At 31.5% G+C, this 70,175-nt stretch overlaps 1 protein-coding gene across 2 annotated transcripts; it reads right to left on the reverse strand.

Moving 5' to 3' along the window:
• Positions 1-3,410: 3,410 nt before the first annotated feature.
• Positions 3,411-56,878, reverse strand: LOC129755943 (uncharacterized). 2 transcript variants are annotated; one of them, XM_055752657.1, is made up of 5 exons: positions 56,730-56,878; positions 47,206-47,770; positions 9,455-9,982; positions 4,062-4,430; positions 3,411-3,997 (listed from the first exon to the last, which is right to left on the reverse strand). In XM_055752657.1, the coding sequence occupies exons 2-5, from the start codon at positions 47,255-47,257 to the stop codon at positions 3,906-3,908; spliced, it is 1,041 nt and encodes a 346-aa protein (XP_055608632.1). In that variant the 5' UTR covers positions 47,258-47,770; positions 56,730-56,878; the 3' UTR covers positions 3,411-3,905. The 2 variants fall into 2 exon arrangements, with proteins under 2 accessions (XP_055608632.1, XP_055608634.1); XM_055752659.1 differs by having other exon boundaries at positions 56,593-56,878.
• Positions 56,879-70,175: the final 13,297 nt, after the last annotated feature.

Raw genomic sequence — 70,175 nt, forward strand, 5'->3', positions numbered from 1 at the left:
AAATAACTAGAGGATCTCCAACAAATAAAATGTGAAGGTATCAAGGGGCTGTTCAAATATTACGTAACGCAATTTTCTATCATTTTCGACTCCTTCCCCCCCAACCCCAAGTAACACATTCTTATCAGATTTTCTATTCAAAATCCACACAGCGTAACAAAGCCCTACACCCCCTGAACGCGTTACGTAATATTTAATTGGTCCCCAAACGGTTTGGGTTCCTTTTGAGCTTAATAACAACTGTGCTGTTTTTAAGGCTCTAGGATTTGAAATGGGCTGTAGCAATCAAATGTCGTATGGAAATTAGTATAGAATAAGTGAATTTCTTGTTCCAAAAATCCTACATCCTCCCTTTTGCAGTGAACTCAAATTCTTCAAACTGTATTTAATTGATTAAGATTCAGAGAACAACTCGGTACCAAATTTTAAATAGGGCGAATGCACCAAATGTAAGCAAACTGAGTTTTCAGCTGGGTGAAAAAGTATGTTCGAAGACATACATTTTGATTGTACAAAGTTATCTAAAGGTTATTTGGTTTTTGAGAAATAAAGAAAACAAAATAATATTTTTGCAGGGAGCTTATGGAGCTGTCAAACTTTGAATGCTTTTTTCTCGAAACAGCGATGTTTGCGCATTAGCCGTATTCAAAATTCAATACCGTACTAGTCTTCATCAAGAAGCTCAAGAAGTCTACATGGTCAATTTAGTGAGGTTGTAAAAACGGTTGTAATTTTATTGTCGAATTTTTATTAGGAACTTGAGATTGAAAGGGTTATTCTGAATTTTATTTTGATACTCGAGATTGAAAGAGTAGAAAATATTTTTTTTAATTATAAAATTCAAATGGTCGGGCTTCGACCAGACCGAACTGTGCGCCATGAGAAAATTTCAAAACAGCCGAAATGGAATCTCGTACAATCCCAATTCTTGATCGGAAAAGCGAATAATACGTTTGGCTGAAATGGATTTCTTACATCAAATCCTATCAATTTTGGTTCATAAACATAAAGAATATAGCCTTTTGATGAAAATATTTGCACATAAATTTCGAGTGTTTAAAAAGAAATGCTGATGGCGTTCAGTTCGGTCTGATAAATTTTAGGAAAGCTGCTGTTCTTTTTGTTTCTACTCCAATATTGCCAGATTTTTTTCAGCACATATCCGAGCCAGACAAATCCGGGCAATTTTCTATAAAATCCTGGCTAACTCCAATTATTTCATTTCCAAATTGACGACCATAAATCCAAGCATTTCCGGGAAAATTTTGTCAAAACTCAGAAATTACCCAAGTCTCTAAGCCAGAGGTCATGAGATCGAATCTCGGTCACGGCATACATAGTACTCTATCTGTGGGCTAGTGGTTTAAGCATTTGTAAGATGCTGGCATTCGTGTCCTTGAAAGATGAATTAAGAATAAAGAAAAATTAGGTCTCTTCAAAGTAACATGAAGTTTTACTAAGATCCTATTTATGTATGTGTGTTCGTTTTTTTAACCCATTCGAGACGGAGGCCTTTTCACGACATTCTCATACATAGTGCTTTCCTCTTAGATAACTTTTGTGTCGTTTGATTTTCATCAAAACCATTTCCTAATACATTTTGCCTAACATTTGCGGATTCCATTGGTATGAGAATATTATTTTTCCGAGCAATAGTAAACTCACAATGAAAGATTGTTCTGACAAAGGCACAAAAATTCCATTGCACACACGGTGTGCAATCGGTCTCGAACGAGTTAAATTAAAAAAAAAAATGAAAAAAAATGTTTTTTTTTAATCAAAATTCATCGACAGATTATTTTAATAAAACATTCTGAAAACATTTCGTTTTGGGGCATATAAAAAATAAATTAACATCGCATATTTTTTTTTGGTTTGATTTGACAAATTAAGTTATTAAATCCGGGAAAAATCCAGACATTGTTCAATGAAATCCGGCAACCGAGCCGGGCAGCACTGTTTCCAAATTTTGTTTTAAATATCCGGGTCATCCCGGATAAAACCGGGCAATCTGGCAGCCTTATTTTTAAAGATTTAATTTTACTTAAGCTTTCTCTAAACAAATTTAGCGTTTTCAATGATGTTGCCAGAATTTTTCCCGCACGTATCCGAGCCAAGAAAACCCTAGCTATTTTATATGAAATCCCGAGGGATTGCAGTGGAGAGAGAATTTTTTGTATTTGGAACGGAAATGATCAAAATTCCACAACTGCTTAACAAATCTAACAAATCGCAACAATTTGCAACAATTGGCACATTTAAACTTAAACCTTCCAATTCTCTCTAAAAAATTGCAACAAATTACCACAAATTCAATCATTGGCTGCAAAATTTGTTTGATCATTGACGATGATTCTCCGTTTATCTCAGTCCCCTGTGGAATCCTAGCGAAACTATGTGCTTTCAAAATTATCAACCCGAGCAATATCCTGGCTAATTTGTTTAAAACTCATTAATTGTTCAACACAAGTCAAGAGAATAATTGCAACATTATTGTTCCATCGAAACAAATCTGCAGATTTTTAATTATATGCTATGCTTCTGAAAAACCGTTCATGATCATTTCTATTAAAAAATTGTCAAAAAAATATTTATTTTACAACAAATGAAAAAATTGAGTTCATTTATCTGATTTTTTTGTTTTAACAAACATTGGATTTAATTGAAGTTTAGTTGAACTAGTTAAGAAAGATCTTTGTGGACATAAATTTTTTTTTTACTATACAAGCAACAGAGATATTAATTTCATCGAACTCTTCAGAAAGAAATATCGCTCAGTTTATTCCGCAATTGTGTCACCACACGGTTCTCAATCTGTTTTATAGATATCACTCAATTGTTGGCTGGCGATTCACCGATAAGGACCCGTTAAGCCTCCGGGAAAACCGACTGTCAGTTTTCCCCGCCCCGGTAAGAACAAAGCATTATCACTTCGATGCACGCCATTTTCTTTTTTGTTCCCAGTACGAACGAAGGCACAAAAATAACTTCCGGCCTTCAGCAGTACGGGGAAGCAAGGTAACAAATCTAAAAGGTCTCGATATCGAATGACCAGCACTTTCACGTCCTATAGATAGAACTGTAGCCGCCATCCAGGTCAGTTTCTTGTCTCCAGCCTCGTTTCCGTTTTTTTTCCTGAATGAGATTTAACTGATACTTACCATTAGTGGCTGTTTCAGGTTAGCGGAATCGTCGCTATTTGCTTTGTGGCTCATATGTGGATGCGGCATAAGAAAGAAAAAAAGTCGAATGAATGGAAGCCAGAGATAAATGGGTTCAACAGGCTAACTTTCTTATCAGCGCGAAAACATACATTCGGTATTCGATTTCCATTGAATTAAACGCCTTAAGTTATACTTAGCCTCAATTCGTAGAAGGGAGGTATTTCTCACTTGGACAAAAACACTCACTCATTTTATTAAAAAACTTTAATATAATTATTTCTTAAGATTTTTCTGTTGTGTTCTACTATTTACATATCTCTTTAAATTTCTAATTTATCTTACTTCTTAACATACTTTCTTTTTCAATGGGGGACAGGTTACTTTGAGTAATAATGACTCCCTACCTCAATAAGGAGAGTTTCGCATTTTTAGTTTTTCCTACTTTGTTTTTTTACAGTAAGCAACAATTTATTTGCGTTATTTTTTTCCACCCTATCTCTTTTCATTCATCAAAATGATTGTGTTTAAAACTAATTGATACTGTTTGCTTTGCTTTTGGATTGGGGGATATGCACGATTGCCTATATGTTTAGTATCACCGAAATGTTAAACCCAATTTAACATTGCACGCGTTTGTCATTCGCTTCGAAAACAATTGTCAAACTTAACGTCAGATTCATCAATCGGAGGCTTGTGATTTTACTTAGTTGCGGGAGGACTTGCCAAAGTATTGTTTCAGTTTCATAACAAAACTTGGATTAGAAACATTGTTAACGATCCCAGTTTCAGATATCGGTTAATCGAAATTTTCCAACTCTGAGCGCCACTTTTAACTGTAAACAAATTTGAGGTAATTAATTCAAAACAATTATTTGTCTTAAATTTCATAAAACTTACCCAACAGCATGGCCTCTCGATTGTCGAAAGTGGGTTGTTCCCACTGCAGGATGCTTTCCTTTCCCTCGCGCCAAAGAACCGGCGAAAGGCTGGCCACACACTTTATCCGCATGATGCCACGCTCGTAGTGATGAGGGCCGACGATCACATTTAGGCCAAGAAAACTGGTGATCAATCCGTGGGGATTCTGGAAGCGAGGATAGGGTATCAGGAGCTCCGAGTCCGTCACCGGTTCGTCGTTGATGAACCACTGCAGGGTTGAGGCTGGATAGGATCGACCGGAGGTGCAGTTTAGCTCTAGGGTTTCGCCCATGTGATAAGAGCGAGCATCTCGATCGCCACTGATGTGTGGACCATCCTTAGGGATGTCTGGGAAAAAAATTACAAGAGAAAAGAAGGGGTCTTAAATGGCTGCCACTAGGAACCATCAAAATTTATTACATTTTTGACAATTTTGACAAGCTTGAAAATTTGACAATTTTGACAATTTTGACAATTTTGACAATTTTGACAATTTTGACAATTTTGACAATTTTGACAATTTTGACAATTTTGACAATTTTGACAATTTTGACAATTTTGAAAATTTTGACAATTTTGACAATTTTGACAATTTTGACAATTTTGACAATTTTGACAATTTTGACAATTTTGACAATTTTGACAATTTTGACAATTTTGACAATTTTGACAATTTTGACAATTTTGACAATTTTGACAATTTTGACAATTTTGACAATTTTGACAATTTTGATAATTTTGATAATTTTTACAATTTTGACAATTTTGACAATTTTGACAATTTTGACAATTTTGACAATTTTGACAATTTTGACAATTTTGACAATTTGGACAATTTTGACAATTTTGACAATTTTGACAATTTTGACAATTTTGACAATTTTGACAATTTTGACAATTTTGACAATTTTGACAATTTTGACAATTTTGACAATTTTGACAATTTTGACAATTTTGACAATTTTGACAATTTTGACAATTTTGACAATTTTGACAATTTTGACAATTTTGACAATTTTGACAATTTTGACAATTTTGACAATTTTGACAATTTTGACAATTTTGACAATTTTGATAATTTTGACAATTTTGACAATTTTGACAATTTTGACAATTTTGACAATTTTGACAATTTTGACAATTTTGACAATTTTGACAATTTTGACAATTTTGACAATTTTGACAATTTTGACAATTTTGACAATTTTGACAATTTTGACAATTTTGACAATTTTGACAATTTTGACAATTTTGACAATTTTGACAATATTGACAATTTTGACAATTTTGACAATTTTGACAATTTTGACAATTTTGACAATTTTGACAATTTTGACAATTTTGACAATTTTGACAATTTTGACAATTTTGACAATTTTGACAATTTTGACAATTTTGACAATTTTGACAATTTTGACAACTTTGACAATTTTGACAATTTTGACAATTTTGACAATTTTGACAATTTTGACAATTTTGACAATTTTGACAATTGTGACAATTTTGACAATTTTGACAATTGTGACAATTTTGACAATTTTGACAATTTTGACAATTTTGACAATTTTGACAATTTTGACAATTTTGACAATTTTGACAATTTTGACAATTTTGACAATTTTGACAATTTTGACAATTTTGACAATTTTGACAATTTTGACAATTTTGACAATTTTGACAATTTTGACAATTTTGACAATTTTGACAATTTTGACAATTTTGACAATTTTGACAATTTTGACAATTTTGACAATTTTGACAATTTTGACAATTTTGACAATTTTGACAATTTTGACAATTTTGACAATTTTGACAATTTTGACAATTTTGACAATTTTGACAATTTTGACAATTTTGACAATTTTGACAATTTTGACAATTTTGACAATTTTGACAATTTTGACAATTTTGACAATTTTGACAATTTTGACAATTTTGACAATTTTGACAATTTTGACAATTTTGACAATTTTGACAATTTTGACAATTTTGACAATTTTGACAATTTTGACAATTTTGACAATTTTGACAATTTTGACAATTTTGACAATTTTGACAATTTTGACAATTTTACAATATTGAAAATTTTGACAATTTTGACAATTTTGACAATTTTGACAATTTTGACAATTTTGACAATTTTGACAATTTTGACAATTTTGACAATTTTGACAATTTTGACAGTTTTGACAATTTTGACAATTTTGACAATTTTGACAATTTTGACAATTTTGACAATTTTGACAATTTTGACAATTTTGACAATTTTGACAATTTTGACAATTTTGACAATTTTGACAATTTTGACAATTTTGACAATTTTGACAATTTTGACAATTTTGACAATTTTGACAATTTTGACAATTTTGACAATTTTGACAATTTTGACAATTTTGACAATTTTGACAATTTTGACAATTTTGACAATTTTGACAATTTTGACAATTTTGACAATTTTGACAATTTTGACAATTTTGACAATTTTGACAATGTTGACAATTTTGACAATTTTGACAATTTTGACCATTTTGACAATTTTGACAATTTTGACAATTTTGATAATTTTGATAATTTTTACAATTTTGACAATTTTGACAATTTTGACAATTTTGACAATTTTGACAATTTTGACAATTTTGACAATTTTGACAATTTTGACAATTTTGACAATTTTGACAATTTTGACAATTTTGACAATTTTGACAATTTTGACAATTTTGAAAATTTTGACAATTTTGACAATTTTGACAATTTTGACAATTTTGACAATTTTGACAATTTTGACAATTTTGACAATTTTGACAATTTTGACAATTTTGACAATTTTGACAATTTTGACAATTTTGACAATTTTGACAATTTTGACAATTTTGACAATTTTGACAATTTTGACAATTTTGACAATTTTGATAATTTTGACAATTTTGACAATTTTGGAAATTTTGACAATTTTGACAATTTTGACAATTTTGACAATTTTGACAATTTTGACAATTTTGACAATTTTGACAATTTTGACAATTTTGACAATTTTGACAATTTTGACAATTTTGACAATTTTGACAATTTTGACAATTTTGACAATTTTGACAATTTTGACAATTTTGACAATTTTGACAATTTTGACAATATTGACAATTTTGACAATTTTGACAATTTTGACAATTTTGACAATTTTGACAATTTTGACAATTTTGACAATTTTGACAATTTTGACAATTTTGACAATTTTGACAATTTTGACAATTTTGACAATTTTGACAATTTTGACAATTTTGACAATTTTGACAACTTTGACAATTTTGACAATTTTGACAATTTTGACAATTTTGACAATTTTGACAATTTTGACAATTTTGACAATTGTGACAATTTTGACAATTTTTACAATTGTGACAATTTTGACAATTTTGACAATTTTGACAATTTTGACAATTTTGACAATTTTGACAATTTTGACAATTTTGACAATTTTGACAATTTTGACAATTTTGACAATTTTGACAATTTTGACAATTTTGACAATTTTGACAATTTTGACAATTTTGACAATTTTGACAATTTTGACAATTTTGACAATTTTGACAATTTTGACAATTTTGACAATTTTGACAATTTTGACAATTTTGACAATTTTGACAATTTTGACAATTTTGACAATTTTGACAATTTTGACAATTTTGACAATTTTGACAATTTTGACAATTTTGACAATTTTGACAATTTTGACAATTTTGACAATTTTGACAATTTTGACAATTTTGACAATTTTGACAATTTTGACAATTTTGACAATTTTGACAATTTTGACAATTTTGACAATTTTGACAATTTTGACAATTTTGACAATTTTGACAATTTTGACAATTTTGACAATTTTGACAATTTTGACAATTTTGACAATTTTGACAATTTTGACAATTTTACAATATTGAAAATTTTGACAATTTTGACAATTTTGACAATTTTGACAATTTTGACAATTTTGACAATTTTGACAATTTTGACAATTTTGACAGTTTTGACAATTTTGACAATTTTGACAATTTTGACAATTTTGACAATTTTGACAATTTTGACAATTTTGACAATTTTGACAATTTTGACAATTTTGACAATTTTGACAATTTTGACAATTTTGACAATTTTGACAATTTTGACAATTTTGACAATTTTGACAATTTTGACAATTTTGACAATTTTGACAATTTTGACAATTTTGACAATTTTGACAATTTTGACAATTTTGACAATTTTGACAATTTTGACAATTTTGACAATTTTGACAATTTTGACAATTTTGACAATTTTGACAATTTTGACAATTTTGACAATTTTGACAATTTTGACAATGTTGACAATTTTGACAATTTTGACAATTTTGACCATTTTGACAATTTTGACAATTTTGCCAATTTTGCCAATTTTGACAATTTTGACAATTTTGACAATTTTGACAATTTTGACAATTTTGACAATTTTGACAATTTTGACAATTTTGACAATTTTGACAATTTTGACAATTTTGACAATTTTGACAATTTTGACAATTTTGACAATTTTGACAATGTTGACAATTTTGACAATTTTGACAATGTTGACAATTTTGACAATTTTGACAATTTTGACCATTTTGACAATTTTGACAATTTTGCCAATTTTGCCAATTTTGACAATTTTGACAATTTTGACAATTTTGACAATTTTGACAATTTTGACAATTTTGACAATTTTGACAATTTTGACAATTTTGACAATTTTGACAATTTTGACAATTTTGACAATTTTGACAATTTTGACAATTTTGACAATTTTGACAATTTTGACAATTTTGACAATTTTGACAATTTTGACAATTTTGAAAATTTTGACAATTTTGACAATTTTGACAATTTTGACAATTTTGACAATTTTGACAATTTTGACAATTTTGACAATTTTGACAATTTTGACAATTTTGACAATTTTGACAATTTTGACAATGTTGACAATTTTGACAATTTTGACAATTTTGACAATTTTGACAATTTTGACAATTTTGACAATTTTGACAATTTTGACAATTTTGACAATTTTGACAATTTTGACAATTTTGACAATTTTGACAATGTTGACAATTTTGACAATTTTGACAATTTTGACCATTTTGACAATTTTGACAATTTTGCCAATTTTGCCAATTTTGACAATTTTAACAATTTTGACAATTTTGACAATTTCGACAATTTTGGCAAATATAAACTGAAAGATTGGTCATATAAGGTTATTTCCCTATGATTAAAACCGATTATTATTCAAACATCATTCGAAATTTGAAAATAGTTTCAAGAAGGCGGAGTTAAAACTGATAATATAAAATTCATAATACTCACATATAACATCCAGCCGGCCTTCGCCCTGAACGGAGTCAAAGTTAGGCGCCTCGGCTGATATCTCACACCGATAAACGCCAGACGATTTGAGCGACAGCTGCCGGAGAAACACTTTGCTGTTGTCAGAATGATTCGGATCGACCCGGATGCCGTCTACCTTGAAGCTCCTGATGGCCGGATTGGCCGACGGAACATACCGGTAGAACTCCTCGTTGTCCTTGTACCACTTGACCGAGTACAGCTTCTCCGTTCGAGTGCTTCCAGTTGTTCCTCCAGGTCCAGCTCCACCGATGGCTCCTCCCCCTCCTGGACTGAACCCTCCCCCAGTTCCCAAGGGATCTCCATCATTGCCATCGCTGTAGTAATCGTCATCGTGGAAAATATCGAACCTGGGTCGAGGTCTGTGTTGTTGGGTGTGGCCGTTGTTGTTTCCGTTGGCCAGCTCGTACTGACACTCGAGAAGGGCGGATTCACCACGGAACTTGTAGGGGGGTATTCGAACATGTTGCAATTTTAGCGGGAAGACGTCTATTGGGAATGGAAAGAAGAGATGCAAAATTGAAGATCAGTTGGTGGATAATGCTTTTGCTATTCTAAGCTTTTCACAGAAACTGATAGACGAAGAATATTTTGAAAATGTAAAATTTAAAAAAAAATGCCATACACATTTGAGAGTTCTTCGAAATTCGATATTCTGTGAGAATAGCAGAAGTTTTTGTAATTTTTTTTATTTTTGTCATTTTTGCCATTTTTGTAATTTTTTTCATTTTTGTCATTTTTGTCATTTTTGTCATTTTTGTCATTTTTGTCATTTTTGTCATTTTTGTCATTTTTGTCATTTTTGTCATTTTTGTCATTTTTGTCATTTTTGTCATTTTTGTCATTTTTGTCATTTTTGTCATTTTTGTCATTTTTGTCATTTTTGTCATTTTTGTCATTTTTGTCATTTTTGTCATTTTTGTCATTTTTGTCATTTTTGTCATTTTTGTCATTTTTGTCATTTTTGTCATTTTTGTCATTTTTGTCATTTTTGTCATTTTTGTCATTTTTGTCATTTTTGTCATTTTTGTCATTTTTGTCATTTTTGTCATTTTTGTCATTTTTGTCATTTTTGTCATTTTTGTCATTTTTGTCATTTTTGTCATTTTTGTCATTTTTGTCATTTTTGTCATTTTTGTCATTTTTGTCATTTTTGTCATTTTTGTCATTTTTGTCATTTTTGTCATTTTTGTCATTTTTGTCATTTTTGTCATTTTTGTCATTTTTGTCATTTTTGTCATTTTTGTCATTTTTGTCATTTTTGTCATTTTTGTCATTTTTGTCATTTTTGTCATTTTTGTCATTTTTGTCATTTTTGTCATTTTTGTCATTTTTGTCATTTTTGTCATTTTTGTCATTTTTGTCATTTTTGTCATTTTTGTCATTTTTGTCATTTTTGTCATTTTTGTCATTTTTGTCATTTTTGTCATTTTTGTCATTTTTGTCATTTTTGTCATTTTTGTCATTTTTGTCATTTTTGTCATTTTTGTCATTTTTGTCATTTTTGTCATTTTTGTCATTTTGTTCAATGTATCATTTTTGCTTTTATTGTCCATAGAGTCTTTTTTTTTATTTAGAGTCTCTCTCATTTTCGACATTTTTGAAACTTGTGATTTTTTTATGCTACAAACAGAAATTTACAAAATAAGTGAAAATTTGGTTAAATCCTGAATCACAGTTCATAAATTCATTCACGCAAATTCGAACGCCAACTAACGAGGAAGAAATCCGACAACATGTTAGTGTTCTCACAACTTTTTTTAATTGCTTTTCACGAATTAAAATTTCTTCCAACTACATATGCTGCCAGATTGTAACCAAAGCGAGAACATCCACTGTCTGTATTTTTTTTTCTCTTTTAAGTTTCTTGAGGACACTTGAAAAGGGGGGTAGTGAGAAACAAAACCAGAAAAGATTTAAGTTTTCCGAACGAGTGATCATTTTAATTTGAGCTTTGCTTACATGTCGGTACTGGTGCTATCGTTCGCCTCAAGGACGATACCCAAGATACTCGTTCAGATTTGATCGATTTTTAAGCACGGTACCAGCGAGCGTTCTTTGGTACGCTACAATGAAGGCAAACGAAGCTTCACGGTAGATTTTTCCCTGCCAGCCGGGAGTAGATTATTTTATTACAAACCATCATACAAGGTGGAAAAATGTTTCCTCTGGAAATAGCTCCAAGCGGTAAAGCTCCATCCTTACCCGTAAGAGTTACTGGAGTTGGCTGGCTGGCTGGCGGGCGGGCGAAAACTTTCACGTTTCCGTGTGATTTTTCATGCGCTTCGAAATAGTTTTTCTTTTCCATCGAAGACGGAAAACGCGAGAGAGTTAGAGCGCACACGTGCAATTATTCTGGGCAATGTTTGCACCCAGAGTTTGTGTTCTCATGCTTATAGAGTGTCGTAACACGATTTCGATACAACCCTGCTAATTCTGGATGACGTTTAAACAACAGATTCCATGGTGTTTTGTTGTTTACAGTTCAACTTAAATATCTGTGTATCATGAGGTCAAGTTTTCATGATTTTCGTGAAAATGAAACGCATTTCCCCGGAAAAGCGCAACAATGTCGTTCATGAAACAGATCCCCGTTCCGACATTCCGCTGAGACAGTTGCCGAAAATGGATGAAAAAAGCATTGGAACAATCCCAAATGCAATTCGAAAGTATGGAGAGGAAAGCAACTTCGCGAACAAAAAAATCTGGGCGGAAACAGGGTCCGGTGGACAAAACTTTGGACCGGAAAGTCATGCGTGCTTACGTCAGTAGAAAAGTGCCTCAGTTCGGGATGTGGTAAAAGCAAGTGGGATCCTCTCTCAGAACTGCCTTTTCATGCCAAGGAAAGATTGGACATAAGGCTATGATCATTTAGTATCCGGGCACTTTATTTCGATGATATCTACGTTAAAAGAGCTCGAACATGCAAAACTTTAGTAGCATTGTGTTGGTTATAAAAAGGACTATCTTGCCTATTTTTGATAGATTTTTAAGTTAACGTGTGTTTGAGATATTTACGACGCAAAAAAACATAGTAAAAATAATTTAGCACAAACTTGCTCCTTTTATGCATTTTGCGCCTCAATAATTCTTCATTGTTGACTTGAAAGCTTATGAACTGTTTATTTTTTTTTTTTTTTTTTTTCGAAACAAATGATTAAGAAGTATAAGGAGCCACCCTAGGATGCTCATGAAGCTCAAACCAATCTTCGTAGTGGAACCCTTGATCTTAAATATGGTAAAAAGTCTATAGTTATTGGGGATAACTGAATGCAGACTCCTTAAGTAATGCAAAAAAATCATTTCCGGCAGGTAAAAAGTGTTACCTGACTAGTAGACACCAAGTAAATAACTAATAATGATCAGTTCCAAAGATTGCAATCTATGCATCCGGTTTTTTACGCAATATGTCAGATGTGTTCTGATGGACAAAAAAAAAATTATGTTAAAACCGGATCTAAGAGATCAAATTCTTCGAGATGCCTACTCATGAAAAGGTTCCAACCAGATTCCAATTGCTTTTTCCAGGTGAGTTTGTGTAAAATAGCATGATTTTGCAAAGGTTTTGCTTCTATGATAAAAAAAATGAATCAATACATGACTGCAAGTGTGCAAAGATAAAAAAGAGATTTTATGAAAAAGTTAGAGTATTTCTTGAAATCATTGATATTTTTTTTTTTATATTTTTACATTAAATGTCATAATAACACCTTCATTTCCTCCATAGAAAGTTTTTCGATCAAATGAATAGTTTCTAAAATACACACGTTTGTAACTGCCCGGATACTAAATGATCATAGCCTTATTTAAACATATAAAAAAACAGAGGTTGTGTAGAAATTCGGTGTGCGTTATCATCGACGATAAAACTTTTAGCAGGTTTGTTTACAAAATGCTTCCGGGAGACGGACGGAGTTGACGAGACGGAGACATAATTTTTTTCGAAAAAATCGGTAAAAGGAAATGATTTGGCATGCGCCATGTGGGTTTAGTATGCTTTTCGAGCCGTCCGCGACTTCTGACACAATGAATACAGTTGTTTACTTCGCCCGACTTTTGAAAAAGTTATGCGCTGCAGGCTGAATTGTGCCTAGGCTAGCCAAAGTCCATTGCCAAATTTGGGCCAGTTTGGATCACAAGAAGGGTCCGTCAACGAGCTTGAAGTTTGTATGGGATTTTGAGACATTTTGTTCGGGAGGAACTAGAAAAACCAGTTTTTCATGGATAACTTTGATCTCTTTCGGTCGATTTCTTTCAATACCTTTTTCTCAAATATTTTATCCGAAGACCGATAAGACCGACGACCGAAGAAATTCGATTTAAATATCATTTAAAAAAATATTAGGTTTCAAAAAAAGGCTGAAGTTTTAAGGGTGACATCCCCCACTGTTAATCAGGCGTCAACTTGTTCGGTCACCCCGATCGGAACACTCAATTTTAAATGCATGCCATTTCGTCAAATAAATCGGTCATTATTTGACAAAACGACATGCATTCTACCAATTTTGTTGCGTTATTAGAAAGCTTTGACTTGAGCCAAGTTTCCAATGACTACAAATGATTGTACAATAACTGAACAAGTACCGTGAAATGGGGTGAACCGGGACTGTCTTGAAAAATGGTGGTTCACAATATGTATTTTTTTAATACACTCTTTACTGTGGAAACCTTCTATACGTCTGTGAATCCATATTTAAGTATCCAAGGAAGGAATTGTGTTAGTTAGGGTATTTCAAAGATCAGGATCCATGTTGGTTTATGCTCCTAGATATTTCGTGAGGAAATTCCTTTCCTGTTTAAGAGTCATAAAAAAAAAAACTGAGCGAACATTATTTCAATATTTTTTATACTGCTTGCATTTAGCTCTTTCTGTTATCCCTGTCCATTTCCATAACTTATGGAATGGAAGCTCAGATTTATCTAAAATCGACAGTTATTCAAATATAAAAAAACTCAACGAGGGATTTGGAATAATGGAATTATAAAAACACCTTTTCATGATATACATTTTTAGTGCTTTCAAATGACTTATTTCTTAAACTGAAAGCAATACTATAAGTTTAGTAATATTTTTCACATGTCTTAAGGGTAGAACCGTTTTATAAATTATTGAACATATTTTTGAACTTTGCCTCATAGCAATCAAACTCAATTATTATTCAGAATACCTCTGCGTTTAACTGTGCATTTCAAAAATTCGTTTTTTCATCTGATCTCTAGTAAAATAAACTGCCCTGAGTTCACACGGCTATACTGCCGCTCATAGCAAGTCCGTCCCATTTGCATTTTCATCATTTTGCACTTTATCGCTGGAATCACTTTAATTTTACCTGTAGTTTCAAGAAAAAACTTTGTTTTCAGTACTTTGTTCTGATGAACATTGAAAAAAACCTCAACCTTTGTCCCATTGAACGAATGATCGCAAGTCGGTCCCATAAGGCACAAATCATCGCATGTCGTTCCCACAGCCATAAGGGACCAGCAGATGATTTTCACCAGAATCAAAACAAAAAAATAATCCTTATTAAGAGAAAATCTTTCATTAGCCGTTGCAGTGACAGATTCTGTTGATTACTTCGATTAAAAACGAATACAAGTGCTGAACTACCGTTGGACTTTTTACGATTTTTCAATGCCGTTTTTCTCATTTCAACAAAAACGCAAATGGGACGGACTTGCTATGAGCGGCAGTATAGTAGCAATGTGGTGGAGAGAAGGTGATGAAGAAACACGTACACTAATACAGAACTCGTTATTCAAGAAGTAAAAAGGTAAACAAAGCCTACGTCACTTGCCAGGATGTTTATGTATCCTAGGCGAGAAGCGTAAACAGCAGTTGGCAATGATTTTTTTCTCTATAGTATTCGCTGTTGGTTGTTTGTTTGGAAATGCAACTGACGTCACAAATTGCCATGGTTTCAATGTTTACAAAAAAAAAAACTTTTAATAACACTTAGCACGGGATTTCCATCGCCACCTGAGATGTGTATACAGGTTGGTATAGTAGAACTAAAACGCTGACAAACAAGGAATAGTAAAATAAAGCAACCGGCTCACCAAGATTTCCAAACAAAACGCCAATCCAAGATGAAGAGCAGTCCGCGGCTCGCCATTTTCTTATCCGAAAGTTTTGTTTCCGTTGCTTGATTGGTTAAATTACAAAATCTCAACCAATTTTTCGGAGTTTGAAGTTTGCTTCAATTTTTTGATGACAGATAACAACGTGTCCTCTTCATTCGGCCTCGGCCTACTCAGCCCGCAAATTGTGTTTTATGCAAGATGCGAATTTCAGAAGAGCTTCTTACGAAAATTTCCTTCTAGACTGCGCCGCTAAACCTGTATTTAGTTTAAAATAATGCCTGGTTTTTTTATAAAAGCTAATCAAAATGTTAAATTTTCATACTACGAGGAATTTCTAATGAGAAAATTATTCTCAAAGAATCTCAATGGTGATTGAATAAAATGTTACTAATACTGATAATTTGAGATGAGATAATGAATGCATAAAAAACTGGATAAATGTCACTAAACCAATAAGTTGTGGTTTCGCGATTTTGTGATACATATAAACATATAAAAACTCGGGAACGCATGGAGTCTTTGGAGTTAGATTCATAAAAGTTGTCTTAAATCTTCAACGAAATCTACCTATGGGATGTTTTAAAAACTTGTTTGAGTATGCGAAATCTAAAAACATGTACGAAAAATGCGCGAAAAATAATTTTTAATTATTTAACAAAGAAAATACGGTAAAATTAAACGTAATGCCGTTGATGTCAAGCATTGTGTAACGGCACCAAAACTTCTAATCGATGTAAAATTCAAACATTTAAATTTGAGGAATTTCTATTCGGCAAAATTATTCACGATATCAATTATTCAAGTGAGTGAAATTGCGGAAATTGTCATTCTTTCGATTCCAAAAACTGTTAGGGCAATTTTTTTTTATTTTTTGAGGAAACTCCGAAAGTAACCAGAAGAAAACATTCCCAGCCTAATTGTGGTTAATTCAAGTCATCTTTAGAATCCCGTCTAAGCTCGTCTGATAATTTTGACCATTTGGAAAATATTTACAATTTTGACGAATTGGACGTGGTGGAAAACTTTTTTTAATTTTCCATTTTTTTTGCCATTCTGCCAGTTTCGTCAATTTAATCAATTTCTACGGTTTTGTCAGTTTAATCAGTTTTGATCATTTTGTATATATATTTTATCAACTATTTGAGTTGAGTTTTGAGTAGGCCTTGCTCGGGTGCGGACGCATTTTTCTGTTTTTTGTTGCTCTGCAATTTTTAAAGATATGTTCTAATGGTTTGAGAAAGTGAAAGTGAAATTTGCAAGAAAACGGAAAATTTCTTTTCGTGTTTATAGGAAATGATATATGAAGTGGAATTAAATAATATTGGAGTGACTTTTTGGCAGGGAAAGCTGAACGTGCACCAAACATGGATGTCACAATTCGGTGGACGGTAACTGGATTAGACCACAAGAACAGCAAATCCCGGTGAGTGCTTTCTGATTTTTTTTGCTATACCTTCAATCTCCTATGGCTTTTGCTGCTTTGCTTTTTTACATTTTTAACGCTTGAATATGTGGATTGCGTTAATATTCTCTGTAGTAGCCTCTCTACGGGTCGATATTGTGAGTCTATCTTATTCATTATTTTAAATACCAATGCCATACTTTACACAGTACCAGTGGAAAATCTAGATTTCCAAAAGAAAGAATAGACTACAATTTTTTTTTGAAGTAGTGCAATTAGTGATGATCAGAAGTTCGGTTTCCACGACCGAAGAATTTTGAAATTTACGTCGTAACAGCTATCGACTGCTTTGATCATTAAGATTTTCGATGCAAAATACATAGTAAAACATACTAGAGTTTTCCCTTATCATAATTTCACATCATTTTTTTTTAATAATAACAGTTTTCATTTCCATTTCTTTTGGGAGGGCTGCGTGCGCGTGAGTGTGGTCACTGTATTGATTGCTGTCATTGTTAGTAAATCAACACGTTACTGAACGACAGTCAGCTAGCAGTTATAAAATTGGCATTTAAGTTGCTTCAAAAAATATGCATTGAAATTTAAATAATTTTGATAAGATATGTGTGAATAGTCCAAATACTTTCAGGAAAATGATTTCCTTACTTTTCCAGGTATTCTAAGAATTTAGAATCAATCGATTGATAGGAATTGTGCAAGTACATTGAATGAAAAATTTATCAATATTTTGTGTAATCATGTCCAGGTTACAGAAAATTGGTTAATCGGTAATTGTTGTATGCTTCCTTTTTTTTAATCGTGTCGTTTTTCTAGCTTCCGATATTTTTTTGTAATCAAAATCGTAATCTGTTTAATATTTAATGTTTCTATTAATTATTATCAAGTCAAAGTTGGGGGTGAGAACAACGAGGTAAGCGAAGTGTAGTTGGTTGAAAAGTAAGATGGAAATGGATGAACAAATGTATAACTTTTAATTTATTAAATATTTAAAATAGCTTAACTCTATTCTTGGGATAAGAAGGGGGTAGGACAAGGCATCAAACGAGCGGAAAACTGAAATACAATGGATTGTGGGTTTAAGCCAGCCGGAGTATCTCGGCAAATTTGGAATCATGAATAGACTGTTAGGTATCTTTTCAGGATTCTTTATTTGTTTCGAACAGTTGGAAGGGAGTGAGATGAGTCAAACTTGTCCCAAGCCAGTGGTAACCGACCACTTGGTTGTGCTGCAAATATTGTTGATGAGTTAAGTATGAACAATATTTGAATGTGCGATCGAGACTTCCCGTACCGACTCGGGTCGAAAGACCTACCGGCCACTAGTGGGTCAAACATACATATATATACTTGTGTTTGTCTTATCAAAAATGATTGCAATTTTTTTAAGATTGCTCAGAAGGAGTAGGTGATGACTTGTTCTTTCATACTTTCAAGATCGAGTATTAAAGGCGCTTGGTCGATGACTAGAAACGATGGTACACAGAAATCAATAATAAAAATCAACATTTTTAATATTTTTTTAAATTTTCATTTTATAGAGGTTTTCAGAATATTAAATTACTTTAAGTTGTCCAGATGATAGCCCTTGTTTGATGATGATATTATTTAATCCTTGTTTCAAGAATTTTGTGTACAAAGAAGTTCATTTCCAGACGTTATTGGATGTTTCATAGGTTCCATTATTAACAAGGAGCACTTTTTAACTGGTGCTTCCACATGCCCAATGCCTATCGGAGTGTATGGTCCTGGTGGTCCACGCTTCTTCTTTTTCTTTGTTCCTGATGACTCTGCATTCTCTGCTCCACGGTAGGCACGACCATTTTGTGTTTTTTTTAGATTTGTAATGATTTTATGTCTACATAATTACAAACATGCTTGGCATCGCTCCTCAGATTTGCCCATTCAGAGTAAGAGCGTGTATTTTTTTCGCTGTGCTCTTCCCAAACGGAGAATCTTCAAAAAATGCTCTGTTACCTCCAGAGCGACCAAGCGTCCACCCGTGTGTGGGCAAGAGAATCAAGCAAACTGATGAAGTGCGTTCTCGGTGCAGATAAATTCGTTCGCACTCGGGCGAAAGAGAAGTTTTACAGAAAACTCGGTTTGTCTTCATCGGTTGCGTCTGGATCGATGTTTGGAAGTGCGTCAGAATTTACAATGCAGAACATAAATCTAACGGAACTAAATTAATAACGCCAAAGGTAGTTAAGATAGAATGCTGGTGTTTTCGACAACATTGTTCTGAATAACAATGCGCATATTTTTATATGAAACTAGCTGACCCGTTGTGCTTTGCTACACCTTCCGGAAATAAATGTAATTTATAAAAATTTATTCAAATTTAGATTTTAGAGAGCATTTTTTTAAATCAAACCTCATCATACTTCAGAACCAACAACTTTGAATTTAGAGCTGCAGCTGCAGTTCTGAATTGCAATTCAAAGATGGTATATATTATTTACTGAAACTTGATCTCTAAACTCTTTTTTCAAGATCTGAAATTTGTGCTCTGTACCCAAAAAAACCTTTTTAAATATGGTCCCTTCTTTGAAAAGCTCTTTATCTTAAATTTACATGGGAGCTCTCCCATCTTTTTCAATTTTGTCCCCCACTGCTTGAAGAAGGTAGGCAAATTTAACCGGCTCGATACCCAAACAGCACTTATCATGGTATTGAAAAAGATATTAAATTTGTTATGTTTTAAATACAGTGCAAATTTCTTTTTTTTTAAATAAATTTACTACGGTAGACATATAAATATTTAAAAAAAATACCAGTTGCATCACTAAATAAGTTCTCAGCGTTTTTTTTATTTTCTCTTTGAAAGTCAAATATTCAAAAATATTGGCAAAAACAAATTTCTGAGTTTACATTTGTCTCGTATATTGGGGCAAGTGTCAATGCAAATCTTATTTACAGATGCGTCAGAGTAATGGCTTTAAAATGGATTTAATACGAATTCCTGTTTTTTGTTCTATCAAGTTTCACTGATCGATCTGCAGTATTCCTGCAATATAAATTTATGTTGGTTACTCCACTTTTAACGAATGCTGTTCAATATCCGCTGCACTTTCAACATTCGGAATACCCCTTCTGGTCTTTCCAACATATTGAATCATTTTGAAAATGAATTTCTTAAAAGTTCGACGTTTGCCCTTGCCCCACCGTGTAAGTTGACAGAAGGGAATATTGTTTTTAACACTTTAAGGGTAAACTAAAAATTTCTTTTAAAAATTTTGCGTCCAGTTGAATATCAGTTCTAACTAAAGTCTCACTTTTCAAAAACGAAGCGGATCAATAGTCTCTTTCATGCAGCCATGTAACACAAAAACACTTTTCATGTTAAGTACGTACTTGAATTGGTATGTAAGCAAAAAGTACGATGGTTTTTTTCAGAATTATTTAAAATAAAAAGCTCCCATTTTCATTTCTAAATTCGTTTCAGTTGTGTATTTGGGCCGAAGTAACAATTTCTAGAAGAAAACATAATTTTTAATTTTTTTTTAACAGAAAAAGTTGAACGTTTGAACATCTTCTAATGTTCCTTGAATGAAAAGTCGAATGCTGCCTACATTAACACAAACTAAATATTGAAGCATTTTGGCAAATCTTTCAATTGGTTTTGATTCGATTGATAAAATACCAATCCGTGTCACATCTAGGCGTCATTTATTACCACGTGCTGTGTACAAATCAAATAAGCAAGAAAAAAACACATCTAGGTTGCATATCGCCCCCACGTGTTTGAGAAACAGGCGCCTTATTGTTAAATTTTCCAACAATCAATGAACAGTGTGCTTTGGTTACTATCCTCTTGCGACGACGTTTGTTCGCCCATGGAGACGAAAAACAAACCCCTCAAAGAAAATATGCTTGGTTGATAAATACGCGCCAAAATATTCCTACTGATCAGTATGCTATGCCTGGGTTACTTTCCTTTGGCTCGCGACGCCTCGACCATAGAGACGAAAAACAAACCGCCCAAAGGAAAAAAAAATCTCAAGAAAATGGATGTCATGACTTTAATTTGTTTCGAAAAACTACAAATTTTGTATGGAAGCCCCCCTTCCCTTAAGTCGGATGGAGTTTTGACTACTACAGAAACCATCCCCGGCCTCAAAAACCCTCAGATGCCAATTTTGACGATGATCGGTTCAGTAGTTTCCGAGTCTATAGGGAACAGACAGACAGACAAACATTCATTTTTATATATATAGATATAAAGTTTAGAAGTCCACCAATAGCGAGATATAAATCATAACTTTCTTGTTTAGCATATTAGAGCTTAAGTTTCTTCTACAAAGTTATTTATCTCAACAAAATACACAACTTTGCTTAACATATCAAAGTTCTACAATCTTAACCCAAGAAGATACGGTTGAATAAAAAAAAATACTTGAAAATGCACTACAAAAAGTTATTGTTATTATCGCGCTATTTTTAAATCTCTCGCCTTTAAATTTTATATCAAAATATGCAAATTAACAACTTTGCCCAAAACACCTATCTTTTCATTCCTAAGCGAGTTCCTCTAGATTGATGTTCTACACCAGGACAAATGATTAGCTACGATAGCTTTCTTCGGTTGAAAAATATCAAAAGCGTAGCGGTTAAGGAAATAAATCCTAAATTTTACTATTTGTGAAAGTTTTGAAGTTTTATTACTTAAATTTGTCCCAGATTCTTGCGTAATGTTCACGGTTTGTTTAAAAGGCAAAGATTTTTGGATGATTTGAGTAAATGTTACTTTTCAAATTGCTGCTTTTGTAAATTAATGCTTCCCACGTACGATATCAAGAGCACATAAACCTAAGTAAACAGCAATTTGCGGATGCCCGGATATTGTGAAAAAACTACTTGGATTTTGCCCAGTTTCATCCACATTATTTGTAAAATGAAACAAGAAAATCGAATTCAGTTTAAAATTGTTTGTCAAAAATTGGATTTGTGAAAGTTTATTTCATCAAACATCAAACCAAAACTTTCCTTCGTATGCTTAAAACATAAATTTGACACTGCTGATGTGTTGCGACAAAAAAAAAGTAAGTCGTTTTTCTTCACTAGATGAATGTCTGGAATTTCCTCAGATTTGGCCGGATATTGCTCGGTTTATGGAATGGAGAATTTCAGATTATTTGCCCGGTTTTCACCATGTTTTTCAAATAATTTGCCATGAAGTGCCCGGTCCGGCTACGTACAAAAATAGTTCATACATAAACCTACATTGGACCTCTTCAACTGATGCACTGTTCCGCACTGCTTAACGGCTTTTTTGAAGAAAACATTCCTGCATTGAAATCTTTCTGGCTTGATACACTGAGCGGCACAGCAGCGTCGCTAGAGCACAATTTTCTTGCCAGCTCCTTCTCTTTTCTTTAGAGCGAGCGACGTCCACCCGACCGTCAGAGCAACCGCAATCGGGCGCACTCGGCAAAAAGATAAGTGAACGTTGATCGGCTGAGCAGTGCACTCGGAAACCGAAATGATAAAAGTGTAATTCGTTCTCTGCTCTGTTCTGTTTGCGAGGTGTTGGACAAGCATGCTCGAGAGCGACCCTACACAATCCTTTTCCTTTTCCTCAAGTCAAACAAACTCTAACAGTTGAGTCGCCACGACGATTACGGCTCCCCTTCTTACTAATACAACACAAGTGAAGTGAATACTCGGCAAAACAAAACTTTATGAGTGAAATGCCCTTATAAAACTACTTGTAAATAAAAAAAAAACTTCATGAGTGATATTCTACAGCAATCGATAAGTTAAAAATATTTTATTTATTTTTTCGTCAATAAGTTGTAGACTACGTTTACAATTTGCTCATACAAAATTGTCTTAACCACTATTTTGTAAATGTCTTCTGTTTAACACTTTTCTTTTGCAGCTCTGGACATGGTAATGTCAATGTGTACACAATATGGATTATAAGTTTTCATCATTTGGTTTACAGGTTTGTTGCTGGCGTACATGGTTCGTTGAGGCTCTGCTTGAAATAAGTTTCTGGTTCTAAGTATGCGTGAAGGTGTGTAAAATTCAAGTTTTCTAACAAGTATTCTGATTTTACACGTTGGGAGATAATATCGTTAAGAAAGGAAATCATAGCAACGTCTCTTCGTTTTTCAAGCGTTTCAGTATTGATTAACATGCATCGTGCTTCATATGATGGAAGAATTAAAGTGGAACTCCAGCCCAGCTTTCTTAGTGCAAACAGTAGAAATTGTTTTTGAACCGATGCTATTCTTGTAACATCAGTGGGCTGATGCGGAAAATGAATGAAAGTTAGTTTGGTGTCCAGTATAACACCTAGGTCCCTTATTTTGTTACATCTTTCAATCTGCAGCTGCCCTAAAGTAAAATTAAAATCATGATGGCTCTGTTTTCTAGAGTAAGATATAATGTTGCACTTTTTAATATTAATATCTAGCAGACTTTTTGCACAACATATGTAAAAAATATCAATGTCACCCTGAAAGTGCTGTAGATCCATTCTGTTACGTATCTCCATGTACAGTTTCTTATCGTCGGCATCAATGAGTACATTGACGCTATTTAACACTAAATTGACATCGTCAACAAAACTTATAAATAATAAGGGGCCCAAGTGAGATCCTTGTGGAACACCAGATGTGACCTGTATTTCTGTCAAGATTTTTCCTTTAAAACGGACTACCTGCGTTCGATCCGACAAATATGACTCGATCCATTTTCTAGTATCAAATATGAAATGGTAATGAATATTCCAATAAATAAAAAAAACCATAACCAACCAAGGAACAAAAGGAACATAGGAGAATAGGATTAAAATATATGTTCACACTCTTAAAAAGTGTCTTCTGATCAAATCCTTCATTCACAATCAAAATTGTTTGGCTAGAATGCAGAGGTGACCTCGGTTCTGAAGCATGAATTATGAATCTTTCAATCCCTTTTCTCTCGTTTGCTCGTATGCTGACGGTACTCAAACATAGGTTCGCGAAAACAACTTGTTTTGTCGTGGTATGTAGTAATCTATTCAAGCTTCATGATGTACCTAGTATTCTATTGACGGAACCATTTGTCCCCTTTTTCCCCAGAAGTTTGTAAAGTATAGGAAGAATACTTCCTAAAATGGCGACAACTTCAGTAGGGAAGGTGGAAGAGACTCTCTCTGCAAATGGTAAAGCTTTCATGTGAATGTTTATTCTGATCTATCAATATTAACGTTTTATCTGAAAGCTTTGTAAATCTGCACTGAATAGAGATATAACACTCATTTATTGAGTAAAGTTTCACATTTTTATGATTTCGACAATTTTGTAGAATATATTTTGCTACCAGTTTCCTATACAACAAGGCAAGACTTTTTGTTTTTATTTTGTAGGCTTTGAATAATTTTGGACGCTATCCTATCACGTTATGGGAAACATTTTTACGAACAAATGACTTTTAACCGCTAACACGATAAACGAATGCACAAGGAAAAAAGTTTGTCTATGAGGTATGAATCAATTTTGCTTTATGATTAAGAAATAAGTTTGGAAATTGGGGAATCATGGGCCACTTTTTTAGTTGTTCGTTTCGTTGTTCTATAACTTCTTTATTATAAAAGATAAAATAAAAATAAAAATAGTATGATTTTCTACATTTTCAAGGTATCATAAGGTTCTTTTTTAAAATTTTTAACAAGTTATTTTCCCCTAATTCTGACTGTTTTAAAAAATGCAATATTTTTTAGATTTTGATAAATGGTGGGGAATCATAGGACACTAAATCCAAATTGACCAGATAACATGCAACATTATGAGTTGACCGAAAACTGTGATTTCCTAATTCATTTCGTTATTTTAAAGTAATTTCAGATGATGAAATAAAAAAGAGAGCTGTGAATGATCGAATAGATTCCAAAATCTGGCTCGCAAACGTTTTGGCAAAATTTCTTATATAGGATGGACAAAATATTTTTCATAACTCTTCATTTGGCATAAGAAAACTTTACAGATAGAGAAAACGTATTTTAAGTTCTGAATGTGTATAAAAACATAAAAATATAGGTGATTCAAGATGTGTGGACCACGATTCCCCACAAGCTATGATTTGCAAATTGGTTGCGTTTGTGTGACTTATTGATGTTTCATCAAAAATTCCTTTTCCACGTGAAAGATCATGACAAAACTAAGATCATAAGCGTATGAGCATATTTTCGTTATGAACTTTAGGTTCCCCATCGATGCAATTAGCGGGTGTATTTTTAATTATGAAAGTAAATTTTTCTAACTTTTTTTTAGCTCGATAAATAAAAGAAGTATATGATGCGTATTTAAGTCAACAACATATAGAAATATATGCTCACGCAAAGCGACGTCGATGACAGTTGGTTCGAGATTTTTATCTCAACACACATCTGAGATATTAAAAGTAGCCCACGTTTCCCAATGGCCCACGATACCCCACTCTCCCCTACTTGTGCTATACTTATGTTTGCAATATCAAAAATGATTCCGGATTTTTTAAGAGTAGCGCAAAAATCTAATGTTGTTTAATTTTTTGCATCGGCTTTCACGTGGAAACATTTTTGATACAATCCTTAAGAACCTCGATCTTTGGGTGTACTTCCGGCTACCAAGAAAAGAATAAAGAACTTTTCTTGCTTGGAAATGGATTGGAAGAACCCTCGGGAAGCACACCGCGCCCGAATATAGGTGAAAAAATGTTTAATCATTCCGGAAAAGCACTTGAAAACTCGCTGCACATCTTCTTTACTGGAAATGCATCTATGTGGGTAGGTATCTATGTAAATATGCAGGAAACAGCACTACGAGTTACCGTCTCCGTTGTCTGCGAGTGAAATCGAGGAGAATGATGTTCGTGGCAAGTTTTTGAAACTTTTTTTTTCGGTAGAAACATCTGACGAATGTGTATGTTGGTTCTGAAGTTTCGTTCGCTTGAGGTAAGTTATACCAGGCACATTAGTGGAGAGAAAACACTACTGATGGCGTGAGCGAAGTTTTTTTCCACCATGCATGTGTCTGTCTATTCGCCTGCCCATTTTCCTTCAGTCCGGAATCGGAAAAGTCTGAACTTTGGGTTTTTTTTATCGTCACTCAGTCCCAGCCTCGAAAATCATCACACGACGGTGGTAAACATCGAAGCAATCGGAGACACGGACCAAAAGTGCATCAAAGAAAGCGCGGAAAGTTTATTCACGGTGAAAGATATAGCGTTTCTGTTCCGGGCTTTGAGTTGGGGAAAATCCAGGCCTTCTTTGTTCAGAATTGGTGAAAGTGAAACGTTCGTTTTTTTGCTGACTGATGTTTTCATTCTGTGCTAAGGGAAGAATTGAAGTCCGAAACAAAATGAACCGGAACTCGGTGTCAGATGTTAGGGGAAAGATAAACAAGTGCCATTTTTTTTTCTTGTTTTGGCGGTGCATGCGATGATACATATAAAAAGAGTTAATCGATAATTGTAAATAATTGTAGGAACATCCATCTTTGACATTTTTCCACATAATTGAAGAGACTCTTCAAGCTACGATATAAATTTCTACAAATTATGTTAAAAAAAAAAATAGATGAATTATTATGAATTACTTGTTAAAATGCATTTTTCTGTAAGATACGGTTATAAAGCTACCAAACTACTTGGGAGGGGTTCGATTCTCATCTTATACCGATAATTCCACCTGTTAGGGAGTTCATTATTGGAGTTGAGGTGGATTTGTAGGTGAAGTTTTCCATTTGATTTCTCATTAAAAACAAAGTTAGTTGCAAGTTACCTCTTTCGATAGAAAACTTTAATTATTAGCTTACAATTACTCAATGAACCAAAAATAAATCTGACTACGTCAATGGTTAGCCCATTCAACCTCAAAGCTTTCATGCGTATGCCGTTTGATTATTAATGGACATTATTATTTCTGAAGCCGTTGAAGTTGAAAAATTGTAGCATGACGATGTTTTGGAAATAAAAATTCATCAAATATTGATGAAATCGGAAACCGTATGTTTCCTTAAATTTAATTCAAGTTAAAAACACGATGATACTCTACGCGAGTTCATCACTTCTAGAATGAGAAGCTTCGTGACATTCATTAGCTTGCTTTCTCTTCCTGGCCCTGGCAGATGCGGAAAGAATCGATAGGGTAATTTAAAATTAATTCAATTATCTCCCAAAACAAAGTTCCGCCTCAAACCGGTTGTTATTGATGCATAATTCACAATGACACGAGAGACCAAGCACACGTCCCATTCAAGAGTGCAAAGCGCATTCGAATAAATTCCGGCAGAACAGCAAACAATACTGCTTCCAATTGTTTCACCCTTCTCCACGACCTTTGCTCAAATATTGATCTGATCTCATCCTGTTTCCCGTTTCCGAGCACTACCTCAATGAAACAATACAATCCAAATTGAAATTGTCACCGAAAAACTTGAATTGCACCACGCATTTGCACTGACCATTTCATGATTTCAGTTTGGACATTTGTTGTTTGTCTCGTAAACTTGTTGTTGCTTGTTGTTATTTCCATTTTTTTTTATAAATTTCTCTCATTTTTAATAAGGATAAGTGGCCGAACAGGGATGTTAAAAATCCTCGAAATGTACATCCACAAAAATACGGTCTGGAGATGACGATGGAAATGTCCATTTAATTAAAGTTCGATCCACTCCTGAAAATGTCACCGACCCAAAAAAAAGCAGAACTTCACAAAATTTTTCCCTTATCGATATAACGAATTTGGCTACCTTCTACTGGTGAACGCCTGGTGTGAAATTTTCGTCTGGTGTACCACCCACTTTCGTACATCCTACTTTTTCAATTGTTCCACATTGGAATCAGGACTACGAAAACCGACGAATAAAACCTGTGAAATCGCGCCAGTTGCCTACTTTCGGGAGCTGTAGGTCGGCACTTTTGCGCCCCGCCAAGTGTCATTGAACTATTTTTATAGTGTTGTGTACCTTTTTTTTCTGTTTCATCCAATGATGGCCCCACCAATCAACGCTTGGTTGTGCATTTTTCGGTGGTGAAAATTGGCTGTGGATCCCAGAACAAATTTTAGGTTATACGGGATGTTGAGAACATTGGTTTTCGAAATGGATTTCAATCAATTCCTGAGCTAGATATGAAACCTCTAAAGTCCATTTTTTTCACAGAAAAAAATCATAGAATTTTAGATTTATGATTTCAAACAACTTTTGTTCTACGAAAACTTAATCGATGAGGAAAAATTTGATCTAACTACAGAGGCTTAGGAACTCAATTTTTATCACTTTTTGGGTTGTAGTTTTTATACACTTTAACTATTTTCATCTAAAAATTGAAAAACAAAAAAATTGAATAAGGCTTGCTATGTCTGCTTGTCAGAAATTTGCGTGAAAATGGGCATGAAGAAATTTTTGAAGTTGGAAATTGTTTCTACGTTTTACTTGATTTTTCAATTTTGTTATTTTTGCCAATCAAGAAATTATAGAAAATATCGTCAATTTAATGTTTTTATTGAACTTAATCACTTTTGCAGAGAACACTATTTTTTGTTAAAATTGAGAGATTTGAGAAAATTTAAAAAAATTAACATTAACAACATAAGCAAAACTGTAAAAAATTCTAAAAATTTGAAAAATCGATACATAATAATAAAATTATAAAAAACGAAAATGAGCATATCGACAAAATAAATATCAGAAAAACCTGACGGAATTTACAAAAAAAAAGAAATTGACAGTATTGATAAAATTCATAAAAATAATATAATAAACATAATAGACAAACATTTAAAAAAACACAGAAATGCAATAAGGGCGAAATTGACAGAATTGACGAAATTGAAAAAATTGACAAAATTGACAAAATTGACAAAATTGACAAAATTGACAAAATTGACAAAATTGACAAAATTGACAAAATTGACAAAAATGACAAAATTGACAAAATTGACAAAATTGACAAAATTGACAAAATTGACAAAATTGAAAAAATTGACAAAATTGACAAAATTGACAAAATTGACAAAATTGACAAAATTGACAAAATTGACAAAATTAACAAAATTAACAAAATTGACAAAATTGACAAAATTGACAAAATTGACAAAATTGACAAAATTGACAAAATTGACAAAATTGACAAAATTGACAAAATTGACAAAATTGACAAAATTGACAAAATTGACAAAATTGACAAAATTGACAAAATTGACAAAATTGACAAAATTGACAAAATTGACAAAATTGACAAAATTGACAAAATTGACAAAATTGACAAAATTGACAAAATTGACAAAATTGACAAAATTGACAAAATTGACAAAATTGACAAAATTGACAAAATTGACAAAATTGACAAAATTGACAAAATTGACATAATTGACAAAATTGACAAAATTGACAAAATTGACAAAATTGACAAAATTTACAAAATTGACAAAATTGACAAAATTGACAAAATTGACAGAATTGACAAAATTGACAAAATTGACAAAATTGACAAAATTGACAAAATTGACAAAATTGACAAAATTGACAAAATTGACAAAATTGACAAAATTGACAAAATTGACAAAATTGACAAAATTGACAAAATTGGCAAAATTGACAAAATTGACAAAATTGACAAAATTGACAAAATTGACAAAATTGACAAAATTGACAAAATTGACAACATTGACAAAATTGACAAAATTGACAAAATTGACAAAATTGACAAAATTGACAAAATTGACAAAATTGTCAAAATTGACAAAATTGACAAAATTGACAAAATTGACAAAATTGACAAAATTGACAAAATTGACAAAATTGACAAAATTGACAAAATTGACAAAATTGACAAAATTGACAAAATTGACAAAATTGACAAAATTGACAAAATTGACAAAATTGACAAAATTGACAAAATTGACAAAATTGACAAAATTGACAAAATTGACAAAATTGACAAAATTGACAAAATTGACAAAATTGACAAAATTGACAAAATTGACAAAATTGACAAAATTGACAAAATTGACAAAATTGACAAAATTGACAAAATTGACAAAATTGACAAAATTGACAAAATTGACAAAATTGACAAAATTGACAAAATTGACAAAATTGACAAAATTGACAAAATTGACAAAATTGACAAAATTGACAAAATTGACAAAATTGACAAAATTGACAAAATTGACAAAATTGACAAAATTGACAAAATTGACAAAATTGACAAAATTGACAAAATTGACAAAATTGACAAAATTGACAAAATTGACAAAATTGAGAAAATTGACAAAATTGACAAAATTGACAAAATTGACAAAATTGACAAAATTGACAAAATTGACAAAATTGACAAAATTGACAAAATTGACAAAATTGACAAAATTGACAAAATTGACAAAATTGCCAAAATTGACAAAATTAACAAAATTGACAAAATTGACAAAATTGACAAAATTGACAAAATTGACAAAATTGACAAAAATGACAAAAATGACAAAAATGACAAAATTGACAAAATTGACAAAATTGACAAAATTGACAAAATTGACAAAATTGACAAAATTGACAAAATTGACAAAATTGACAAAATTGACAAAACTGACAAAATTGACAAAACTGACAAAATTGACAAAATTGACAAAATTGACAAAATTGACAAAATTGACAAAATTGACAAAATTGACAAAATTGAAAAATTGACAAAATTGACAAATTGACAAAATTGACAAAACTGACAAAATTACATAATTGACAAAATATACAAAATTGACAAAACTGACTAAATTGACAAAATTCACAAAATTGACAAAATTGACAAAATTGACAAAATTGACAAAATTGACAAAATTGACAAAATTGACAAAATTGACAAAATTGACAAAATTGACAAAATTGACAAAATTGACAAAATTGACAAAATTGACAAAATTGACAAAATTGACAAAATTGACAAAATTGACAAAATTGACAAAATTGACAAAATTGACAAAATTGACAAAATTGACAAAATTGACAAAATTGACAAAATTGACAAAATTGACAAAATTGACAAAATTGACAAAATTGACAAAATTGACAAAATTGACAAAATTGACAAAATTGACAAAATTGACAAAATTGACAAAATTGACAAAATTGACAAAATTGACAAAATTGACAAAATTGACAAAATTGACAAAATTGACAAAATTGACAAAATTGACAAAATTGACAAAATTGACAAAATTGACAAAATTGACAAAATTGACAAAATTGACAAAATTGACAAAATTGACAAAATTGACAAAATTGACAAAATTGACAAAATTGACAAAATTGACAAAATTGACAAAATTGAAAAAATTGACAAAATTGACAAAATTGACAAAATTGACAAAATTGACAAAATTGACAAAATTGACAAAATTGACAAAATTGACAAAATTGACAAAATTGACAAAATTGACAAAATTGACAAAATTGACAAAATTGACAAAATTGACAAAATTGACAAAATTGACAAAATTGACAAAATTGACAAAATTGACAAAATTGACAAAATTGACAAAATTGACAAAATTGACAAAATTGACAAAATTGACAAAATTGACAAAATTGACAAAATTGACAAAATTGACAAAAGTGACAAAATTAACAAAATTGACAAAATTGACAAAATTGACAAAATTGACAAAATTGACAAAATTGACTAAATTGACTAAATGACTAAATTGACAAAATTGACAAATATGGCAAAAATGACAAAATTGATTTTTGTCATTTTTTTCATTTTCGTCATTTCTGTTATTTTTGTTATTTTTGTTATTTTTGTCATTTTTGTCATTTTTGTCATTTTTGTCATTTTTGTGATTTTTGTCATTTTTGTCATTTTTGTCATTTTTGTCATTTTTGTCATTTTTGTCATTTTTGTCATTTTTGTCATTTCTGTCATTTTTGTCATTTTTGTCATTTTTGTCATTTTTGTCATATTTGTCATTTTTGTCAATTTTGTCATTTTTGTCATTTTTGTCATTTTTGTCATTTTTGTCATTTTTGTCATTTTTGTCATTTTTGTCATTTTTGTCATTTTTGTCATTTTTGTCATTTTTGTCATTTTTGTCATTTTTGTCATTTTTGTCATTTTTGTCATTTTTGTCATTTTTGTCATTTTTGTCATTTTTGTCATTTTTGTCATTTTTGTCATTTTTTGTCATTTTTGTCATTTTGTCATTTTTTGTCATTTTTGTCATTTTTGTCATTTTTGTCATTTTTGTCATTTTTGTCATTTTTGTCATTTTTTGTCATTTTTGTCATTTTTGTCATTTTTGTCATTTTTTGTCATTTTTGTCATTTTTGTCATTTTTGTCATTTTTGTCATTTTTGTCATTTTTGTCATTTTTGTCATTTTTGTCATTTTTGTCATTTTTGTCATTTTTGTCATTTTTGTCATTTTTGTCATTTTGGTCATTTTTGTCATTTTGTCATTTTTGTCATTTTTGTCATTTTTTGTCATTTTTGTCATTTTTGTCATTTTGTCATTTTTGTCATTTTTGTCATTTTTGTCATTTTTGTCATTTTTGTCATTTTTGTCATTTTTGTCATTTTTGTCATTTTTGTCATTTTTGTCATTTTTGTCATTTTTGTCATTTTTGCCATTTTTTGTCATTTTTGTCATTTTTGTCATTTTTGTCATTTTTGTCATTTTTGTCATTTTTGTCATTTTTGTCATTTTTGTCATTTTTGTAATTTTTGTAATTTTTGTCATTTTTGTCATTTTTGTCATTTTTGTCATTTTTGTAATTTTGTCATTTTTGTCATTTTTGTCATTTTTGTCATTTTTGTCATTTTTGTCATTTTTGTCATTTTTGTCATTTTTGTCATTTTTGTCATTTTTGTCATTTTTGTCATTTTTGTCATTTTTGTCATTTTTGTCATTTTTGTCATTTTTGTCATTTTTGTCATTTTTGTCATTTTTGTCATTTTTGTCATTTTTGTCATTTTTGTCATTTTTGTCATTTTTGTCATTTTTGTCATTTTTGTCATTTTTGTCATTTTTGTCATTTTTGTCATTTTTGTCATTTTTGTCATTTTTGTCATTTTTGTCATTTTTGTCATTTTTGTCATTTTTGTCATTTTTGTCATTTTTTGTCATTTTTGTCATTTTTGTCATTTTTGTCATTTTTGTCATTTTTGTCATTTTTGTCATTTTTGTCATTTTTGTCATTTTTGTCATTTTTGTCATTTTTGTCATTTTTGTCATTTTTGTCATTTTTGTCATTTTTGTCATTTTTGTCATTTTTGTCATTTTTGTCATTTTTGTCATTTTTGTCATTTTTGTCATTTTTGTCATTTTTGTCATTTTTGTCATTTTTGTCATTTTTGTCATTTTTGTCATTTTTGTCATTTTTGTCATTTTTGTCATTTTTGTCATTTTTGTCATTTTTGTCATTTTTGTCATTTTTGTCATTTTTGTCATTTTTGTCATTTTTGTCATTTTTGTCATTTTTGTCATTTTTGTCATTTTTGTCATTTTTGTCATTTTTGTCATTTTTGTCATTTTTGTCATTTTTGTCATTTTTGTCATTTTTGTCATTTTTGTCATTTTTGTCATTTTTGTCATTTTTGTCATTTTTGTCATTTTTGTCATTTTTGTCATTTTTGTCATTTTTGTCATTTTTGTCATTTTTGTCATTTTTGTCATTTTTGTCATTTTTGTCATTTTTGTCATTTTTGTCATTTTTGTCATTTTTGTCATTTTTGTCATTTTTGTCATTTTTGTCATTTTTGTCATTTTTGTCATTTTTGTCATTTTTGTCATTTTTGTCATTTTTGTCATTTTTGTCATTTTTGTCATTTTTGTCATTTTTGTCATTTTTGTCATTTTTGTCATTTTTGTCATTTTTGTCATTTTTGTCATTTTTGTCATTTTTGTCATTTTTGTCATTTTTGTCATTTTTGTCATTTTTGTCATTTTTGTCATTTTTGTCATTTTTGTCATTTTTGTCATTTTTGTCATTTTTGTCATTTTTGTCATTTTTGTCATTTTTGTCATTTTTGTCATTTTTGTCATTTTTGTCATTTTTGTCATTTTTGTCATTTTTGTCATTTTTGTCATTTTTGTCATTTTTGTCATTTTTGTCATTTTTGTCATTTTTGTCATTTTTGTCATTTTTGTCATTTTTGTCATTTTTGTCATTTTTGTCATTTTTGTCATTTTTGTCATTTTTGTCATTTTTGTCATTTTTGTCATTTTTGTCATTTTTGTCATTTTTGTCATTTTTGTCATTTTTGTCATTTTTGTCATTTTTGTCATTTTTGTCATTTTTGTCATTTTTGTCATTTTTGTCATTTTTGTCATTTTTGTCATTTTTGTCATTTTTGTCATTTTTGTCATTTTTGTCATTTTTGTCATTTTTGTCATTTTTGTCATTTTTGTCATTTTTGTCATTTTTGTCATTTTTGTCATTTTTGTCATTTTTGTCATTTTTGTCATTTTTGTCATTTTTGTCATTTTTGTCATTTTTGTCATTTTTGTCATTTTTGTCATTTTTGTCATTTTTGTCATTTTTGTCATTTTTGTCATTTTTGTCATTTTTGTCATTTTTGTCATTTTTGTCATTTTTGTCATTTTTGTCATTTTTGTCATTTTTGTCATTTTTGTCATTTTTGTCATTTTTGTCATTTTTGTCATTTTTGTCATTTTTGTCATTTTTGTCATTTTTGTCATTTTTGTCATTTTTGTCATTTTTGTCATTTTTGTCATTTTTGTCATTTTTGTCATTTTTGTCATTTTTGTCATTTTTGTCATTTTTGTCATTTTTGTCATTTTTGTCATTTTTGTCATTTTTGTCATTTTTGTCATTTTTGTCATTTTTGTCATTTTTGTCATTTTTGTCATTTTTGTCATTTTTGTCATTTTTGTCATTTTTGTCATTTTTGTCATTTTTGTCATTTTTGTCATTTTTGTCATTTTTGTCATTTTTGTCATTTTTGTCATTTTTGTCATTTTTGTCATTTTTGTCATTTTTGTCATTTTTGTCATTTTTGTCATTTTTGTCATTTTTGTCATTTTTGTCATTTTTGTCATTTTTGTCATTTTTGTCATTTTTGTCATTTTTGTCATTTTTGTCATTTTTGTCATTTTTGTCATTTTTGTCATTTTTGTCATTTTTGTCATTTTTGTCATTTTTGTCATTTTTGTCATTTTTGTCATTTTTGTCATTTTTGTCATTTTTGTCATTTTTGTCATTTTTGTCATTTTTGTCATTTTTGTCATTTTTGTCATTTTTGTCATTTTTGTCATTTTTGTCATTTTTGTCATTTTTGTCATTTTTGTCATTTTTGTCATTTTTGTCATTTTTGTCATTTTTGTCATTTTTGTCATTTTTGTCATTTTTGTCATTTTTGTCATTTTTGTCATTTTTGTCATTTTTGTCATTTTTGTCATTTTTGTCATTTTTGTCATTTTTGTCATTTTTGTCATTTTTGTCATTTTTGTCATTTTTGTCATTTTTGTCATTTTTGTCATTTTTGTCATTTTTGTCATTTTTGTCATTTTTGTCATTTTTGTCATTTTTGTCATTTTTGTCATTTTTGTCATTTTTGTCATTTTTGTCATTTTTGTCATTTTTGTCATTTTTGTCATTTTTGTCATTTTTGTCATTTTTGTCATTTTTGTCATTTTTGTCATTTTTGTCATTTTTGTCATTTTTGTCATTTTTGTCATTTTTGTCATTTTTGTCATTTTTGTCATTTTTGTCATTTTTGTCATTTTTGTCATTTTTGTCATTTTTGTGATTTTTGTCATTTTTGTCATGTTTGTCATTTTTGTCAATTTTGTCAATTTTGTCATTTTTGTCATTTTTGTCATTTTTGTCAATTTTGTAAATTTTGTAAATTTTGTCAATTTTGTTAATTTTATCAATTTTGTCAATTTTATCAATTTTGTCAATTCTGTCAATTTTGTCAATTTTGTCAATTTGGTTATATTCGTTATTTTTAGTAGTCTTGTGGGTTTTTTTTGTCAATACATTGAGTTTTATCAATGTTTAAAATTTTATACTTTTTTTTTTTAATTTTTCAATTTTTCTCAAATCAACCATTTTTTTTTAAATTTTAGTTGTCATTGAATTTAATTTTGTGAATTTTGTTTTGTTTGTGAATGTTATCAATTTTGTCTAGAGAGTAAACTTTATAGATTTTATCATTTTGGTCAATTTTTATCATGTAGGTCATTTTTTTCATTATTGATGATTTTATCATTTTTTTTTCTTTTTTTCTGTTGTCAATTATGTCAATTTCCATTTTTTGGAATAAATCGAACAAATTAGTCGGGAGCTAGTTCAGTCTATTTTTTTCCCTTTTTAAAATTTTTATAAATTTGGTATTTTTTGACAAATTTTGTCTTTTTTAGCAATTCTGCCGTTTTTGTTCTGTTATTTTTTAAAAAATATCATGGATCTTTCCAAACTGAGAATAAATTGAACATTTTGCAATTGGGTGAATAAGTCTTGGGCTAAACATGATTAAACAATGCTCGATATGAGATGCCTGAAGAATTTTTCACGCTGTTATTAGGAAAAAATGTAAAAAAAGGTGGAAATTTGCGATGAATTGAAATTTTATTCTTATATGGCTTCATCCTTCAAACGTCTCTTAATAACAAGTAGAGTTAATTTATAATTCTTCTTCTAGAAATTCAAACATTTTTTCATGACTACCAAGCGGTACATTGAGATTCAAAAACTGGCGTTTTTCTTGCTATCGAAAACATGCCTTTCTTCTGTTAACCACAGCAACAAATTTGAAGGTTTTGTCTGGAATCCACGGAGTGTTTGTGTTGTTTATTGTACTAGAAAAGATTTAAAATGATTTAGATATTTATAGATTTATTCAATTGTAGAATTCCATTTATGAAAATGCACTTTTGAAATGTCTGCTCTTATGTGAGTACTGTAGCTTGTGTCATAAAATATATAACGTCTTATTTTTTATCGTCTTGATTAATGATTGCTTGATATTAATAGCATGCCGAATAGCCACGTTAAATAATTTTTTTTATTGTTTCGTAGATTCAAGAGAAACAATTTTTTTTAAGATAAAAACCATTATCACCGGGCATCCCAGTTTAGCAAAATAATACAAAAAATTGGAATCACTGATGTGTTCTTGATTTAAAGTCCTACTTTCATAGCGAGGAACTGATGCTTGCTCTCCAGAAGAGAATAAAAAAATCGTCTAGGCAAATATTTCGCCCTTCAATAAACGTTTTCTACAGAAAAAAGCGTCCCCCGATTTCGCCAGTCAAGCGTAATCAATTTCCATTTTTCAAACCTACTACAAACCAACCGGAAATCGATCAGCGTCGGGACCAATAGTAAGCTAGAAGGGCACACATACAGAATCACATACAGTGCAATAGAATCGTCAGACATATTAGTGTGGGAACAAATTAAATCGTTTAGTTAAAGGTTGTTGAGATTTTTTTTGGCTCGTTCTGATTCCTACTTCCATTCACAGCTAGCTCATATGGCCTTTGCTATTGTTTTTTGTTATGTTTTCCCACCCACACTTTCATCTAACCTAATTCAAACAAGCCTAACTGCAGCCAGTAGTGCCAGGAATTTCAATTGCTTCCACAATTTTGGTTAATTAAATTTATTTCACTCGGAACAAATGGCTGAATTTGTGCGAAATGACCGAACCAGGTCGAGTGCAACTTTTTGTGTCTACCCGGAGTTGCAGTTTTTTACCCTCTCATGTTTTGTTTTTCGTGCATTTCACACATCTACTACTACTGTAAGTAGCACTTTTTCTATTAATCATTTCTATTTTCCACTCTTCACCCGCGAACCAGCATTCCGAATCCGTAAAACCGGAACCCGAAATAGATTCAGGAAACAGGAACAGGCAATAGCGTCGAATGCATACATTTCCATTTACAACGGCCATCCTTCGATAGAAAATTGTAGCCATTGTTGATGGAACCGGTTTTATTTTGAATGATTGATGCGTGAATGGGTTTCTCTTGTTTATGGACGAATGAATGGATGAATGGATGGATGAATGGCTGTTGAAACAGGAGCTTCGTTCTGCGATGGGACTATCCATTTTTAATGATTCCATTGAGTGCCTTTGTACTCTGAACGCTGGAGCTATTAGAAATTGTTTCAGTTATTCAGGGCTATTTTTTCCCCAATTAGGAATATTCAACATGTTTGTATTCTTGAACTCGAAATAAAAAAAAATACTTTCGTGTGAATTTTTATTTTTTTCAATTTCGCATATATTCTACAAATAACATGAATTTTTCACTCATTTCAATAATTGGCATGTCAATCTTTTCAGAAATGAAAAAAAAGCTGAAATGTTAACGTTTGTATGAACATTTATTGTAAGTTTTTTTTTTCTGGCTGGTACTTCCACATGTAAGACACAAATAGGCACAATTTACCCATAGGTTTGGATAACGTGCCACTTTTAAGCCTACCCCTATACTCTTCTGACTCAACAGTGTGACTCAAGAGTGTTCATGTCCATTCTTATTCAGTGAACGAGAGCATTTTAAGTTACAGCTTGTTTTAAACTTAAACATTCACAAATGGGTTTTTTTTTTCTCAAATCATATTTTCATATCAAACCATTTCTCCATAAGATAATTTTTTTTAAATCAAATTTTAAGCTCAGAATCCATCAACATTTATATTTGTAGTTCAAGTATGCCAACCATTTTTGCCAAAACTTCAATATGACCCAGTAATTGAAATTTGTTCAAAGTCCTCACACATGAATCTTGTACATTTTGTTTTGTTTAATGTTTTGGGTTCCAATAACTTTCAAAGCGTTCCTTAGCGTATCGGTCAAAAAAAGAGCTCCAAAATTTTGAAACCTTCAATCAAATAAGTAAGGAACTTAGCGCTTTAAACGTCTTTTACACAACGGATGGGAGCAAAACAAAACAGGCAAACGTAGGGGGAAAGTTCATATAACGCCCGATATTTCTAAAAAGCGCCAATCGTGTTTTGAAGCATCTGCAACATTTTCATCCTGGAAAATATTACTAATTTGTTTTAAATGCTGTGATTGGCCATGGCAAGTATGAATTTTTCCTTAAAATACCCCTGTGTCATGAAAATTTCACAATTTAGGTTTTACTTCAATTCGATGTCAATCTAAAAACACTTTCAATAGGGTGCCACCAAGCAGAGAAATATAAATAAATCAATATTTTCTGACACATCGATAGAGGAAAATCTATACTATGATTTTATGCTAAAAAATCATGCTGAACTCTCTAAGATACGACTTTTTCGGGGTATATTTTTATCACGGTCCATGCGCTCGTTATAACGCGCCAGTCATAAGAGCAAGTTCACTGGTGTTGGGAAAAAGTGGTAGAAATTTTAACATTTTGAAAATTTTACCATGCAAAATTGTTTTCAAGATCGTGGGGCGTTGTATTTTTTTACAACACTGATTCTATTTCAGCCGTATGGGATAGAAATATTGCTATTTTTGCATCACAGCATGCGAAAATACAACACGTGTTGTAAAAAAACTAGAAGGCCACAGATCTTGAAAATGTTTTTGCATGGCAAAATTTTCAAAATGTGCCGTAAGTGTCAAAATTTCTACCACTTTTTCCCAACACCAGTAAACTTGCTCTAATATGCTGAAAAAAAGTATTAATTTTTCAAAACGTCATTCAGTAAAGTAATGTTGTGAATGATAGTCGCGTTCGTTCTGTTCGTTAATTGAATGGTCATTAAAAAATTGTGATTACTGTGAATTGTGATTTCGGGTGATGGAGATAATTAACAATCAGAATCACCACATGACCGTCCATAGTAGAGTTTAGAGCATTTGGGAAGCTTTTGGGAACAGGCCTATGAATAAAAAAGAACGGCTACCCCATAGTCGATCAGAGTCTCAAGGCGGTCAGGTTTTGGAGCTGGAATCCCATAAATCTTTTCCAGAAGTTCCTTTTAAAAGTAATTCATGTGTTGCAAGCTAAGCAGACATTCATCTGCTTAGCTTAACTTTTTTTCATGACTATCACAATCTAGATGCAAGTTGTGACATTCACTCCAAATGTTATCTGACATTTTCTCGAGGGAATTTTTTAGCGATGACATTCACAAAATTCAATAAGGACATGACTGCGACGGTCGTTTTCGTATTGATGAATGCCGCTCTAGGCTTCGAAGAAATGTCAAATGGCATTCTGACAGTTATCATCCCAGGTTATTGTAGGATAGATATGGAGGTAATGGAAGATTTGAAAATAAAATATACAAAATTTCAAATGAAATCAAATGTTCAGCAACACGTACCTTCTAAGAGCAAGTTCACTGGGGTTGAGAAAAAGTTATAGAAATTTTGACATTTTGAAAATTTTACCATTCTAAAATGTTTTCAAGACCTTTTGGCGTTGTATTTTTTTACAGCACTGTTTCTATTTCAGCCGTGTTTGATAGAAATATTGCTATTTTTGTATCACAGCATGCGAAACTACAACACGTGTTGTTAAAATATTTGAAGGCCACAGATCTTGAAAATGTTTCTGCATGGCAAAATTTTCAAAATGTGCTAAAAGTGACAAATTTTCTACCACTTTTTCCCAACACCAGTAATCTTGCTCTAATCAATGACGAACATGCAAATATAATGCGAGAATGGAGAAAACCCGACTACTTCGATTACAAAATATCTTCAACAAATCACGGTATCTTTCAACTATAAATACAACGGCACTTGTGCCAACCTGGTCATGTTGGGAAGAATGACAGCTTGATGTTAAATTCCTTGAAAAATAAAATAAAATAAAAACCAACCTGGTCATTCTTAATTCGCATATTGTAGTGTAAACATCGCTTCAGAAAAGGGCTTGTAATATAGCTCAGTTGGCAAGTCTGTTGTCTTCTGAGTCGATGTCCGCGAGTTCGAGCCCAATAGTAAACATCGACCACAGTTGTACAGGATAAGTTTTTCAATAACGATCCGCCAACTGCAATGTTGATAAAGTCACGAATGCCATAAGGATGGTAAAACGACTATAATCGAAACAAAAAAAATTGCACCAGAAAAGGACACTAGCATCGGCGAGAAGACAGCATCTAGGCTCGGAGAACCCTCAGATTACGACAGTTATAACAATCAAACTGAAGTTTAAAGAATATTTTCAATTTTTTGCTCAAACTCAGGTTTCACTGACAGTTAAGTCGTAGCAAAAAAAAATCATACCTTGCATACAATAGTCTGGAAGTCATAGCCAAAACAGCTTTGTGTGATATTTTTTTTGCGTAGAATCAGAGCAGACATTTTTCAAGCATCATAGTTGACATGGTTGCTGATTTTCCTTCATCGCCACGTTTCAAATCTCATTTGACTACTAGTCAAGCTTCAAAGGACTGAAAAAGCTTGACTATCGTCATGGATTTCTGTTCACGTGACGGATGTTATTTTTCAAACGACGGTCGTCAAGCAAGTTGACGGCGTCGGTTCAAAGCATTTTATGTAGGATTCGAAAAATTTTGTGTATTTGGATTGCTTATTGGGCGATTTGCCAGTGTCAAAAACAAATAAAATTCGGATTCAAAAAATACTACCAATTGCGGAATTACAATATTTTAAAGGAATTTTCATATAGATAATTATGAAGGACAATTTTTTTGCGCATAGTCGATATTGTCCTTCTAGTCCCTAGCAAATTCTCTTCGGTCGTGACAGTTGATGTTACGCTCGAAAATGTCCCGGTCCCGAACTATCCTGGACTGATCTCCAAAAACGGAAACGATGATCGTTGTTTTCAGTTTTTTTTAAGCCACGACCATAACGAAACTTGTGTTTTTCTGCGTCGTCTTAAGATTTTTTTTATCTAAACATTATTCCGTCACAGTCAAAAAGACGACGACGGGCTGAAGGCGACTATGATTATTCCGACGCTTCATTTGACTGAAGGTTGAGGCGAGATTGTTTGCTTGGTTACTCATTTGAAGGTGTCTGTTATGAATGCGACTGCTTTAACTTTTTCACAGTCACAGTTTTATGACTGATGACGGTGAATTTTGTATGCTCTGCGTAGAATTTAAACGCATACGGATTTGAGTTTCTACGCAAAATTGTTACATGACTCTGCTTTTTCTTCCTTTCAATACCTCGTATTAGGGGAAAGGTTTCCTAAATGGGCCTATCGGGTTAAATGACCCTACGGCTGTTTGATGAAATGGCTGAATAGACAGCTTATCTGACCAATGTATTTTGAGGGTGATACGCTTAGAACATAAGGCAAGAAAGAATTTTATGAATTTACAAACTCAAAAAAATTAAAAAAATCATACGAGGTTTTGATACATTTTGATGTAATATTTCGACTTTTAAAAATTATACGTAAAGAAGCTTAAAACAAAAACTAGGATGGTTTTTGTTTCTTACTCAAATGAACTTAAGAAATTAAACATATTTCAGCTTTTGTGGAGGTTTAATAATGATTATAAAGTGGAATAATAGAGTGTTTTTGTATGCCCCCATCATGTTTGTAAAATGCCTCCATCCTAAAATATCAGGTTAAATAGAATAAATAAATGATTTTTATCATTGAACCTTCAAATCTAAGCTCTGTTTAACATCTTAAGAGAGAATTGAAGATCCAAAAACAGATGTGATAAAGTTTTTCTCATGGATGAACTGCCTCCATAGTATGGCAACCCTAACTTTTGTTTTATTCCATAAAATTATAATATTCATAGATTTTTATCAAACTTCAGCTTTATCGTACGGAAATTATTACATTCTAGCAGTTTCAATGAAATTATACGGAAATATTGCCCAAATAACAAAAATTTTGTTCAAAACACAAATAGGCGCATTTAGCCCGCACGGTTTGAGGTTTGGAATTTTAGACAACACTTTTAATAAAATCGTTTTCTTGGAAACAGAAGAAAATTTTAACATAAAAATTACTCCAATGTATAGAAAACAGATGCCTGCACACGTGTATATAGTTTTTGTACACATATTTGATGTGATATTTGATTAAATCAGTGTTCTGCATAATAGGCGCATATAGCCCGCTCCTCCCCTATGTCTGATTTGCAAATTTTATTTTATTTATCAAACTATTTCCTTGAAAAATTCAACCGAAAAGGAGCCTAATCATTTCTTTTGAAGATATTTTTTTCATCAGAAGGTCATAAAATCAATTTAAAAGAAAAACGCCTTAAGGGCTCTTCCTTCTCTCCCACCCACTTTTCTCGCGTCATCAACATTGGATAACAATATATTTGACAGCTTAAATGAAAATAAATTTATCTCAGAAGCAAGCCTAAAAATCAATTTTCCTAGAATTTTGCCTAGTGCGACATTTATGCCGAGAAACATCAAACATAGAGACAACCATATTGAGGAAAATTTGGCATAAGTTCAGAACAAAGTATGCTTGTTTATGTTTTCATTCGAAAGTTTACACTATAAGAGGCAGATTCCAGTAAAAAAGTGAAAATTACCCAAAAGTTACATGGGACTTTTTGCGTGGAACGCCAGATCAATGCTCTATTTTCTTTGTTGATGCAATAGCATAGCATAGCAGGGTGACCACACACATCTTGCATTGGCTGATACACGAGGTAAAACTGATAATCAAGGACAACGCAAGATGCCAAAATGAGTATCTGGATTCAATATTCAATTCAAGTGCTGCTTTTGAAGATCAGTGTGGTACCATGATGCACACCGTGACAAGTCAATGTTATCATAGAAGGGATTATCTGAAACAGCAAAAATAACTTTTCAGGTGCAGAGAACTCATACGACCCATAAAGCGGTTTCAGAAAGGTTTTGGAAGGGATGTTTAAGTGGGAAATCCTACATGACAAATAGGATTGACGAAATAGGTTTAAATTGATTAAAATAAAATCTCACCAAAGTCCATTCATAGGCGATGAGGGAAGGAGGCAGCATGGATTGATTTGTATTTGATGGTCCTGTTGTACTAATGGTGACCATCCCTGCACCTTCCAGTCACTGTTGCTTAATAATCCAGCAAGTGCTTATGAATCACTTTTTGGGATTAGAGTGCTTCTTATTTAAGTTAACTTCCCGACAAATTTACTTCCCCACAACATCACCAAACACAATTCCAAAAATAAACTACTGCCCCAACTATTTCAGCCGCATCATAACGAATCACATGAGCGCATCATATTTCTTCGCTTAATAGCATTTTATTAATTTGACCAACAAAATCCAGAACTTCTAATTAATAGGATACGAATTCTAGGCCCACAAAACTTTATTTTCTTCTTGCCCGGCTGAAGCTTCCTCCAGTAGAACAAACAGGCTGTTCAACACATTCTCTAATACAAAATTGAGACAGCAGGTGAACCAAAACCACAAGATCACCGATTTTTGGTTTTAAATCATTCAACACACATCCGTCTAGGCGTTTAACACATTTTTTAAAGATTTCTCACAAAATTCATATAGAAATTATGAAATTATTGTTTATTTTCACTGGAACGATTAAAAAAACACGTGCGATGCCAGCAGATCAACGCCTACTTCTCCTTAAATTTTCTTTGTTTATGCAATGTACAGAAAACGTATATAAGCGTATATATGACCTCACTGTATTCGACACTTCGCGATTCCTCTTTTGATTTCTTATTTTCCAATTACACAGGCTGAGGAAATAAAGCAAATATTTGGGTCCTCATCTAAATCTCGTTCACACGTTTTTAGCAATACTTCTCTCTCAGCCCAATTTTGGGATTAAAAAATGAAAATGGAAATTAGTTGTTAGGAAATGTTGAGAAATAATGAAAAATCCATCATTTTGTTTGTTTATCCAGCTGACAACATAAATATTGGAATAAATGGATTTAAACATAGAAGTTAAACTTACCTAGACGTTATTTTTATTCCTCGAAAAAATAACATATTGAAAAAATTTAGAATAAATCCGCCTTTTCTTTCAGTTTGTTTACCGGAGAATTTTCCTATATTGGATTCTTCTGTCCCTGAATAGTGGTGTCGTACAAGTATGTGCATTTGTTTTCAGCTTCCGGTCAAAACAATACAAAAAACTTCAATCAATTCGGTACGACCATGCATTCGATGTGATTTTAAGCGCTGGATATATATATTCTGGATATTCAATGCAAAGCTGGTTGCTCCAGAAGAAATGTGCTGAAAACAGTGTTTGATAAACATGTTAAAACATTTAAAAAAACAAACCGTCTTTCTGAAATTTTTTTTAGAATTCTCAACTTTCTTTTCATTCCTGGAGAGATTACCGTTAAAAACCAAAAAATGCACTAAATTTAGTTCTCAAAATAGAACTTTTTTTTGCTATCCTGAAACTGAGTTTTGAGTTATTTTTCTTGACCGTGCAGCTTCACGAACAATTTCCCCGCATCCCATTTCTCGTTCATAAAATTTTGTTAACAGGACGTGCGAACTGTCACCACAAAAGAAAAATATGTCATCGTGAATCTACCCATCTACCCATAGGTGGTTCAGGGTTTCTTTTAGATTAGCTGGGGAACTTAATCAAAGAATATGTTTGCCAAATAATTTCCATTTGTTGATTCGTCAGAATATCAATGTCTATTAGCAAATTGAATGACAAGAAATTTCAGTAAAAATTATGAGGATGTTATAATAAGAATATTAGCTAGTTTTTATTTTTAAATTCGATGAACTTAAGCTGAAACTGTCTTTATCATTTCTTGCAATAGGAGAATAGTAGAATATAATGCGAAATATTATTTCATACTTGTCAAAAGTTTCTCTTAACTATATCCTTGTGCCCAAACCTGAAAACCAATTTTTTTTTTACGCTAGAATGCAGAGGTGACCTCGGTCCTAAAGCACAATATTCATCATTGATTCTATTCTCTTTCTTCCAACCTATCTATTGACTACTAAGACGTGGCCGGCGCTGTTATTTGCGATAAAAAAAGAGAGAGAACATCAGTTCTGTTCACTGAGAATGGTTTGCTAGTCCCAAGCACCATTCATTTGTATGTTTGTATGTTGTATGTTGGTTATCCACCATGGGGGCACGGATTCACCGCTGTTTCTGTTTAAGTATGAGCTTGATGTTTTTTCTAAGAAAATTTTAGTGTGATCAATATTGCCCCGATTATCAATGTAATTTCAGTTTACGGCAATCGTCATTGAGTAGTTATCTGATTATAAATTATTTCAACATTTCTGCATAACACGAGCATAACTTTTTAAATAGATGATGGCCTGGCCTCCGTCGTACAATTTCAATATTAATTCATGTAATGTAAAACTTCCCAACGAAAACTTCTATTACACAAAGCATACAAATTTACATTTTTTAGAGGTGCAGTGAACTTAACTGATTTAGACTCCTTTTTCAAAATAACTTTGGAAAACGGGCAAGAATTAATTTTTTTTCAAATTGTGCAATTTTTAGTCAAAACTGTTAAAGGTAAAAAAGATTTGGAAATTACAAGTTTTAATTCAATTATCAACTTTCCCGAAGATCATGTGTAATAAGTTCGATTTCAGAGAAAAAAAATAATAGAAGATTTTAAATGTTTTATATTTCCCAATTTTGCAGAAATTTTAACTCAAATTGATATTTCTTTAACCGTAAGTCCAATTGTTTTTCAGTCTTCAACAAACTTTTTAAATGAATTATAATTTTTAGCATCAAATGGTCGAAGACTTTATTCAGCGGTATCAAAAATAGTTGTAATTTTTAAATTTCTATGAATTGTAGAATTTAATTTTTTCAAAGCAATTTTCTTCTGAATCTATTATATCTAGGCAAAATGTGAATCCTCCATAAAAAGATTCAAAATCAGTTTTTGTTGTAGATTTGTTAGTTCATCAGTTATCCATGATCGATTTTACTCACAGTCGATAAATTTCGAAATTTACACGCGCCATATCACGAAAATAAGAGCTGATAGACAAAATCTGGCAAACGATTCGAATTCAGGACCCAAAATCTTATTAAAATAGATATTAAAGTAAAAAAAAAGTTTGTTATTGATTGAATGTAATACTTTTAACAAAAGTTCTGCTTTGAATAGCTAAATGCATTGAAATTCTAGAACCACGCAGAGCAAAAAAACCCATTCCCAAAGCAAATCTATCAAAATGCGGTAAGTAATAAGATTCAAGCTGACGGTCCATTTCAAATCGTTTGTGAAATGATCCGACAACCAAAACCGTCTACGATGATGATAAGGGAAAGAGATGTAAGGTAGGTATATCTAAGTATTATTTCCACTCACCTGTCAGCAGAATGATACGAAGAAGCACTAGAAAAACAATTTCCACCAGCATCGTTTCGTTCCGGGAAGGGCGTCCTTCTTCGTTTGGTTTTTTCAACTTTGCTGAAGACTAACTTGCGTCAAAGTGATATTTTTTCTTCTTCGACACCGTTTTCCCCCACTTCTCACTTGTACCAGGCGTCAAGACAAATCAAACCGATTTTGCGATATCTAAATTCAACACAACTCTCTCGAACTCGAGTCTACACAGCTACACATCATCTTCAGATCCGGATTCCTTCGCCGAACATCAACGGAGTTACAGAAGCCGTTTCCGGTGCTCCATTCCCACACTTTCCGGCTTAGACTCTTTCGATTTTTTTGTTGTTGCTTTTTTTTCGCAACCCTTGGCTGGCCTACCGGAAGCCACACCAATTCCACCCACTTTGCTGCCAGACAGACCGTAAAATCACTCGCTCGCTACTACCTACTACTCCTGGTTGGCCACCAGAGAGCGCGTTCTTCTTATTTTGATTATTCCACCGCAAACACTTTTAAAGCTTTTCCGAATGGAAGCTAGCCGCCTCTGAAAAATGTAAGAAGAGCAGACTACTGAAATTTTTTCAAGGTGTGAGGCGAGTATTAAAATAAATCGTGTTTCACTTCCAGGAATCGTTTTTTCCGACCACCTTTTTTGGCACGCTTTTTGTCCTCCACATCCCCCCTAGATCAAACATTATGCTTCACCACACAGCGTCCACGAAACATCGGAATCACGGAACAGTCCAGTACAGTTCATTCATTCGCCCGTCTCAGTCCCAACATTTGCTGTGCGGGGAATCGTTTTACATGAGCTTTCCCCACCACTCTCATACAAGAATTGTCTTCCCATCCCAGCTAAACCAAAGAGTAAGATACTATACACTTAAACATACACTGCTTCCGAGTGAATCACTGCAATACACTTCCTGTTCCTGGTCCGGTTGGTAGGGAGTTTGTAGGGAGACTAAACAAAACAAACCCATAACCGGTTTGGGGACGACGTGGGTGGAGTGCTCCTCTGATTGCAATTGGAGCATTATGTTTATGTTAAGCTTTTCATATTTGATTTGATGGGCAAGAGGTTGGGTTTCTCCTCTGTTTTTCTCACTAGCTAGCTGATGGGATTCGCACAAATTCATATGATGGTGATACTCGAGAGACCCCTCAGTTATTGTTTTAGTTTGCTTGCAAACCAAATAAAGCGATATTCATATTCTTAACTGGTTTCATATCAAGCAGCAAGAAACTTATTTGGAAAGATTACAACATGATATGCTACAACAATGAAGATTTTATTAGAAATGGTACCTACTTGTTTATACTTCTATTGTATTAAAAGGCATTAAAACTAGAAATATTTCAATTTGATTTCAAGCAGCAAAAATGTTTACAAAAAACTTAAGCATACCATAAGCTTTTTAAAATGCTGAAACATCAGAAACAATGCCTGCAAACTGCGCTAGATTACTTTTAGAAAGCAATCTGAATTATTTAAACTTCGAGTCATCGCCTTCGATGTGATTTGTCAGCAAATGGTGTTGTTTTATACTAGATTTATAATAACAAAAAAATCTTAATTCTGTAAACATATAAACATGATCATGATAAAATTATTTATATAACTAATTAGATAACCATCAACTGGGGGAACTTTGATCACTTTCTTCAATCACTTTAAAATATTTTCGAAGAGGTTTTTTTTTTTCGTAACACCTTAATCTTTTTTCAAAGATTTTTAACGGCTTACGGCGGTCTTGGATTTTAAAAGTAAAAACGACTGTTTTTTACTTCTACTTTTCGATCCTTAAGGGCTTAAATTTGTAGCTAATTTGGTGAAAATCGCTTTCAAATTTTGTTGATTCTTACCGATAAAGTGGTGTTTTCTTGTTGGGTTAAATTCGGCTTATCTTGAACTGCATTGGGTTTCTGTGTTGGATTATGTTGGTTATAATTTGGTGTTTTAAAGTTTGGTGAGACAAACTTTTGACGGATTTTCGTAGAATATTCTTTTGTCTGTTGAATATTGGGTGTTATACAATTTTCTGCATCACAACTATGCACTGAGAATTGTTTTGGTTTTGGAAAATTGTAAAGCATCCAATATTCTACGAAAATTCGTCAACAGTAAGTCTTACCAAACTTTAAGCAGAAGCAGAATCAAACTTAACACGAAAACGACACTTTATCGGTTAGAAACAACAAAATTTGAAATCGATTTTCGCTAAATTAGCAATAAATTTTAGCCCTTAATGAAGATCCAGTAAGGATCGAAACGTTGCACAGTGGTCAAAAATTCGAAAAATGTGACCGTTGCTTATAACTTTTTCAGTTCACATTTTAGGTTATTGATATCTTTGTAGAAGTTTGTAAGTATAGCCAGCTCTATAATAAAAAAAACATTTTATTTTCTTATTAATCCCCCAACAAGTGAGATATAATTTCTAACTTCTCTATTCAAGGTTTTAGCTTTTTTTTGTTTTCGACAAACTTGTTTAAAATCAATATTTATACAACTTGTATTCAGATGTCAAGTTTCTAAAATAATTATTCTAAAAAAAAAGCGTGTTTACTCGAAATCATCTTTTCTGCACTTAAACTTAAACCTTTTTGGCTCCAAGTACCTCAAATAATTAAAAACTGGGATTTATATTTCATGTTAAATTTTATGTAATGTAAAATTTGTCCAAATGCGTTGTATAACTTTCTTTATAATAACGCAGCCTTGATAAAAACCATGCGTTTCCTCATTCGGGTGAATTTGCTATAATATTACTTGATTTTTGCATGGAACGATATGTAGCAGTATCGTTTCACGAACACACAACAAACGATCGACTGGTAACAAGCAGGTTCGACTTGATGCTCCAAGAAAACACTGTTGCAAATCTGCACCGCAAAAAAAAAGTGAATCCTAAACAACAATGAAATTGAAAATCTTTTATATTACATGACGTAGAACGCGATTAATAAATGTAAATTTACACATTTAAAAAACTTGAATACTTGGATCGCGATTATTTGAAGTATATTTACATCACATATGATGTAAATAAAAAGAAGCATCACAGAGGAGAGATAAGGGAATAACGAGCACCCGGGGCATAGTAAGCACTCCTCTTTTCCACGAAAGTACGTTTTTTTTTTTAAATATTCACTAGTAACAGTTTTGTAGTGTCTATGGTATTAATTTTTCAGCAAAAAAAGAGATCTTCTTATCATCTTTACAGAAATATTTAAGAAGAACCAACAAAGTTCTCAAATTCTATAATTTTTGAGCACCGGAAAATAAGTTCTTATGATCGTTAAATCATCTTAATCTATAAGATACACACTGCAACATGATGTAGGGGAGATAAGAGCTTATTGGCCACCTTGAGAAGGACGTTAATTTTACTTTATAAAACAGCTATAAATTGTGAGGTACTTCATTGTTTCGTGTTCAGACAATAAAAAAAGTTTACTTCCTATCGGATTAAACTTGAAAAAAGGAAATAAAAACGTGGAAAATGAATTAATTTTTTTTTCCAAAGGTTCAGTAACTGTAGGGGCATAATGAGAACCCTCCCTGAATGGTAAATGAAAAAAATCACCTCGACCAGGATTCGAACTCGAGTCCACTGATTACTTCTCAGACACCTAACCAATAGGCCAAATCGTCAGATGAAACAAGTCAAGCTATAGCTCTATAATTCTGTTGACTTTATTGAGTTGAATTCGCTGTTAGATTCTACGGTAGAAAATGCTCATCGTGCTCCGATTAATGATGCTTATACTGTCCCAGTGAAGGTTCTCATTATGCCCCTACAGCAGGCATGTCAAACTGGGGGGCCTTGGTCAATGCGGCCCGCGTAGCCTCGTCTTAAATTATCACAAAATTCCCTACTACAAAGAAGTACGCTGGCTTTCCTCCCACAAAATATTTAAAAAGATTTTTTTTTGCTACCAGAGGAAATAATATAATTTTATGAAATGAAAGATTTTTAATGCGGCCCGCACACTTAAACGAGTTTGACATGCCTGCCCTACAGTGACTGATTTTCAGCTTCACGCAAAAAAAAAAATTAAAATGTATTTTTAAACGTTTTTATCTACTTTTTCAAGTTTAAGCTCGTTGGGAAGTAGATTTTTCTTGTGTCTGAACACGAAACAATGAAGTTACTCACAAATTATAGCTGTTTTTTATGGTTAAATGAGCGTCCTTCTTAAGGTGGCCATTATGCCCTTATCTCCCTTATAGCAGAATTTTCAGTGCGATTTATATATTACGCGTTCAAAATATTTTACATGTCCTACAAATTTTACACGTCTGTTGAACTTTACAGACGTGTAATCTTCAATTCGCACTGAAAATTCAATCATATGTGATGCTTCTTTTTCGTTACACTATTTATGTGATGTAATTTTACAATTTTTTTAAGCCACACCAAATTTTGAACAGAACTGAAATCTCTTAAAATTTTACGACATGGAATGTTTTATTTGATATCGAATTTGAATTCTTTTAATATTTCAACACACTTAACGAGATATTGACATGTTAAAATACAAATTACATCACATGTGATGCTAATTAACAGATATTTTTAGTAATGTGTAGAGGTCGTTGATTTAAAGAAAATCATGAATATTTTGAATGACTTTTTAATCATTGACATGCTTGGACATAAGGCTAATGGCTAGAAATTGATAAAATAATGATTCAAATATTCAATAGGATTAATGAGCTTGAAAGGTTTCATTGTTATGGTCATGTAAATTTGTAATGGCATATATTTCTTCTCGGGTTCGGAACCTTCTAAACGATCAAAATTAATTCCAGACAAATGGAAAACCATAGACATTTAATGCCTCCACAACATTTTCATATTTTTTGATTATCTTTCATATTTTTGAGAGAAAAAAAATTAATTTATCCACCTGGAAGGGAAGATAAAAAATGATTTATCTCAATAATTAGTTCAGAGACTTGTTGTCTTCACAAAAGTTGTAGATCTTAGATAGATCGAAGATCGAAAACATCATCAAGTTATTTTTCTTCGAATTTTAAGTGTTTTTAAAAGAAAACACTAATTATATTGATTGCTAGTTTGGAAAAAATCTATCCAAAGCTAATGTTTAATGTATATATTAATAGAAAGCCAAAGATGGATAGCCGGAATTTGTTCTTTTGTCATCCCCCCTCAACCCCTTCGAAATTCCTAAAAATCCCGAAGGGGGGAATAAACAAACTTTGATGTATTTTATAGAATTTTCGAAAAGTTTAAACACCCGAAAGATTACAAGAGCAATAAACAAATTGTGGAAGGTGAGAGTTTTATCACCTTTAATATTTTTGGTTTGATTGAATTTATCGAAAAAAATTACTTGATTTATAGGTTTTTTGCAATGAAGTAGTATGAAACTTTGTTGCATACAAGTTTTTGTGTAATTTATTCCAATTGATTAGTTTTTACCATTGAATTGATTTTTTTGCGTTATTCTCTGAGTTTCTAAAGACCAACAGTTTTACGGTTTTGCATTTATATTCAAATCCTGAAGTCTAATCACTGTGAAAACTCAGTTTTTGTCGTCTTTAAATTTTTTTTATTTATTTTATTTTGTTCAACTTTAAAGCTTTAAAGCTAAAGTTTTGACTTTAATTTGCATTATTTAAATCAAATAAAACTGAATATCAAAGACTGACTTGTAGCAATCAACAAGAAAATATCCGTGTTATATTTTTAGTAACAAGATTTAATGTATAATATTTCCCTTTACTTATTTTCTCATATTCAAACGAACAAAATAATACAAGTTTGTCTAAAGGTAGTGTTGTTTGAACCTGCGCCTGTTTTTTCTTCTATACGGATAAACTGAAATAATTGAATTTTTCCGAGGTCGTATTAGGAGGGAGGAGGCAATTGCCTGAGTCCTCCCCCGCTTAGAGGGCCCAGGAGGAAATTTAAAGTTTGAACATTATTTTAATAAAACTTGAAAACTAGGAAAGAAAATGAAAAACCGAATAAAAAAGTTTTTTATAAAAGGTGAGGGGGCCCCTTGAAATTATATATCGAATTGTTTAAAACTTATATAAATTTAGGGGGCCCTGTAGCACTGCAGAACTTTTCCCGCATTATTTTTTTTTTTTTTTTGGCTGAACAAATAAGCACAAATTTTAACTATACCAGGCAACATCTGGCCATTTGATCTCAAATTTATCAAAATAGAATGCCGACAAATCTAAGCAGTGTGATAATTCAAAAACAAAAATCTATAAAAAAGTAACTAAACCACTAAAATTTAGTAACTAAACCACTTAAATTTTCATTGTAAAGGCATTGGGGTTCACTTTGTTAGTATAAGTATAAGTATAAATAGTACAAAATTAATATTAGTTTTTCGTTTATTATTGAAATTTGCATTGATTTATACACTCTGCACCCTTTTAAATTTTGAAAAAAAAAACTGTAGTTGATTAAATAGCATCAACCGACAAAATTTAGTTCCACTATTGAATATTTATTCCAATTTGAATCTTAGATTTGAAATTCTCGTAGAAAATTTTCAAACTAATTTCATACTTTTGATTCTGATGACTTTTTTCTAAAAATTAATCTCTTCCAAAGGACATACTCTGACTTCAGCACATCAAGAGAATGGTAATCATTTATTATCAAAAAAAAAACGCTCTTATAGTTGCAAATTTCATTGGGCTTCCTCTAATCATGGATATTTTTTTATTTTTAATCTCATATTTTTCGAGATCAATGATTCTGTGTCTTGAAAATTTCATTTCCGTTTTGAACAATTGTTTTTTACTTTTATCATATTCAGAAGTGCTTTACTCAAATGCTTCATTTTAACATTTTATTTAATAAACAAATAACATATATTTAATTTTAGACTTTGTCTATCTCGGCTCACTGGTGACCGCAGACAATGACACCAGCCGTGAGATCCGGAGGCGAATTATCAGCGGAAGTCGTGCCTACTATGGACTCCACAAGCAACTGCGGTCGAGAAGACTTAGCCCTCGCACGAAGTGTAACCTGTATATGACGCTCATTAGACCGGTTGTTCTCTACGGGCACGAGACATGGATATTGCTCGAGGAGGACCTGCGTACACTCGGAGTATTCGAGCGACGAGTGTTAAGAACCATCTTTGGCGGCGTACAGGAGAACGGAGTGTGGAGGCGAAGGATGAACCACGAGCTCGCGCGCCTCTACGGCGAACCCAGTATCCAGAAGGTGGTGAAGGCTGGCCGGATACGCTGGGCGGGACATGTTGCGAGAATGCCGGACGACTGTCCTGCAAAACAGGTGTTCGCTACGAATCCGGTAGGAACAAGACGAGCGGGGGCGCAACGAGCGAGGTGGTTAGACCAAGTGGAGCGTGATCTGGCGAACGTGGGGTGCCCGAGAAATTGGAGAACGGTTGCTATGAACCGAGTGAATTTTAGGAATTATGTTCGTCAAGTTATGTCGTGAGACGGAATACTATGTAAATAAATAAAAATAATATTTAATTTTAAGTTTTAATCCGAATTATATTTAAAAATGTCAACACTCTACATGAACACGATATTTTTAATGTTTTGGAGAAACGAAAGTGAAATGGACATTTGAATTTGAACTATAAATTTCACAATTCCTGCTTTCCCTTGTTGTTATTTTGATTCTGAATTTTGTATTTGAATTGCATTTGGAATTTGATAGTTAAATGTTTGACTTTTAATTGTGAGTCTGAACAAACTCCGGTATAAGGTTTAGAATTTCACTGATTAACTGTCTGTATCTCCTTGTATTTTTCCTTTATTTTGGCTTTAACTGTGTTGATTTATTTTTAATTTTTTTTATTCTTCTAAGATTCTTTGGCTGAAATCTTAATGTAACTTCCAAACAGTCCTGAGGGTAACATTCATTCTGCTTTCGATGAAGCTCATACCAAGTGTTTGATAATTAAATGAAAAGAGTTTAAATATCTTTAAAAAAAATTTCTCACCCAAGGTTTTTTGGGTGGTGATTCTGTTATTTAAAAAATTGTGAATTGAATTTTGTCGTTTAACATCTCTAATCTAATAATTAATTCTTCCGAAATTTTTGCAGGTAATGAATTAAAAATTGTTGTTTGAAGATATCAGGCAAAATGGTTTTTTAAAGGCAATTTAACAAACTTTTCACGGTTTCTTGAATGTTTAAAAAAATATGTGTTCTCTGGGACAGCATATGAAAAAAAAATCACAGAAATCGCTCCGGGCCGTCGATGGCTTAATCTAGCCCTACCTACATCACATATTCTACAAATAACATACATTAAACGATTCAGTTTCAATAGTTGTTATTTTGTCTTTTATCAAAGCAAAACTCTTTCATTCAATGTACTATCGAGGATTCTATTTAAGTCAACAAACTCGCTCTGGCTTAGTTCAAGTTGATTGAAACAAATCTACTTCAACACCACACCGACACAGTTGGCATCATTCATTCTTATATCCCAGTAAGGGCAGTTCATTCACCAACTAAGCCTTCCTCAGCCCACACGCGGCCCAAACAATTCCATTGAGAGTCGCCCGTTTGTTGACAGGCAAAAACCTAGTCTGTTCGACACCCACTAATCCCAAATCCTTTCACGTTTCACTGAGATTGTAACGGATTTCAGGATCCAGTTTAGTATAGGATAGCTCGTTGTTCGTGCACTTAGAGAAGAGTTGAATTTAGTTCTCATACTCAGCACAGTTGAGTCATTCAAACGGCATCGAATCGTCGAAACAGGTACCGAAGCAAAAAGCGGAAGCGAATAAACTGTGTTACCCAAAACTAATCACAAAGGCAAACAACGATGACGACGACTTTCGTTGTCGTCGTCCGAATTGCGAGACGAGTCCCATGTAGTAGGGGAGAGTGAGGTTTACGGAACCACCTGGATGGATTCAGTTTCCGGTGTCCATGGTCGATTCAATTCCTACTATGGGTGGGCGCTATAAAGTTTCACATTCCACCCACAGATTCCTCAAATGGTTTGAATAGATGGGAAAAAATGTCTCTCATCAAGTGGCTCCTCCATTTGCCAGCTCAGGTGTTCATTCACTTAAGACCACCTACACCACACACCGGTTTTCCTCCCCTGAAATCCCCTAACCTAACCAGACTTTCTTCTCATGTTACAGTGCTTCGGCAGAAGAGATCCTTCATTAGCTTTAATTAAATGTGTCCTCTCCGCGAGCGTTTGTTGTAGGATTCTGCTCCAAGGAAGCAGAGTTTGTCACGGTCGCCAAATTGTAAGTATCCAGGGCCAGTTTCCAGAGTTTCCGGAAGCAAGTTTTTGTCCTACAACTTCGTTGCTCAACGAACGAATGAAGAAAGTCAACAAAACTATCCGGTTCACCTTTTACTTGTTTTTTGCTACCCTCTGTGCTGTGTAGTTGTTCTACATTTCGGGAAACTTTTTGCTTCCCTCCGATTTCTTTTCGATCCGGAAAAAGGGTCAACTGAGGCTACTATTCCGGAAAATCTTCTGCTCACCGGAGTTTTTTTTTCTTCTACCAGCAACACTATTCTGAACTCCTCGAAAACAACACAAAAACTTCGACGGCCGATTTGACCGCGTTTTGGAGGCGCGCCAAAACGAAAAACAGGAACTAACTCCTAGCAACATCCACCGACATCGAACGCCCGATCGAAACTGACTGTTTTCCGAATGAAAAGCTTTCAATTTTGACAGGCTCCTCGACACTTAATAGGTTTCGTAGCCCATTCGGGAAACTCAGCTGGATTGAACGAAGATTTTCCAACCCCAGAGAATGGCGAGCACGAGCATTGACGTTGGGAAATTGTGCACTCGAGAACCGCTCGAAATGAGACGGTTGAGCGTTTTTGAGTTTGGGGATGAGTCGAGCAGAAAATAAGTAAGTGAGTAAAGGTGAGACAGTGAGGAAAAGCGCTTGAGGGATTCTCGTGAGTGTCTTGCTGATGTTTGAGGAACTCAGACAGAATACAAAAGTATATTTTTTAAGAATATAGTTTTGAATTACGAACTAGTAGGTTTGGATTGATTTGAAAGCATTGAATTTGAATCAATTCATTTCAACCGTTTGAGTTTTAATTTATAATATCAAATTCATTACATCACACAAAGACTTGAAACGTTTTGAAGAAATTATTTGTTTTTTTTTTTTAATTTCAAATATTGTTATAAGCAGTGTATTATAGGAAGATTTGTTTAACCAAAATTATGTATATCTAGCATGAACTCTTGCCTCACATTTATCTCTCTTGTTTCTCTATCACCACCAGCGATACCAAATTAATATCGGTATAATCAAGCCCGAAAAATCGGTATTCGGTATGAAAATTCCAAAAATCGGTATGAATACTAAATTTTTTTCGAATCTTTCAACACCATGTTTATTGAAAGAATATTTCTTAAAAATGCTATTTTGCTGATATCGCGATTTATAGACATGATAAGTTTTCTGTTGAAAAAAAAACACCCTTTGCGTCTATATTGTGTTATACTAAGATTGCTAGAATTTGTTTCCAGGCGTATCCAGGCCGGGAAAATCCGGGTTATTTTATCGTTAAACCGGGCAAAATCTGAGCATTTCATTCTAAAATGTTCAACCCAAAATCCGGGAAATATCCTGGCGAAATTGGTTGAAAACACAGAATAATTCAGTAAAAATCAAAATGAATACACATGAAATATTTTTTATATTTCTGCAAACCACATCAGCATATTTTAAATTATATTTCAGGCTTCCAAAAACATGTTATGATTATGTCATTTTTAGTTTTTTGTTACATTATACAAATAAATTGAATCTGGGCAAAATCCTGGCTTTTCCAAACGGAAACCGGGCAACCGTTCCGTATCGGACTTTTCCCAAATTTTATGTCAACTAAGCGGGCCAGTCCAGTGAAATCCGGCATCTGACAACCTTATGTTATACAATCTAAACACTGTTATAATTTAATATGTTTTTGCTACTTAATCCTTTATACTGAATATTACACAGGGGAACAGCATTTCTCGTGCTGATTTTGAATCAATTTATTATCCTTCATTCAAACGTTGATTCAGATCTTGGTGGATGTTCTTGTTTCAAAAATACAACGTTGAGAAAAAAATATTTCCTACAATTTTAAAAAAATGGAATAGATAAGATTACAACTAATTACAAGATTACATCATTCAAGAAACTGATGATTGACCTGAGGCAATCAATTATGAATATAAATGATTCAACTGTAATGGTATAATTGATTTAACTGTATATATGAAAGATTCAACTACAATTGTATGATTGATTTTAGGCATTCAACTATAACTATAATGGATTCAATTATATATTCCTAGTTGGCTTCTCACATTTAACTAGATTTATGATAGATTCATCTGTAATGAAATGATTGATTCAACTGTCAATAAGATGGAATCCACTACAATTGTATGATTTATTTAATGCATTCAACTATAAATATAATAGATTCAACTATACATTCCTGATTGACCTCTCACATCGTACACTCAAATTGAGTCTGAAACCAATATTACAATTTCCTGAACAATGAATCAAGGAACGTTGAAAAATGAAAGATTCGAAACTTGAATCCTAGTTTGAAATTATTTAATTGTTTGTCAGTTATGTCATTTTTGTCATTTTTGTCATTTTTTTTATTCTTGTCATTTTTGTCATTCTTGTCATTTTTGTCATTTTTGTCATTTTTGTCATTTTTGTCATTTTTGTCATTTTTGTCATTTTTGTCATTTTTGTCATTTTTGTCATTTTTGTCATTTTTGTCATTTTTGTCATTTTTGTCATTTTTGTCATTTTTGTCATTTTTGTCATTTTTGTCATTTTTGTCATTTTTGTCATTTTTGTCATTTTTGTCATTTTTGTCATTTTTGTCATTTTTGTCATTTTTGTCATTTTTGTCATTTTTGTCATTTTTGTCATTTTTGTCATTTTTGTCATTTTTGTCATTTTTGTCATTTTTGTCTTTTTTGTCATTTTTGTCATTTTTGTCATTTTTGTCATTTTTGTCATTTTTGTCATTTTTGTCATTTTTGTCATTTTTGTCATTTTTGTCATTTTTGTCATTTTTGTCATTTTTTGTCATTTTTGTCATTTTTGTCATTTTTGTCATTTTTGTCATTTTTGATATTTTTGTTATTTTTGTCATTTTTGTCATTTTTGTCATTTTTGTCATTTTTGTCATTTTTGTCATTTTTGTCATTTTTGTCATTTTTGTCATTTTTGTCATTTTTGTCATTTTTGTCATTTTTGTCATTTTTGTCATTTTTGTCATTTTTGTTATTTTTGTTATTTTTGTCATTTTTGTCATTTTTGTCATTTTTGTAATATTTGTGAATTTTGTCATTTTTGTTATTTTTGTCATTTTTGTCATTTTTGTCATTTTTGTCATTTTTGTCATTTTTGTCATTTTTGTCATTTTTGTCATTTTTGTCATTTTTGTCATTTTTGTCATTTTTGTCATTTTTGTCATTTTTGTCATTTTTGTCATTTTTGTCATTTTTGTCATTTTTGTCATTTTTGTCATTTTTGTCATTTTTGTCATTTTTGTCATTTTTGTCATTTTTGTCATTTTTGTCATTTTTGTCATTTTTGTCATTTTTGTCATTTTTGTCATTTTTGTCATTTTTGTCATTTTTGTCATTTTTGTCATTTTTGTCATTTTTGTCATTTTTGTCATTTTTGTCATTTTTGTCATTTTTGTCATTTTTGTCATTTTTGTCATTTTTGTCATTTTTGTCATTTTTGTCATTTTTGTCATTTTTGTCATTTTTGTCATTTTTGTCATTTTTGTCATTTTTGTCATTTTTGTCATTTTTGTCATTTTTGTCATTTTTGTCATTTTTGTCATTTTTGTCATTTTTGTCATTTTTGTCATTTTTGTCATTTTTGTCATTTTTGTCATTTTTGTCATTTTTGTCATTTTTGTCATTTTTGTCATTTTTGTCATTTTTGTCATTTTTGTCATTTTTGTCATTTTTGTCATTTTTGTCATTTTTGTCATTTTTGTCATTTTTGTCATTTTTGTCATTTTTGTCATTTTTGTCATTTTTGTCATTTTTGTCATTTTTGTCATTTTTGTCATTTTTGTCATTTTTGTCATTTTTGTCATTTTTGTCATTTTTGTCATTTTTGTCATTTTTTTCATTTTTGTCATGTTTGTCATTTTTGTCATTTTTGTCATTTTTGTCATTTTTGTCATTTTTGTCATTTTTGTCATTTTTGTCATTTTTGTCATTTTTGTCATTTTTGTCATTTTTGTCATTTTTGTCATTTTTGTCATTTTTGTCATTTTTGTCATTTTTGTCATTTTGGTCATTTTTGTCATTTTTGTCATTTTTGTCATTTTTGTCATTTTTGTCATTTTTGTCATTTTTGTCATTTTTGTCATTTTTGTCATTTTTGTCATTTTTGTCATTTTTGTCATTTTTGTCATTTTTGTCATTTTTGTAATTTTTGTCATTTTTGTCATTTTTGTCATTTTTGTCATTTTTGTCATTTTTGTCATTTTTGTCATTTTTGTCATTTTTGTCATTTTTGTCATTTTTGTCATTTTTGGCATTTTTGTCATTTTTGTCATTTTTGTCATTTTTGTCATTTTTGTCATTTTTGTCATTTTTGTCATTTTTGTCATTTTTGTCATTTTTGTCATTTTTGTCATTTTTGTCATTTTTGTCATTTTTGTCATTTTTGTCATTTTTGTCATTTTTGTCATTTTTGTCATTTTTGTCATTTTTGTCATTTTTGTCATTTTTGTCATTTTTGTCATTTTTGTCATTTTTGTCATTTTTGTCATTTTTGTCATTTTTGTCATTTTTGTCATTTTTGTCATTTTTGTCATTTTTGTCATTTTTTTCATTTTTGTCATTTTTGTCATTTTTGTCATTTTTGTCATTTTTGTCATTTTTGTCATTTTTGTCATTTTTGTCATTTTTGTCATTTTTGTCATTTTTGTCATTTTTGTCATTTTTGTCATTTTTGTCATTTTTGTCATTTTTGTCATTTTTGTCATTTTTGTCATTTTTGTCATTTTTGTCATTTTTGTCATTTTTGTCATTTTTGTCATTTTTGTCATTTTTGTCATTTTTGTCATTTTTGTCATTTTTGTCATTTTTGTCATTTTTGTCATTTTTGTCATTTTTGTCATTTTTGTCATTTTTGTCATTTTTGTCATTTTTGTCATTTTTGTCATTTTTGTCATTTTTGTCATTTTTGTCATTTTTGTCATTTTTGTCATTTTTGTCATTTTTGTCATTTTTGTCATTTTTGTCATTTTTGTCATTTTTGTCATTTTTGTCATTTTTGTCATTTTTGTCATTTTTGCCATTTTTGTCATTTTTGTCATTTTTGTCATTTTTGTCATTTTTGTCATTTTTGTCATTTTGGTCATTTTGGTCATTTTGTCATTTTGGTCATTTTTGTCATTTTTGTCATTTTTGTCATTTTTGTCATTTTTGTCATTTTTGTCATTTTTGTCATTTTTGTCATTTTTGTCATTTTTGTCATTTTTGTCATTTTTGTCATTTTTGTCATTTTTGTCATTTTTGTCATTTTTGTCATTTTTGTCATTTTTGTCATTTTTGTCATTTTTGTCATTTTTGTCATTTTTGTCATTTTTGTCATTTTTGTCATTTTTGTCATTTTTGTCATTTTTGTCATTTTTGTCATTTTTGTCATTTTTGTCATTTTTGTCATTTTTGTCATTTTTGTCTTTTTTGTCATTTTTGTCATTTTTGTCATTTTTGTCATTTTTGTCATTTTTGTCATTTTTGTCATTTTTGTCATTTTTGTCATTTTTGTCATTTTTGTCATTTTTGTCATTTTTGTCATTTTTGTCATTTTTGTCATTTTTGTCATTTTTGTCATTTTTGTCATTTTTGTCATTTTTGTCATTTTTGTCATTTTTGTCATTTTTGTCATTTTTGTCATTTTTGTCATTTTTGTCATTTTTGTCATTTTTGTCATTTTTGTCATTTTTGTCATTTTTGTCATTTTTTGTCATTTTTGTCATTTTTGTCATTTTTGTCATTTTTGTCATTTTTGTCATTTTTGTCATTTTTGTCATTTTTGTCATTTTTGTCATTTTTGTCATTTTTGTCATTTTTGTCATTTTTGTCATTTTTGTCATTTTTGTCATTTTTGTCATTTTTGTCATTTTTGTCATTTTTGTCATTTTTGTCATTTTTGTCATTTTTGTCATTTTTGTCATTTTTGTCATTTTTGTCATTTGTGTCATTTTTGTCATTTTTGTCATTTTTGTCATTTTTGTCATTTTTGTCATTTTTGTCATTTTTGTCATTTTTGTCATTTTTGTCATTTTTGTCATTTTTGTCATTTTTGTCATTTTTGTCATTTTTGTCATTTTTGTCATTTTTGTCATTTTTGTCATTTTTGTCATTTTTGTCATTTTTGTCATTTTTGTCATTTTTGTCATTTTTGTCATTTTTGTCATTTTTGTCATTTTTGTCATTTTTGTCATTTTTGTCATTTTTGTCATTTTTTTCATTTTTGTCATTTTTGTCATTTTTGTCATTTTTGTCATTTTTGTCATTTTTGTCATTTTTGTCATTTTTGTCATTTTTGTCATTTTTGTCATTTTTGTCATTTTTGTCATTTTTGTCATTTTTGTCATTTTTGTCATTTTTGTCATTTTTGTCATTTTTGTCATTTTTGTCATTTTTGTCATTTTTGTCATTTTTGTCATTTTTGTCATTTTTGTCATTTTTGTCATTTTTGTCATTTTTGTCATTTTTGTCATTTTTGTCATTTTTGTCATTTTTGTCATTTTTGTCATTTTTGTAATTTTTGTCATTTTTGTCATTTTTGTCATTTTTGTCATTTTTGTCATTTTTGTCATTTTTGTCATTTTTGTCATTTTTGTCATTTTTGTCATTTTTGTCATTTTTGTCATTTTTGTCATTTTTGTCATTTTTGTCATTTTTGTCATTTTTGTCATTTTTGTCATTTTTGTCATTTTTGTCATTTTTGTCATTTTTGTCATTTTTGTCATTTTTGTCATTTTTGTCATTTTTGTCATTTTTGTCACTTTTGTCATTTTTGTCATTTTTGTCATTTTTGTCATTTTTGTCATTTTTGTCATTTTTGTCATTTTTGTCATTTTTGTCATTTTTGTCATTTTTGTCATTTTTGTCATTTTTGTCATTTTTGTCATTTTTGTCATTTTTGTCATTTTTGTCATTTTTGTCATTTTTGTCATTTTTGTCATTTTTGTCATTTTTGTCATTTTTGTCATTTTTGTCATTTTTGTCATTTTTGTCATTTTTGTCATTTTTGTCATTTTTGTCATTTTTGTAATTTTTGTAATTTTTGTAATTTTTGTAATTTTTGTAATTTTTGTAATTTTTGAAAATTTTTGTAATTTTTGTAATTTTTGTAATTTTTGTAATTTTTGTAATTTTTGTAATTTTTGTAATTTTTGTAATTTTTGTCATTTTTGTAATTTTTGTAATTTTTGTAATTTTTGTAATTTTTGTAATTTTTGTAATTTTTGTAATTTTTGTAATTTTTGTAATTTTTGTAATTTTTGTAATTTTTGTAATTTTTGTAATTTTTGTCATTTTTGTCATTTTTGTCATTTTTGTCATTTTTGTCATTTTTGTCATTTTTGTCATTTTTGTCATTTTTGTCATTTTTGTCATTTTGTCATTTTTGTCATTTTTGTCATTTTTGTCATTTTTGTCATTTTTGTCATTTTTGTCATTTTTGTCATTTTTGTCATTTTTGTCATTTATGTCATTTTTGTAATTTTTGTAGATTTTGTCATTTTTGTAATTTTTGTATTTTTTGTAATTTTTGTAATTTTTGTAATTTTTGTAATTTTTGTAATTTTTGTAATTTTTGTCATTTTTGTCATTTTTGTCATTTTTGTCATTTTTGTCATTTTTGTCATTTTTGTCATTTTTGTCATTTTTGTCATTTTTGTCATTTTTGTCATTTTTGTCATTTTTGTCATTTTTGTCATTTTTGTCATTTTTGTCATTTTTGTCATTTTTGTCATTTTTGTCATTTTTGTCATTTTTGTCATTTTTGTCATTTTTGTCATTTTTGTCATTTTTGTCATTTTTGTCATTTTTGTCATTTTTGTCATTTTTGTCATTTTTGTCATTTTTGTCATTTTTGTCATTTTTGTCATTTTTGTCATTTTTGTCATTTTTGTCATTTTTGTCATTTTTGTCATTTTTGTCATTTTTGTCATTTTTGTCATTTTTGTCATTTTTGTCATTTTTGTCATTTTTGTCATTTTTGTCATTTTTGTCATTTTTGTCATTTTTGTCATTTTTGTCATTTTTGTCATTTTTGTCATTTTTGTCATTTTTGTCATTTTTGTCATTTTTGTCATTTTTGTCATTTTTGTCATTTTTGTCATTTTTGTCATTTTTGTCATTTTTGTCATTTTTGTCATTTTTGTCATTTTTGTCATTTTTGTCATTTTTGTCATTTTTGTCATTTTTGTCATTTTTGTCATTTTTGTCATTTTTGTCATTTTTGTCATTTTTGTCATTTTTGTCATTTTTGTCATTTTTGTCATTTTTGTCATTTTTGTCATTTTTGTAATTTTTGTAGATTTTGTCATTTTTGTAATTTTTGTAATTTTTGTAATTTTTGTAATTTTTGTAATTTTTGTAATTTTTGTAATCTTTGTAATTTTTGTAATTTTTGTAATTTTTGTAATTTTTGAAATTTTTGTCATTTTTGTCATTTTTGTCATTTTTGTCATTTTTGTCATTTTTGTCATTTTTGTCATTTTTTGTCATTTTTGTCATTTTTGTCAATTTTGTCATTTTTGTCATTTTTGTCATTTTTGTCATTTTTGTCATTTTTGTCATTGTGGGAAAAAAGATCAATGCTCATAATGATTGAACTGAAACTCTTTCGTGAAAAAACTGACTTGGAATATGGCACGATGAAAACTGTCCCAAATATGTAATAACGGTGCCATAAATTTGCCCACACCGCCTCCATCCCGAGGATGGCACTCACAACGGCAGGCAGATGCACTTGTTTCTTTTGCTTGACACAGTGCAGTCAGGCAGTCTGCTGATGAGCACATGTCAACGAGTAATTGCAATTCTTGAAGTTTTGGCTTCACATCCATCCATGGAGTGAAGGAGGTTAAGGTGCTGGAAAACTGCCAGACGAGAAGATTAATTGCGTACAGTTTTGCAGCTGTGCGCCGGAAATGCTTGGGTGACCTTTGACAGTCAGTTGTTTTTCACGGTGTCTCTGGGAGAAAATTTTATTTTTCGAAAATTAGCATCGCTAATTTTTGCACCATTTAAAAGCTGGGATTTTCCCCTTTCATTTGAGCCCAAATTTGAAATAATCCACCGGGGGGTCTAGAACATTTTATTTTTTTGAAGATTTTTTAACCTTTTTAATGGTTTTTCAAAAGCCAAAATCATATTTATCACTGCGAAAAAGCTCGTCTTACTTTTAGCGTAAATTTAACATTATATGTCAATAACATGATTCAATAGGAAATTTCCCTGGCTACAATTTTGTAGAAGACATCAAAGTGATACAAATTGAGAGAAAAGAGTTGTAATGTTACAAACAAAGTGATTATTATTTCATTTAAAACATCTAATAAAACTTCTCACCATTGATTGTACTAAGACCAGAAAAAGTATTCTACGAGCTTAGTTATTGATTGAAGAGTATATAAATGTTCAAAATGGTTTATTTTCATTAAAAAATTAATCTTTTACATTAAGTTGATTAGGATTATCTGAATTCATGAGCATGTGTAGGGTTTTATTCTGGAAAAAATGTATTCCGCCTTTCTGGAAAATTTAGTTATTTGTATTTTGAGCTAAGTTAGTGTGAATACGTTATGAACAAACATTTGGGACTAGGAAACGAATTAGATTTACTTCTTGCATTTAAGCTCAAAATTCAAATAATTCACCTGGATTTTAAAATCAAACATTTTTGTTGAAAATCTTTCACCCTTGTTGATGATTTCTGAAGGTTTTCAAACTTTTCACTTTTGATAGATTGTGAAACCTTAGACACGGGTATCACAAGCATGATAAAGTGTCATACATAAAATTAAATAAAAATTTCAATCTATCGTTTATCTTTGATTGCATAGATGAGTGATTTTGGAGGCACTCGTGTATGTAAAAATGTGGTCGAATTTAAGTTTTCAAGCGAAAATTCTAGATTGTTCATTTTTCTCAAAAGTACACGAACTGAACTTAATGTCTTTCAATGATTTTTTTTTTGATGAAAAAGAAGATGAAAAAAAATGACAACATCAACTTTGTTTTCAACAATTTTAAGAGGTTGAATTGATGTAATACTGTTATCTGAAAATATTCTCTAAATTTACTTTAAGTTGTCAGCTCTGAAGTCATCAAATTTTTTGCGAATTTTTTATTTCGTTTTCTGAAATTTTTGTATTTGTTCAAATTGATGATTTTTTTTTCAAATTTCCTAGATAAAATTAAAAAAAAACATGTGTTTTTATCTGATAGTATGGAACACTGCAAGCAATTGTCTGTGGATTCCTGCATTTTTGGCTTTCCCCTGGAATATTATTTTCTTACTTCTATGAAAATAAATTATTACATCGTGTCATGAACAGTATTTAAAGCACTGGCTTGAAATGCTTAAAATAATTTATCTTCATAAATATATTTGCTAGATTAGGCACTTATTCAAAATGTAACATTGTTCAAAGTATGACATGAGTAACAAAATTTTCAAGTCAAGCAGGAGCCATCTTTTTTTATATGGCCGGAACAAATTTGAAATCTGTCTTTTGTCATTTGGAGTTGAAACATCGGGGGGTTTCAAAATAATTAGTTTAAATTTTCAATATATTGGTAAAAAAAAAATAACCAAAGCCAATTTTCGAAGAATGTATCAAATTTTCTTTTCAAATACCTTAAACTATATTTATTCCCTACTTTGGGGTTTTTGGAATAATCAGAGTGACAAAAAAAAAAAGAATTTGATATTTGTTCCGGAATAATAAAACCTCAAAAATGCTCATAACTTCAGATAATCCTAATCAACTTAATGTAAAAGATTGCTTTTTAAATGTAAATAAACCGTTTTGAACATTTATATACTCTACAATTAATAACTAAGCTCGTAGAATACTTTTTCTGGTCTTAGTACAATCAATGGTGAGACGTTTTATTAGATTTTTCAATTGAAACAATAATCACTCTGTTTGTGACATTCCAACTCCTTTCTCTCAATTTGTATCACTTTGATGTCTTCTACAAAATTGTAGCCAGGGAAATTTCCTATTGAATCATGTTATTGACATATAATGTTGAATTTACGCTAAAGGTAAGACGAGCGTTTCCACAGTGATTAGTATGATTTTGTCTTTGGAAAACCCGTTAAAAAGGTTAAAAAATCTTCAAAAAAATAAAATGTTCTAGACCCCCCGGTGGATTATTTCATATTTGGGCTCAAATGAAAGGGGAAAGTCCCAGCTTTGAAATGGTGCAAAAATTAGCGATGCTAATTTTCGATAAATAAAATCGTTCCATCAGAGACACCGTGGTTTTTTCTTTAATTTTGGATTGTTTATTCAGGGTGTTGACTGATTAAAGATTCTTCCGAAATGAAACTGGCAGCCATGCTCACAGGGTACTTTCTTCATTTGCATTTGATGACAACCGTTGGAAGTTCACACTCACAGCCCCAAAGAAGCCGGAAACGGTTAGCAGTACATAAATCAGAGCTTGCTTTGTTGTTGTGCTGTTGTTACATTCATTGTCCAGAGGAAGAACTCGAGAAAGGACAATCATTGTAGGTTTGGATGCATGGTTTTCCATATCAAAATCATCATCATCGTTGTCGTCGTTGTCATAATGCCGGAGTGCTGATCGTTTCACTAACTTTATTTCCCATAAAACGCACCAAAGCGTCACAAGATGTACACACCTACCCGAATGCTAAATGTCCTCCGCCAGCTTTCGAATTTGGGCAAACATCCGACCAAGATAAGCCTCCACCCAACTACCCGAGGCACAAATTTCAACCCAGCAGGTGGCTTTTTGACATGGCCTACTTGGGGAAGCCTCAAGAATTGTGTTGTGCTTTGGGCACCCAATGGTCGATGAACAACACTTAGGACGACGAGGCAGAAATTTCATGAGGGAGGCGTGATATACGAGCTTTAGTGAAACGATATCAATTAATTCTTGCTATGCCATAATTATTTCTTGGCGCAGCTTAGATATTCCTCTGACCGATAAACGTCCATAAGGGTTTACGTAAGGGGTAGATGATAATGGCCTTCCCAGGGCTCATCCCAGCTGAAGGAAGATATTGCCAACATTCCAGACGACGAGCATATGAAACAATCACATCATTTATTCCATGCCTTTCTCTTGTGGTACCGTCATCCGGATCTAGGCTTCGTAACCAATTTATATTCCTGGTAGCAATTATGACTCGAATTACATCTTCATTTGCAAGCCGTTTACAATGCAAAACGATGATTCCTTCCACAGATGATGTCAGCCGCCTAAATCCTTCCACTCCGGTTCCATCAACCCCGAACTCACTTCCTGGTTCAAACCAACAAATCAAAACTACCCGACATTGAATGGAAGAAAGTGCCCAAGCCGAAAACCGTAACAAGCCCATCGAAACACACAGAAACAGACAGAAGCCAACAGCGATTGCATTGGTCAGGACAGAGCGGAGCCAAATGTGTTTTGTTGGACCAGGAACCGAACCCATTATTCAAGGAGCAGAGACCATCATCATGTTTCGACCACACTTATCATTTCAAATAGGTTACAACCCTGAGCGAGGGAGGCGGCGTGGGGATTTCGGTTCTGGACTGGCAACAATGACGACGTTTCTCGCCATTCATTCATTGCGAATCTAAGGATCGCAGGAAGTCGGAAAAAGGGCAACGGCTGCTCAGTAGGCTTGGCTTGGCTGCTCCAGAGCCTACTCTGTTCAGCTCCAAGTCGGTTATTACTGTAAATACACGGTGCCGTTTCGAAGTGAATGAACAAACCTACTTACCTCCTATCTACCGACCCCTTCTCGTATCCTGTATGTATCTGATTTTGAATTAAAATTTGACATGATAAACTGTGTATTTGCCTTGCACTTGTTGGGTTTGGACTCGGCCTCATTCCATTAGGACCAACTGCAGTCAGAAGCGTTGTTTTTGGTTAGTTGTAAGTAAGCCTCTGACAAGATGGGAACTTAATCAATAGTATCGGCAGGGCTTGTTGTATCTCGGTTGGGGACAAACACGGGAATGCAATGCTACGGGATTTATCTATACATCGTGTGACCAACATCTATTTGCTGAGTGTTAGTGTTGCGACCAGAAATATTCGTCGATTCCGTCTTTGTTTAGAATTTTATGCTTTGAAGTGACATTGATCAGTCTCTATTTTGACGGTTTTAACGAGCTTTCTCGATCATAAAGAATACAAAACACCTTCATAATATTTACAAATGCTAGTAATTAATAAACTAAGGCAATTCGTGTGTTAAGGCCAAACGACAATTTAAATCGAACGATGGACAATGATGCTGATGCATAATTTTTTAACATTACTTATAAAATTTTCACTGCAGAAATTTTGCATTTATTCAATTCTCTAGGCCCTCTCACTACTCCCCTTTAATTTTTTCCTTCAAATTTAACCATTTGATATGGTTTCTAGCCTTTTGTCCTAGACCGGCTTATTTTTGGAAAACGTCCCTATTTGTAAAATATCAAAAATTTACCTCAAAATATAACAAAAACTACACCAAAACCATACATTTACTAAGGAAAAAAGTTGAACTGTCATATAAATAAACCTGCTGCTTCTAAACGCTCTGATTTTATCTAGAAGGGTGTTTGTTGCGAGCTTTCGAAAAAATAGATATTTCAAGATTTTGAAATAACATTTTTATTTACATTTGAATATTT

The sequence above is a fragment of the Uranotaenia lowii genome, chromosome 3 (genome assembly GCF_029784155.1).
Source record: "Uranotaenia lowii strain MFRU-FL chromosome 3, ASM2978415v1, whole genome shotgun sequence".
NCBI classification, from domain to species: Eukaryota; Metazoa; Arthropoda; class Insecta; order Diptera; family Culicidae; genus Uranotaenia; species Uranotaenia lowii.

Excerpts from the sequence above, each read along its gene's own strand:
- LOC129755943 (XM_055752657.1), bottom strand. The coding sequence starts at position 47,257 with ATGCTGGTGGAAATTGTTTTTCTAGTGCTTCTTCGTATCATTCTGCTG. Across the intron at positions 9,983-47,205 it reads TCGTATCATTCTGCTGACAG|ACGTCTTCCCGCTAAAATTG; the intron begins GTGAGTGGAAAT and ends CATTCCCAATAG. Across the intron at positions 3,998-4,061 it reads TCGAGAGGCCATGCTGTTGG|TTAAAAGTGGCGCTCAGAGT; the intron begins GTAAGTTTTATG and ends ATTTGTTTACAG.